Below are 72,089 nucleotides of genomic sequence, written 5' to 3'. Positions count from 1 at the left end.
AATGAATACTTTGTGCAGGTTGTAAACCTGTGATGTTTATCTATTACAGATTAGCTGGAGAATGAAAAGGTACATTTTTTTATGATTAACGTGCATCTATAGTTTTTGGATATGAAGTGATGAGAGTGGATTAGAGCTCCCGTCAGTCAGTTTTTATCGTTGTTTGTGTTCCTGCTAGGTAGATTTGCTTCCTTTATTCACTTGGTGAAGATTGTCATTGGGAAAATCCATAAAGTTATGAGTCGCCAGGAGGGTATTAGAAAGGAAATCATCCTACGGGGACACCTATTCACAGACACAAGACACAAGAATTATTTCCTCAGGGTTTTATTCAGTCCTTCTCCATTCAAATGAAAAATATATATTGGCTTTATACTTTGTAGAGTCCCACTTTCTTGTGCTTTGCATTAATGTACATGTGGTAACATGTTAAGTACCAAGTTTAAGTGTGTTGTGTTAAGGCAGCCTATTCATTATAAATGAGCTGCCAATGCACTATAACGGAAAAAGTAGGTGCAACTTTCTTCTGATGCAACACATGGAAGGGGACCGATAACTGTAACTAACTAATCACAAATAAATAAATAAAAAAGACTACAGCATCAGTAGGTTGTGGTAAACCTAACTGATATGTAAAATCCACATAAAATGGACCTTTCACAAAAATGTAAAAAGACATCCCAAGTCAAATCATTTTTTTTGAGCTTTTACAGAAAAAAAAACCTGTAACTCAACTTCAAACACTTTCAGGAAAAGATGATATCACCATGCCTCACCACCTACTCTCGGGATAGCTGGGGGCTTAAACTTCTGCAAGAATGCACTCCAAATCAATGCAGTGGCACATTAGTCTGGTATTACCAGCCCTTACCTTTTCCCATTTGACAGCCTTGATGTGTTAATCAAACTTTACAAATTATAATAAATATACATGACAAGCAGATAGAGAGCCAACCTAGGACATTTAAAAGGAACAGATATCACCTTACTCAATATGACAAACATACGTGTATAATCAGAGTAAAGTATACTATTTATAGCATTAAGCTTAATGAAGATTGTGGTGCAAAAGTGATGTGTATTTGGAAAACCTGAACTAGTCAAACTGCTCAACGCCTGTGCCTTCCTGAAACCGGTCATAAGTCTGACTGTGACATTCAATTATGTGTTAGCTTTTCTTGCTGGTCTGGGGGAGTTGCTTTTTCATTCTATGAGGGAGTTGCTGGACTAGTTCTGGTTTCCAGAAAACAGGCTACAATTGTTGTTTATGCTACTCTCCTTCTCAAATGACAGAGGTCACTAGGACAAACATAGAGGTTAATCTTCTCAAAGGGAAAAAGCTTACCCTTTCCAAAACTATCAAAAACTATACACCTTAATACATCACTTGGAGTGCTCGCTATCTTCTGTTATATGGTATACAAACAAGAATGCTATCTACAGCATATATCAGAGCTCTATGCTGGAGATAATGAACAAAATAAAAATTGCACTCACAATGAACCATACAGTAAGGTGCTTGTACCAAGGTAGACAGTCCTAAATGATCGTTTGCTTTGGCCATCAGTAGTAACCAAAAATGATTACCATTTTCAATTACACAAGCTTCTAAAAAAGAAAAAAAACAACTAAGCAATTATTTGATATCCCATAAAGACTGCAAATGGTTTATTCAGTACCTAAGTTAGTGAAAGGGAATATTCCTGAATCATCCTCTTGATGATGGGATTGTAGAAGAAAGATGCCAGTTGAATTGAGTTGGACAATGGTTGTTTGCAGTGGTGTTCGAGTATCTCTTGTTCTTCCCATCAGGATTTTCGCTGATGGACTGAGCAGACTGAGGACAGGGAACCCTGGTAGAAGCTCCTTACCGAATGTAGGATTTTGAGTGCAACCTATATCTTCATTTTCTTTAAAAAGGAAATAGTACACCATTTTGTTGAGATCCATTTCCTGTGTCTCTTACATGGTATATCTGGGATCAGAGATGGCTTTATACCTACAAATGACAAATTAGGTATACAGTATATATACAGTATACAGTAGGTGCTGAACTAATTTATAACTAAAATTTTTAATACCGCCTGTGATCTAATTGGGAAGGTTTACCTTGGCTTTTTTTGGAGACCATTGTCAAAAAGAAAAGAGGTGTTAGGAAGTCCATTCATTTTATGTTACATTACCCAGTATATAAGGTATTCAAATCTTTAAAGTACAATCAACAAAGTACCTTATAACAATTCCCAAAAGACAAGTTCAGGATTAATTGATATGAAATAATAGTTGCAACCTTTAAAATCTTGCTCTAAATATTGCAAATTCTTCAAATGTCATCAGTAGTATCAAACTTGAAATAATAAAGGCTTGTTCAGACATCAACCAAGCAACAAATACCTGCTCAGACAAGCACAAGTACATGGATCATCTCCAGCCCTAACTTAACATTCAAAACAAGAATAATAATCCTTTTCAGATTACTATGCACAATGGACAAACTCAAATTATGGTTTTGCTAATTGTTCTTGGCATGTCATACACAAACCAATAGAAGCAAAAGCATATAGCAACAATCTGTGTTATATGCACATCCTATTGTCAATGTAGATTACATAAACCTATTAGCTTCAGAACCAGATAAGATATGTCTGACCCCTTATACAACCATTTCCCAACTAGCCCTAGTACTAGAATGAGAAGACCAGATGTCATAGCCATACAATACCCAGAAACATGACCATGATAGGCTTATGTCTATGTGTATTGTAATATTTTGTAATATATTATGTCTAGATGATATTGCACATCAATCTCAGTATTTGTAGAATCTTATGATTCAACAGTATCAAAATTAATACCGTGCCACTGAATAGGTGGAAAATGTATCTGTTTAATTTTAAAAAGTGAACTCAGACTGATTATCCTGAACAGGTTAGTTGAAGATAGGTTTTAGGTTTCTGGGTGTTTGATACCACAATGATATTCTTTACTGCTCACTCAAGCCAGTATTTTAGCTTGAAATGTATTATTTGACATGACATTTGTAGCACGGTCTATAGAGGAACAGGTGGAGAAGAACAATCTCATTGAGGGCATAGTGAGAGTTTATTGTGGGAGAAAACAAAATCTAAGCATAGAGAACAGAGATGATGAGGCAACACTAGTGGAAGGGCATTACCCTGATCCAAGCAATAAAGAGGTGAGGACTGACTTGTGAGGAGATTCACAAAGCAAAATATAAGCTGATTGTGGACTGGGGCCTTTGGGAAGTTGGATACAAGATTGGACATTGAGAGGACAAAGAAAGCTGACCGGTGGACATCATGAGCCTGATTTATTAAAGTAATACACTTTCATCAGTAAAGCTGGGTGATCCAGCAACCTGGAATGGATCTGGTCCAGGATTCAAAATATTTGACTGCAAATTACTTTGAAGAAATCCATTCCAGGTTTGCTTGATCACCCAGCATTACTGATGAAAGGGTATCCTCTCTTAATTTTATTTGTTTATGCGTTTCAATAAATTATTTTGTACCAGAACGTGTATCCTCTTCTGCCTTGGAGAGCTTTAATAAATCAGGTCCCATGGGTGAAGCCAGAGTATTATTTTATTGTGAAACAAGAAGGAAAGAAAGAGAAGGAGCTATTCATGAAAGGCGGAAATGGTTGAAGTAGAGGTAGATGATTGTGGACAAAAGAAAGAAAAGACAAAAAAAAAGATTAATGTAGATTACTACACATATGGCCCATTGAAGGTAAAAAAAAAGAAGATGATTGTTACTGGGGGAAGGAAAGTACAAAAAGAAGCTGGGTAAAAGAATGGGGGGGGGGGGGGGGACTATAGAGTGTCAGCTCCTCTGTACAGAGACTGATGGGGGGGGCAAAAGGTGAGCTGGATGGTATCAAAAATTTGTTGTATTTTGGGGAGGAAAGTAATGGAGCTGGATGTGGCCCAGATATGATCATTACTAGAGGAGGGCATTGCAGAAACTGGTCATGGACAAAAAATAAAGGAGGAACAGTGGGAGCTCATTGTGGCTGAGTGGTGACTAGAAAAAACACTGGCAGGTCACCATAAACAATTGTGGGAAAGTGTAGAGAGGGCTATATCCATGATCATAAAAATACTTTCAAGTATTATTATAGAGAATGCAGAAGCTCTTTTAGTAATGACATTTTTTTTTAACTTTTGATATACCATTACCATGTTAAAGTTTATATGAGATATTAGTAATTGAGCTTACATCCCAAGACATGTAAAGAAAATCCTTGTTAGCAGCAATAAAAACTGTATCCTCTTTATATTCTTTTGTAAAATGTTAACGATATTAACCAAATCAGTTATAAAGTTTCAAGGTGTAGACGTAAAACTGTAGAGGCATTACCCCTCTAAAGCCTGTAGGTGGCACTCAAGTCTTTTTACTGCTGCAAGAATATTTCTACTGATAGCTGCCTGTGCATGGGGCTCTTCAGAAAAATATTCTTTATGCAAAAAAAATGTACTCAAAAGTGATCAATAAACTATTCTAAAACCTTCATTTGATCTAAAATCAAAATATGTGTAAAGAGTAGCATATACAAATTGTGAGTTGAAAATGTCCAAATAAATTTTGAAAAAACCTCAGTTAATTTATGACTTTATCCAACAAATAATAATCTATTAAAATACATTTATGGGTACTGTAATTTTTTACTACCACTTTTGTGATTTATATTGCTCCGAAACACTGAATAGTCAGTAGGATGACACCCCCACTCACTACTGCAGATCTAAAGCTTTATATGTAACCCTTCCAGTGAAAAGGCTATATATGCATTCTATCATGACCCTGGTGGCATCATGAATAGACTGTCTATCTCCTATAAACTGCTGAACACCTTCATCTCAAGTATTAAAATTCTGAAAACAGATTATATGATAATGTATTGAATATATATGTAGGGTTGATTTTATATTGAAGAAGTGTTAAAATATCATGAAGTGGTGAGCAAAGAATAAAAGATCTTCAGATTAGATGTTCATTTCCTGATTCAAAGACTTTAAAAATATTTCTCACTTTTCTTAATGCAGTGCATAGATCCTAAATAAGTCAATAGTTCTAAAAGTTGGGTTCTTTTAATAACAAGACAGGGCGTAGAAGCCATGACTTCCTTTACTTTTCTGGATAGAAAATACAGTAACTGATGGATTAAATCAATTTCCTGACTAACTTTCAAACTTTCAAACTAGTAAATGTTCATGAGTTCTGTGCCCAATCTTAGCTTTACTCAGATTTGACATTTTTAGACAAACTAAGCTCTACTGACAAGCTGTTTTATGGGCCAAAAACAGATGGGGTATCGTATATACATATTGAAAATGTGGGAGTAATATTGTTAAATAATAAAATCAACACTAAATAGGGTACACTGAACATGCTGTACAAATTGATAATGAACATACATAACAGTTCCTAAAGTTCTTTTCTTTAGATATCACATATTTTGGTATCCCACCAATGGCCCTGTACCCTCCCATTTAAAGAAAGTTGTTTACTTGGACACCAAATGATATACTGAGGTAGCAGATTAAAAATTAGATTTTACAATAAAATGCAGTTGCAGTTGAAAGCTATAAAAAGAATACATTGTTTTTTTATGTTCTTACTTTTGTAGTATAAACGTATGTTAACATATGCTCAACTACCTTTGTGATATAGTATTTCACCCATAGTGGTTTGGGAACTGTTTGTCATATATAAAAAGAACCCTCTCCCTATTCTAAGGTTTTTCAGGCAAGCCCTTTCTGAATGCCATTTTGGTAATGAGCAATGGTCCCTCTGGGAAACCAGTGCTTCAGGGAGTATTGACCTCCGGGGGCCATGCAGTTTTCACTGGTTCATCTTGCTGGACTTCTAATCACTCTTGTATTGACATGGAGGTCTCCATGATTCTTATTTTCGGTCAAATTCTATTTTTATGGCTAGAGACCCATAAAAGTGCGGTTTGAGCAGCCATTGGCAATGTTTTATTATAACCATTATTATGTTTCAAATTATTTTTAACACAGATTTTATTTTACAGAAAAGAACTTCCACAGGAGTTTAAAGAATCAGCAAGTTATTCCTCCCTCTTCAGAGATGCAGGTTAATATAATAAGTGAAGCCACAGGCAATTCAGATGGCGTGGAAAATAAGACAAGTATTAAATCCGCTGACACTGCCAGTTTATCAAGCAAAACACAAGAAGTTGTTTATAACGAGAGTTTGCGTTGGGAGGGAGTTCTCGATGACCCAGCAGCAGAAGAAGAAAGAATTCGCCAATATAAAATCCACAGGAGAAAGCGTTATATGTTAGCTGCTGCAAAATCCTCCCATAATTCAGTGGTTTTAGTTGAGGAGCCTAGTGGGGCACCCCAAACAGGCCACAGTAAAGCCCTCTCTGAAAACATTGATGCTGCTGAATCTCCAGAAAGGACTGATGGGGAGAATGCACATAAAACAAAGCTGGCCTCCCACATGCCAAACATGATCAAAAACGTGCTCAAAAATGGCTTATAAACAGATTTAAACTCTGCAAAAATTTTGTAAAATAGTTAAGCTTTGGAAATGTATTATTTATAACCATGCATTGGACTCAGCATTGGACTAATATAGTGCACCTGATCATTTTTTATGGAAAAGAAAAATTGGTGTGTGTTGTTGCAAACAATATAAGTCAATTTGCAGAACGAAGCACAAAAGTCACTGATTTTCTATACCCAGAACTATTCCTCCATAACATGAGTATCCTTCTATTAAAGTTGTAGTTTTCGCTTTTTGGTCATCTAGCTGAATGCATTTTGCATAAAAACATACTTACTACTCGTACATTTGATTTCACAATTTTCACAAGGAGCTAGTCAACCACTCCCAATACTACCATAGAATATTAAGACATAACGTTTGAAATGACTAATGTCTGCTATTTGTACATATATGTGGCACATGTATCATCACAATCTGCAGTTTCATTTATACTTTCAGAGTAGGAAAACCAGTGAAGGAAATATAGAATGAAATCTAGAGCATCCGGATCAAAATTGGAGTCCACTACATCACTACAGTAGTAGACTCACATAATGTTTGCAAGGAGTGTCTGATATATAGAAGAGAACCTTGGAAGGAGTTTGAAGCTCTAGGGTAAAGGAGTAAAGATACATCAAAATAGATCAAACAGAAGTATAATTTGTACACAAGTGATTTTGAGCAGGAAACATTCAGTAAAGATCAAAGACAGAAGGCCAAGGCCAGCAGTAAACAACTAAACACTGGAGATTAGGTCAAGGTTGTAACCAGGTTAGCAGACGGCATTTCATATGACAGGGTATCCAGATCCAAATATACAATTTGGATGGAAGATAATTACAAGAAAGGCCAGTAAAACAGGATCAGAAGGCTAAGACCAAACACAGGATCCAGGATTGCAGGTTTCACAGAAACAGAAAAAAAGCAGAGTAGTTTTTATAAATATTATTTATATGGTTTTTGCTGTCATATTTACTGCACGTCTGGGACTAATTGTTGTTTTTACAGAATAATGTTAGAGAGATGCACTCACAAGATCAAAGCCTTACCAAAAAAACCCTAAAGAGCACAATTAAGCAATCTATCGACAAAAGGGAAGTTTGAACAAACAAATGAATATTATTCATAATGATATAGCTGCAACATCTTTCAAAACTCTCATCTGCAACAATTCTAACAGACAGAGCTTTTACATTTCAATTTAGTCAGAGCTTCTCACTAAATTTTGTACCGTATACTGTATTGACTCATGTTGTTCTTTGTTTTAATGGTTTTGAAATTTCTCTTTTATTAACTGATATATTTGTGTTCCTCAACCTTTTTGATATTGCTTGAAATGATGTTCATATCTTCAAGGAACCCTTGTTATAATTACTATATCCACAGCTCACAGTATATTAGTGTGATGGTCAATGTCAAGAATGTCACCCTTATCCTTACCCAAAAACATAATTGGTGTCAGTTATATTGACGTGAGAGTCACAAATTGTTCATTGCTCACGGAACCTTCCTCTAAAGGAACCCTGGTTAGAATACAGTGCTCTCTAAAGTTGTCTGCTTAGGTATATATAAATAGGTAATTAAATTGGTAATTTCCGAAATGCAACCATCACTATTTAGAAATGGTTTGTAGTATTTATTATTGTGTTCGGTATCTATGCAGATTGTGTTTGTTTTAATTTACCGTATATCATTTTTCATCAATGCATTATACCTAGCTGGATTTTTTACACCATACACCACATATTAGAAGTGCACCAGAATAATCCTTTGATATTAAATTCTCTGTTGCATTTGTAACCTTTGTTGAGGGATTAATGTGATTGTAGTTTACCTTGTTGATTATTGAATGGATTTAATTCCCTTGTCTGAGTCCCCTCAGTCTGAAGTTTCCTGCTAGTTAGTTTATATGTGAGGCTAAGTGGTTGTCAAAACAACTAATCCAAATTCATCCTTTACTCATCTGGCTACTGCAGAGTTAATTTAGATTACTGCTCAATTAAGAGGAATTAGAACTCTTTATAGTATGATGGCAAAAGTTGTACTATGTACCAGCAATCCCTTTGCATAGGATGAAGTCCTTACATGCCCTGAAGGATTTATAAAACAGTTCTGTTATTTTAAGAAAAGCACCCTCTTCTATCTACTTTATTACTTCGGCCAGTGTATGTTTGCTTATCCTTAAAAGGGGGAATCAAATAATGGCACCAGAAGGGATAAAAGTGTGCTTGGATCTGGCCAGATCATTTCAGGAAAGCAAATAAATTGTTTATAGAATTTAAGAGCTGAAATAACCTTTAAATATTATATTAGTAAAATACCAAATCTCAATATGTAAGACCTTTACAAAATAACTCAGAGTTTGTCGTGGCAGCAATATACTACATTGTGTTTGGATACACTTTATTAGGAGGAATAGGAGACCTCCGCTATAAGGAAGGATTAACTAAACTGATTTTATTTTTTTCCACAACAAAAGATATGGAAAGTTGTACAAATGTATAAATGATCCACATATTGAACTTTTCTGTTTTGAGATCATTGTCTCTATTAAATGGGCCCACTAACACTACTATTGAGTTCAGGTACCATGTTGCAAAAATCTGTGGTTTGCAACAATCCTGTGTTTGAGCTCTGCTGACAGTTCATTCAATCTCATGGCTGTTTGGCTTGTTTTTGCTCCAATATGCATTGTCAGCTATGAGGCATCCTATAGACAGAAGTGAGCCTTTCCAAATCATCCAAATCATGTCCAACCAACTGAATTTTCAACATACAATCAAGTTCCATAAACATCTCAGCGATCAAGAGAAATAGAAGGCACCTGAGCTAAATTTCAAGAGTGGTTGCAAAAGGTCTGAAGACTTATGTAAATGTGATATTTTAGTTATTAAAATAATTTTAGTTATTTAAAATAATTTTAGTTTCTAGTTATTTAAATAAATGTACTAAATTGTCTAAAATTCTGTCATTTTCATTTTGTCATTATGGGGTACTGCGTGTTGATTAATGAGAACAAACAAATAGATGATTGTAGCATCAAGCTACTGTTTTTTTTTAAAAATGAAGGGGGTCAGAATACTTTCTGGGGCCAATGTATATTTCATGTTTATAATGAACAAGAAATAAAACCGTGGATTTATATTCCAAGTAGAATCCAATTGCCTTAGGGGATCTGGATTGAGTTTTTCCTTGTTGCAACACATTTATCCATACTTTGTATATCCAAGGTTTGGTTTTCTAAGTGTTAGTGGTTTTCTAACTAAAGTCTTACACTTTAATTTCTTTATATAAAAAAACCACAGCTCATGTATTAGTCTGTGTACTGCTACCATGCTGTAAAGAAATACCCTTCCCCTGTATTAAAGCAACAAAAGCAGAGTACATGCTTAGCGAATGGGAGTACTCTGGGTCTAACTCAGCAGGGAATATTCAGTACCTCTGCAGATACATCATAGCTTTAACACTAAGAGCAAGGCTCCTTCTCCATACCAGACTGATGTGGAACTTTACCACTCAGGATGTGGCTGCTTTCTAAAGAATTAAAAAGACTTTAAACAATTTTGTTTTGATGCTTTGACACCAGGAAAAAAAAAAGATATTTCTAGTGTAGTGTTTTTTACAACACTGTGGTCCCATTACTGTTTAATTAGTGCTTTAATGTGAAGCTGTATATAATCCCCAAAACAATATTGTAATATTTTGCAGCTGAAAACTTCTTAGATGTGAAGGGTACATTTATAAGCTTGGATTGGACAGTAACACACTTCAACACACTTCCAGTCCTAGGAAGACAATAATGCTTTCTCACTTTCTGTATCAAAACCAAAAAATGGGATGGGACATATAAAACCCTGCTCCTCTCCTATTTACGATAACATAGAGGGTCGTGGTTCTGTAGTTGTAACAGATAACGTGAACAACGTAACTGATAACAGTCAGTAAAGAAAGTTATGAGCTGGATAAAATGCTGGCAAGATCAACAGGTATTGTTACTTATCAGACAGATAACTGTTCCAATGGTATATTTACCAAAGCAAAAGGTACTAAATAAGAGAAGTTTATTGTTAGGGCTTACATAGACAAACTATACAAGAAGTGTACTGATTGTTGTATTTTATTAATCAGGTATGCACTTTGCAAGTGGAATTGCAGTCTATGAAAACAAACTTGTGTCTCTGTTTCCTACATTGGGGTAATGATATGATTACACATTAGTTTATATGTTTTAATAGAATTGGTAGCTTTATACAACGTTTTTTTTAGATAGAAGGATAAATATCCATTTAACCTATCTTAGTAGTAATGGGTCCTTTGGATCTTCGGTAAAAATTAGGAAAAAAAATCATAAAAAAAAAAATCTTCTTTATACAATTTGTCACCTTTTTAGCAGTAGTAGCATCTACATGTTTCATGTGATCTCTATGGAAAAAGCAATATACATATTTAAAATACATATATGGCAGCTGTTTTATCAGTCTGAGGATCTACATTTTTGTCAAGTCAGTTCTGATATTTATACATCCTTGACAGACAGCAAAGTTAGCTTGGTGACCTCACTCTTCTCTATGCCAATTAGGCATTAAAGCTTGGTCATCTCCTTCCCTCCAACCTATGACTGGACAATAAAGGAGAAGCAGCAAACTGATAAGGCCATTTTTTCCTCCTTTCAGAACATTTCTTTTCGTTATAAGTATTTCGTTATAAGATTTCTAGTACTCCCCTTCCTAGTCTGAGAGCTGCTATACAAGGAATTACAATATACTATCAAGGAACATTTATGTGGTCACATACATTTAAAAAAAAATCAAATTTTGTGTTTGTTCAAATGAATGCAAAAATGTGGTAAATGATTTTTTTTGGCTGTAGTTCAGCTTTAAAACAGGTCAGTTCTTCCAACTTCTGTGCCTTATGTTGTGTGGATCACATGTCAGTCGTATGTATATCTGTAATGACTGCAAAGACTGCTGCAAAAACAGTCAGGCGGCTTCTACAGTATCACACTGTTCATTTGTCCTCTGGGCCCTCTTGAATAAATACTGTATCAGACATGAGTGTACTCGCCGGGAAATAAATGAAAAAAGACTCAAAGAGGAAAAGTCAAAATCTGTTTAAAACATAATTCTGGATTTCTCATTACCCTGCCTACTATGGAGTCACAAATGGCATTATGCTTTGTTGCACATTTTTACACATGTACACAGGAAATAAAATGTGGGCCTGCACATCCACATATAAATGAAGGAATGTCAATTTGTCCTGTTAAGAACTGTGCTGGAGCCCAGAATCACTCAATAACTTCCATTCGTACTGGGGCTAATTGGAATGCTTGTGGGAATCTAACATGCAGGGAATGTCTGTTAGTATTAGCTCATATGGCAGTGTTATATCAATTGCAGGAGACATCATGGGAATTCTACATTCTACATTGGGTTATGGCAATCAAAACACATTATTAGATACAGAACATTGCAAATATTTTTAATACATGCTTAAAGTGTAACTCCAGTCCAAACCAGTTTTTTTTTTCTGTCTGTGTCCCCACCAGAGAGATATTCCTTGTCAAAATGATTACTGTCTGAAAAAAGAAGTAAGGTAAATAGTTAAATATTAAGTTCTAACCTTACTTTACTGTAGATTTTGACTAAAGGTCCACATTATTGCATGCTTGAGAGGGAAGCATTTGTAAATCATTCTTATCATTGTTAGATTATTAATATTAACATTATAATTATTATACAGTATTTATATAGCACTGACATATAATGCAGCGCATTTCAAAGTTCGTAGTTTTGTCACTATGTCGTTTCATAACAACTTTGTTTTACCAACAAAGAATAAAGACTTTGATTAACCTTTGCACCAGTAAGGTGTGTCTGGGAACTTTCATATGTTGTCCTTTGGGATTATCTTTCTGGATCTATTGCCTAGCAGGATATTTTTCCTATATGTAAAGCCAGCACATTTTTCTTAGTTTTGGATAGAGCAGGGAGCCCCTGTTAGGCTTTTACTGCTTTACCCTTACAATCCTTCCCGTTGGTTATGTTTTACCAGAGATGAACTCTCCACAAGTAATACAGAAAAAAGGCAAGAAACTTTGTTAGATTTTTTTATGCCAACAAATCAGTTGTTACAGGACAGAAAAAAAAAGAAATTTTCATCAATAGAGACCAAATGGCAGTAAAAACTTGACATGGGTTTTAATTATTTTCCCAGTTCTCATGTATGTTAGGTTATGTTTCTATGCTTGTATGCATATTCCCATCATACACCTGATCAAAATCAACTTAGTACATCACACAAACATCAATAGGATATGTCACCAGTACATCAAAATTGCCCAAATTGATTTCCAAATATTACATAGGATAGCAATAATTCAAGAATTTAGCCAGATTATGATGTCAGGGTTTCTGTTACTATTGGAGGATATTAAAAGGGTCCTGCCTAGTCCTGCAACGTTGCTGTTTTATGAAAACAATTTGACCAACAACTATTGGACATGCTGATATCATATTCTAATTTTCTTTCTCATTTATTCAAAAGTGAAAAAAAGAGATGTTATTGGTTGACACACATTTTAACATCCACATGCGGATTCTGGATTATGTATGTCATAGGTTTCGAGGCAAAATTATATCCAGATACTGCGTTTTGGGAATGTGTATTTCAATGCATTTTCTTTTTAGAACCTATAAACCACCAATATGCCAAAGGTCAGCAGTTAAAGGTTTATGCAATTCTCATTATGCATCAGTTATTATTTCCTTATTACCTACTTGTCTTTTGTGCACAGTGACTTCCCTTTGTACTCGATGCCACTTTTTCTATTAACCCTTAATGAATCCACAGTGACACAAATTTTATTTTTATTTAGAGTACAAGAGTTAATCATCAAATCATTTTTAGGCTGTCTATCTTTTATAGCCTCTTCAAAGAAACAAAGCCTCCTGGTAACCAGTTTTACGCAATACCCAAGTTTTATTTTTATCTTAGATGAAAATGTCTAAAAGTTGTAGTAGGTTTACTGAACTGCATAGCATTAAATAGAAATACCATATATATGTTAAAGATATAGATGTGTTGTTTATTCAGGAAAAGTTATGAAAGTGTTGAAAAACATTATCCGGCTCAAGGTCCTCCAACTGTACAAACTCCAAATCTGTTACTGTCTATGGTAAAATAACAAAATGATTGCTTTATAAGGAAGACAAAGATTATGAAAGCTTCTTGTATAGACTCCAATATACAATACAAAGAAGAATTTTAGTGCTTTATAAAATACCCGTAGGTTTTGGTAAGACTGGTGTATAGTCTATCATCTGTAGTCACATTACTGTCCATTGCACATGATTTTATGACCCATCTTCTACAGGTTATAAAAGTGTTATTAACAATCAGTTCTCTGTTGCCTACACTGAATTTTATATCCAGCAGCTTTCCAGTTCTGCATTTTCTGACCGAAAGCTTGGCTTTGTGAAGTGCCAGTTTAATATTGTATTGCTCAAAGTGCTCCATCATGGAAGTCTTATTACATATGGAGGTGGACACATAAGCAGTCAGTATTCATCGACAAAGCACTCATTTCCCACATGTTCAGCTGATTCAAGCTCTACACTGGACAGAAAGCGCCTCATACATTTCTTGCAGTTGTATTCCAAAGTGGTAGTGTAGACTGTTTTTGTGTGCTTTGGATAAACTATGGTGGTGCTCATGAATCTCCGTGGCTTGTTCTTGGGTTGAAAGTGAACTTCAGCTCTGTAGTTGCGCCATGTACAGTTGGGAACGCAAATGACTGTTTGACTGCATGAGGAGACACCCAGGCCCACAGGCATATAGATGTTGTCAATGAAGTGCTTATCAGAGTCATATTTCACTGAAGAAGTATACCTGGAATAACAAAATGTAACAGTAATTAGGGGATATAGAAATAGTGTATTATAGACAGCTAACCACCCCCTGTGCCCTGTGTACTTTCTATTTGTCAGAAAAAAACTGCCTGTTGTTGTCCAAAGCAACCAATGGTATTGTTTAATAAAACTAAACAGTGTGTGTTCAGTGCTTGTTCATACTAGTATCGATGAAAATGTTCAAGAAAGATCATTTGCAGCGTCATTAATCTAACGTGTGTACATAGCCTCACTCAGATTGATTTAGAGCAGTGCAGATAGCTGTTGCTTCAGTTATCCAGATAAACATGACCATGAGTTCATAACATGAATTTCAGATGACAATGACCTTATTCATTTTTTTTTTGTTCTTTTTTACTGGTTTACATACTGCAAATGTGCCTAATAATTACATAAAAGTTCTAACACTATGTATAGTGTCTTCTATACAGTAAATGTGCCTAACGCTAATATTTGCACACTAAAAACTAAGCAACCCTTGTGTGTAGTTTAGTCACAGAAATAAAAGGAAGCTTTCAAGGCAAATTTTCATGCTAAACATGCAAAAGCCTGCCCCATAAAACATTCCCTGAAAGATGTTATCTACAGACTTTGTACTGTGTTTGGAACATTTATCTGCTCTGGTATTGGGATATTTGTCTGTGCATTGCTTAACAGTTTTTAATCTGATTTACAGTAAATATAGCTGAACTCCAGACAAGTGGCTTTATACCAAGATGAAATGTATCTTAGCTTACAAGTAAAAACATTTGAAATTTTGTTCATCCGTGCTAGAATAGTACTAGATAGTATGATGATTTCCACTACATAATACATGGTCAAAGACACACACAAGTATACATGCTGAGCTATTACTGGGCAATAATGTGGGTCTTTCTAGTAGTATGGAAGTTTGTCTCATCAAGATTGTACACCTCATCAAACACTTCTTTCTGATGTGATTTTTCAATAAGTTACTTTATATTCCTTTAATATATCGGCAAGGGATATGTTATTACTTTCTACCTAAATTAATAAAATAAAGGAAATATACAATGTGGCACCAGAGGGTATACTGCCACAAAAGATTAATGTCAGCTAACAACACTAGCTTGTATATTTTGTGAAGTGCCTACAAGTTTGCTTTGGGCTTGTGTCAATTGACCAATGCTGTTTGCATTCAGGTCTATTTTGAATGAATTTAGTATTATTTTAGAACACCTGTAAGATCATTGAAAACTCACTGACTGCTACATGTAATCTGCTGTTAACTCCTTCTGATCTACGTTAGACTTCCTGCTCAGCGGCATCAACCCATTTTAAGCTGCTTCTTCATTCACATACACTAATATACAGAGAGAGGCAAAATCCTGACAACACAAACTTGTGGTGTATGAGAGAGGAACTGGGGATGATTTCAGTTACTCAGCAGAAACAGGAATGAAAGCGGATAGATGCAGCAAAGAAAGGTATTGCTATTCCTTTTTTATTAAAAAAAAATTAACCAATAAGAAAACTAATATCCAGAGAGATGAGATCACACTTGGACCACTTCCTAGGCAGTGATACAAGTTCCTTTGTTTGGAGGTATAGATCTCCAGTACTAGTACTTTCCAAAGAGGTGGAGGTTTCTCCATGTTCATCATAGGTATTAAATCAACAAGATCCTTCCCTTGGGCTCATATTTATATTTTAATTTCCAAATGTGTAATAACGAGTCAATACAACATTCAGATTCTTCCACATTAGTCCCTGTCCCCAAAAAGAAGTTACAATCTAATGATCACATCTCTCTCTGAAGTGCATTGCGTGGTAAAGCTTGGCACCACATGTACTGTGTGTTTTGTTGCAAAAGAAAAAAAAACGGAGTGCACGCAATCTTTTTTTATGCACTGGCGCGTGGTAGGAAGCTAATTAAAAATGGCAGTGCACAGCAAAAACCACATCTACTGTATATGAAGCCACTGTTTCACCCACATAGATGTGAACCAGGCCTACTAGGCTCTGAAGAAAGAACCCAGGAGTTAAAGGCAAATATTAACCACTTAGACAAAGTAGGTGACAACAACTTATCAACCTCCTCTTTCATTCACTTCTCTTCATATGTGGTATACTTCTTCATAAAATTACTGCATGATTAGGTATTTAACTAAATCATCAACTAGACTCATACTAGAAGATAAGGGATAGTTCTCTTGTACTAGCCTCGAGTCAAGAACTTTGGTTATACATGTTCTGGTCATATAATCTTATATAAATGTTAACATGTCCATGTAATTTTAACATGTGAATGTGCCAAAACACACTGATCAGGCATAGTATACTTTGTATAAGGAAGCACTCACATTATAGCATAGACCAGAACTGGCTGATAGTCAGGGCGGCTCAATAGCATTAAGATTAAAAAAAATAATAATAAAAAAGGTGAAAATAGTTTTTTTTTTTTTTTTAAATTAAATTGTTAATGGTTCACAGAGCTTTAGCAAATTAAATTTTGTTCTGTTGGGTTTTAAATCAAATGTAAGACACAAATGTATTTTTCTCATGGTATTTAGTTCTGCAGGTATATAAATGAAAAAGATTTTCCTCCAGTACCTTAGGCGCACCTATTTTAATGTAATGTAGTCACAGTCACGGGTTGTCACTTGTAAAAGAGGAAGTTCATAGAAATAATAATGAAATGAGAATGTATTTGCATCAGAGCAAGGTATTTGCCATGTGATCAGTACAATAGATATTTGTCAGTATCAGGTTAAAAACAAAAGATGTACTTTGCAGCTAACTATTAACTAAATCAGCTGTTACTGGAAACTGTGCCGTCTGAAATGAAAACATCTGGGTATTTTAGCTGTTTGTACTGCAAACACCACAACAAAACACTAAATTCTCAAAGTTGTCAAGTTGCTCTTGCCGAGCATGTCAGCTTAACAATGTGTATCCTGCAGTTGATTGCAAGTCCTTGGGGATCATGCAAAAAACAGTTTATTTACCTGTAGTAATTAAGAGGACTTTACATGATTGTAAAAGCTTACACGGAAATACATTTATGACATTCTTGTAAATGTAACAGTGCCATATATATTACCTTATCTCTTTGGGTGGCAGGGGATCAAATTCCACACCTTCTCCAAATGACAAAGGACACAGCCTTGGGGTGTAACTGCTGGACAAACTTAAGGAGGGTGATGTACTCTGAAAGAAAACACATTATAGTTTGTTATTTTATATTATATCATAATAAACTTCCCAAACAATAAGAAATTAAAGAATACATGAAAATGATACATGTCTTTTTTATTTTTATATTTACAAATATTAGAGAAGGAAAGATAACACATACATTTTAAATTATGTTTTTAGAAAGATTACTATTATTATTATTATTATTACTATTATTATTATTATTATTAATAATAAGCAGAATTGCTTGTAATGAAAGAGAAGCTTTTGTAGGTTAACACTGAAAATCACACTGGGAAAGATAAAAATGCGGGACTCACAGTGATCTCAAAGAAGGATCTGTGAGAATTTACAGAAGTTAGCCCTCCTTTATGCACTAGCTGCTGTTTGATTACTTGTCCTAAACAGTTGTTAACAGAATGCCATATTCTTAGCTGATGGCATGGGATTGGATTTAGAGATTGCAAACTATTGCTGCAGTTTAAACAACGTTTTGGTATGGGTAGTTTAGGATTAAGAGTTAGAACGCTTGTTGATTTTCTTTGTCCCCTTTTACTCTTTCTATTTGTCCCTGCTGACCATTGTCTTTTGGGCTGAAAATCTGGGAAGTTCACAATGTTAAGTTGTTACTAGAACAGGAATAGAAAAATAAATCTTCCAAAGTTGTTTTAATGACAACTGTAAAGGAGTTCACACTTTGCTAAGATTTGCTCTCTCTTGGTAGTGTGCCCCCTAATTGAACACATATGGCAATAATAAAAAATAGACTGAAAAAACCATTGCCTACTCTATCCAAAATAAAAAACTTGCTTTGAGTTTAGGCATAGGGTAGATAGGATGAGTGTGTACATTGGCCATGGCAAAATGTCAGCTCTCAGCAGCTGGGTTGATGTTTCATCTGCTTTACCACTCCTGTCCTGCTGAATGTGATCATCACCCAGCATCATTTGCTTTGAATTTGTGTGGTTGTCTGAAGAGATTGTTAGTGATCATTTTGGATATCAGTAGGAATTAATAAGTACTAAACACACAGGCTGCTCAGATAATCTGTTCTGTTTCATGGTGAGGGGCAAGGACAAGCAGTAGTTGCCCCGCTGTATCCTCCCCAGTAGTAAAACAGCTTGGCATATTTAATTTATGACAAATAACCACTTAGTTTACCTTGTTGTTATAACTTGTGTTATTCATGCTCTTCTGAGCTGAATCAAACATGCCAGCTCTTTTAATCTTTTCCGAGTAACATTCCTGTCTAGCAGAAGACGTAGTTATTACTTTTCTTGCAGAGAAAGATATGCCTTTGTTCACCCCTCTGATCCGGGTTAACCTTGTAAATGGCTTGAGTTCCTAATTTCAGTATACCCCTGCCATTTCCACTGTCCATTCAGGGCTTCCTAACTAGATGTTGAGTTATTATTATTAGATAGTTGGTGCACAATTCACAGTATTCCAGGTGTATACTATAGTATAAAATGAAAATATATGCAAAGAATTTTCGTATTTACTACACACAGGCAGTTGAAAGTATGCAAAAATCTCATATTAAATGATTCTTTTTCAGTCAAACAGTAAACAACTCACAGGTAAGAAGCAATTCAGCAAATTTATGAACATCCTAAAGTTACAATGTATTTCTTTCTCTCTCTCTCTGTAGCCATTTTCCATACATTTTTTCAATAAAAGTGAAAAACAAACTCTGCGGCCTTCAGTGAAACATAATATCAGTAGTGTTTAAAAAAATCATAATAGGCTACAATCAGAGAAAATCCCATAATTTCACTTTTAGGAACAAATTAACCTTTGATCAGGAGTTAATACTCTTAATACATTTACACGTTTTGTTGAGAACACAGCATGATTAGTTTTTTGCCGGGACAGAGGTTAAAAGGCAGCACTGGTCAAGTAACAGACTGCTGGAATTAGAAAATGTATTTATTTTTTTTTAAAAATAAGTGTAAGTTTTTGACAACTTAGTGAAAGTGTAAGTTTTTGACAAGGTTAGTGATTGGAAGAGAAAGGGCAAAGTGCTTTCAGGGCGTTGAAAACTAAGCACCTGCCTGTGTGCTGATAAGATTATAAACCCATATCATGGCCAAGTATGTTGGTGTAAGTAAAGGCACCTTTTATAATAAATCAATGTTTGCATTTCACACCTTATAATAACACAAAACTGTATTGTGCTAAAAATATTTCCCATATGTATAATACCATCTGTTCAGAAGCCTGGCTGAAAAATCTCATTGGAACAATTCCCACCATAAAATACCATGCATAGAAAGTCTAAAAGGCTATTTAAACAGGGAACTGCCATTAAACATTCATACAGTTCTAGAGCACTAAGGGACACTTAAAACCCCAGGATCTGCCAAGAAATGTCCTTCCAGTGTAAGGCTATCACTGCACAGGGTAAATGCTCATTTATATTAGAGGGGATGTAAAAAGTAAGACTACTGTATTTCCAAATCCCTCATCTCTGTGACTGATGTTCTGCAGTCTCTTTCATAAACTTTTCATGCCATTTCATAAACTTGCAAGCACTTATATCTTCTTCTACTGTTCAGGACCAATAGTAGCCATATTTTTTCTTCATACTCTCCCCAAGAGTAAACAGGTATTTACCCCTTGCAATGCAGGGATTGCTGTTGGTCTACACTTGAGTTCAGTGTTAAAAATTTAAATCCAGCCAAAACTTTTTTTCATGTGGTGGCGAAAGATTAGAACAGTTTTTGAAGTCTTTTCTCCATTAGGGAGACAACAAGGTAACACAATGACATCTCCCCAGGAAGGGCAGCAGTACGGTGCCTTTAGATCACGGTGGATCTAACTCTTACCTAACCCGTAGAAACAAAAAGCATATGTTTTGGCTGGAGCTTGGCTAAAACATTAAAGAGATGTGTTTTCAAAAGGGTGCACCAAGCAAAAGTATACCATGCAACCTATGCAAAAAAAGATATATGGACCACAGATTTACACATTGCATTGGCTTGTAAAGGACCAGGCACTATGTTCACAGCATAGTGGTAGCTTTTACGATTCTATGCAAAAATAGGTGTCTGCACAGGAACTAAGGTACTCAACTACTATTACACACTAAACACTTCCTGGTAATGCACAGTAGGCAATGAAAATGGATGGGTCAAGCTCTGAATATCTGTTTTCAAGAAAAGGGGGCCAGGATACATTTTAGGTTAACACTAGTTACCCTTTAAAGGTTTATACTACCAAAGTATTAGTTTCATAGAATGCTTTGGGTTGAGGTCTAACTGTAATTGGAGCACTGGCAAACATATTTCAAATATACCCAAGTTTTAAACTACCTTAGGGGTTCCCAGGTTAACTCAAAAAGACATTCCAAAGACATGTCTTCATTTGGTCCTACAAGATTTCTGATTTCTCAATCAATCTGCCCTACATTTACTATTCTAATCAGTCCATCAGTTCAAAGCAGATGGAAAAATAAAAGTAGAGCCATACCCCATTTTCTGAGAAACAGTCTTCACCTATGGAATCACCAAGCACGTTCTTCATTCTCAGGTTAAGTTTGATTCCTAATGTAATAACACTCTCATACTCAGGTAAAGCGCTGAGTGTTTTATATCAGAAGAGAGGAGAGATAAGATAAAGAGCAGATCTCTCCCTAAAGTATAAACCTATGGGTGGCCCTGTAATCAGTGAAAAGGAAACCATGCCACACCTCTAACTATATAACAAGCAAAATGCCATACCTGTAAGCCAGAAATAATGCATGGCCTTTATCCTATAAACAATGAATAGGTTTGTACCAATAAACCATAAATAGAAGAATCACTGCACTGCAAGAAATCGTGCTCACTAACAGGTGTAGACAGCTATTCATATCCAGCTCTGGCTATAAATCTTGCTGCTGAAAGACAATTATATATATATATATATATATATATATATATATATATATATATCCAATATTGCACTTGACTAACCAATCTGACTAATATTTCAATGAGTCCCAAGACACTGCACACTCTAGTACAAGACACTGTCATACTAAAAGATTTTTCAGATAGAAAGTAATATAAGTTCCATTTGGATATCCTTGATTGTTTGTACAAATAACATTATTAATTTTTCAATTCATATTTAGCTACATGTCCATTCTATTTACAACCCTTTAGAACTCTAAAATTAATTGTTGCAAACAATAAGCTGCTGAATACCTTCAGATCCAAACTTTTTTGGATCAGAAGTGAAAATCTGCCTGTGTGTGCTAGTCATATGCTATGCAACATTTTTGATCAAATAGACTATCAATTCATAAAAAAACTGGAATTTTTTCATAAAAAACTATCAATTCATAAAAAAACAGGAAAACCAGCTATAATAATATTTTTAATGTAACTAGGGCAGAATGTTGATCAAAAATTAATTAGGCAAGCATTTTTTAAATTGGTTAACCCTTGTATAACAACCAAAACAACTTTTTGTGTCATGGTATAATTTAAATCAGTTATCAAACAAGTGGATGAAATTTAAAACTGGGAGAAAAACATATAGGGTTCTATTTATAAAATAGTCAATCTGACATCTGCTAAAACATTCCCTGGTAATAATCAATTAATGCCATTGACACACATAGACCTGGAAGATACTCACACACGAAAAAGAAGCACTTATAAATTAACCTATGGCATTTAATCAGAAATTATTTGTCCCTGATATTATTATAGTGAAATGTGATTAAGTTCTGCCCTTTCTACTATTAACTCAACATGCTATAAGGTTTAACAACTCTTTGTATTGTAACAGTAGTCTGGTTTATTCCTAATGTGCACCTAATCCATCTCCCCACCTGAAATACCCCCCAAAGAAATAATAGTCACACCACAAGACAAGCTTCTATTCAATGAACGGTGTTGATATTTCCCCTTCTCTCTTCCAATATTTCCTACAAGTGTGACAGTCACACCATCAGTCAACATACACTCTTTGCAGTCACTTAATTCTTGGCATTCATTCTGGATTTTCTCCAATGTAATCTCATTTTTGTCTTTTGACCTGTGACATGGCACCTCTCTTGGTAAAGTAATATCCTCAGACAGACTTCACTGTTACATCCTTGTATGCAGACAGTATCTTAATTCCTGGGGTTGTCACCAGCTGCCTATACATTATGTTCCACTCCTTGAAACATTTCTGCTTGGCTCATCTACATTGATGTTATAATTATTCAAAACACTACATTGTCCTTTAGCTACACACTACATCTCCTACCTAGTTGTATTTCTTTAATCAAATTCTGTAAAAGTTTGGACGATTGGGAACACATATTATAAAGAAAAGCTTTTCCTTATTCTTGTCTTAGTTGTTCACAACATTTCTTCCCCTCTCGTAAAAAATAGAGCTGGGTATATTTATTACCTGAGCGGAGCAGAAAAGGCTCTGTGCCTGGAGGAGAACCTGGCATATTGACTGCCATGCTTTATAATTGTGTCCCTTTATATTATTACTTTTAAATTAGTTTTTTAATATATTTTTTAGATTTTAGATTTCAAACATACCTGAATGTTTTTTTAGTTTTCAAAATCTGTTACACATTTTTAATGTGAGTTTTAAGTGTGGTATTGTGTGATATTTATCTTTACTGCAATGTGTTTTATGGGCTTTGTAGTTGATTTTAGTAGGTTTTTCCTATGGTAGAGACATCCTGCATTTTGTATACAGATAGGGGCATCATATTACATCATTTCCAGGTTCTACTTTTATTTTGACATAGTGCACATCAACCCTATCCCCATCCTCCCCAGTGACATCACCTCTCCAACACACAAATTGAGTTTGACGTACATGGTTGATTAGGGCTAATCCAAAGTCTTAAATGGATAGATGCAAGGCAGCTGATATGAGGTATTTATGTGGTACTGTAGGCCTGTGCGAAAGTCAGCTCTGTAATCAATATTTGCTTCCAATCTTCTTAAGACTCCTTGGAGGGCGCAAACCATGAGCAGCCTACAGCCCAAATGCCTAAAGCATGCAGGCCTACTCTCTTCTCTTCTGGACCATGAAACAATTATCTTTAAGTCTTGCATTTCTGAAGGTACAGAGTTTTGGGCTGACTGGAGGTCTAAACATGCAGGCTGAGCAGTGGTAGCCGATGAATGGTGGACAAGAAGTGCAGAGGTGAGCAGTGGACAAAAGGTGCAGATGTGAACAATGGACCCAAGGGACCTGGCATGAACTGTGGAGTCCCTGACTAGGTTTAAAATGTTAGTTCTTTGTCAATGTTTAGTTTGCAGATGGCAATTTGTAATGAAAGAGTTTCAGGTTTTGTAAATAGTTATGCTGAGGGTAAATGGGCCAGTGAGATGTTTGTTGTGGGACAGTAACTCATACATGTTTTGTGATTGCATGGACTGCTTAAGTTAGCTATGTCCCTTTAGGCCCCCCCAACTTCCAGCAGCATATGAGTATACCCAATATTCGATATAACCACATCCATCACCCATCATTGTTCGTCTTCAAGTATCCATTCTAACAATGATATTCTGATCACCTATATGAGTGTGTTCAATGTTTGCCTTCGGCAGCAAGCAGAAATTCAACTATCTCTGGCTCTGTGTGTACTCCGAGCCTGGGGCACAAGAAGAAACATGGGAAACTATTAGAAAGATAAAATGATAAGCACCCTAAGGTCCCTAAACTTTAGCACTCTTGATAATTTTCATGCCAAGTCAGGATTTTCCTTTTAAAAACTGTGTGCTGGATTTTCTTTGTACATTTGATGAACCTGCAGTGACTTAAACTTTAAACAAAGGGTTATTTGTGGAGTCAGGAAGAAGCAAAATTGGCATTTGCTCTAGATTTACCATTACAGGAGCCAGCATTGATTTGAACTGCGCCCTAAATGAGAAGGCTGTGATACTGTTTATATCTCACCACTCTGCTGACCTCTTGTATTTATTTAAACTAGCTTTAGATTATTATGGCCTTCATACAGTTTATTAAAAAAAGTTGATTTTTTTAGATTTATAGTTTTACTTTAAAGAATTCAGAGGGAGGAGAGACTCAAAACGACTGATCTAGGGTGGGTCAGAGGCAAGTAACTAAACATTTTTTTAAGCTATTATTAGCTTCATTGATCAACCAGTTCATTTGTCCTAACCTTGTAGAAGATCTCTACTGTGGGTCCAGTCATCACAAAAGCCCATGTGAAGACACTACTGATGCCAATACCGTAAAAAATATAAGCATATTTTCCAAAGTCACTGTCTAAATTTTACCTGATTACAAAATACTGATGTTAAAATATTAAAAAAGAACTTTATACACAAGCCATCCCTAACCTTTCTAGCTGCTTATACTGTGAAATAAGCAATTATAAAAGATTTTCAATGATTAAAACAGAGATTCTGAATTGGTTTCTAGCGCTCACAAACCCCTGCATGGAGGGCTAGTCGAAATTCTTCTACAATGGAAAGTATTTGATAAAGACCTATGATGTGCAAGCAGACAGAGGTACTGCTCACTTAGAATATGTAACTACTGTAGAATTGAAAATTAAACCCTGATATAAATACAGCATTCGCCCAGCCTACTTGCTCAGGGCTTCAGTTTTTTATCCAAACATTGCAGTGCTGCACCAGTCCATCACATTGTCCTCTATTGTTAATTAGTTATTTCCAAACCCCTTTCTGTAATACAAGAGAGCTATTTACAACATGTTTGATGCTGGTTCTTTGTCTCTTTGTTGACATACAGCCAGATGTTTCAAAGTGTCACTTCTTCTAGTTTGTATAGCAATATGGTAAGCCGAGAGTGATGAAGTTACACAACACATTGTTTAGGCAGTACTAACCCAATGAATATTTGTTCCAGTGGATTAAAAAGGGCTCTGACACAATTAAATGCCATTCTTCATCACAGTTGTAATGTTTCCTAGGCAGCATTATTGGTTGTCTGATATTACTCCTTAAAGCAGACCTACACTGTGAGCATATAAACTGCCATTTGTGACTTGGTTCTATAAAATATTGTCTGCCTGGTTGGTGTTCTGATCTTCTGTATTTATTACCTTGTGAGTATGCAGCTTAGGCTATTTGATGGCCATTGAATTGACGAGTAATAAACTATGCTATTATTTTCTAATTTAAGAAAGATATATTACTATGATATCTCAGAATATCAAAATGATGATTACTACTTAGAATATTCAGTCAAGAACACCTACCCTATCTTTGGTCTACTAGATATATCTACTAGATGGAATACTAGATAATACTGGGTTCTGCTGGGGTGGAATAGTTCTTTTAGTAGGTTTGTTTGAACATGTATTTTTGTAAAATGTGCAGTGAATTAAAAAAGGGAACAATTCCTTAACTACACACATCAAACAGTGCCTAATTTAAGAAGGGATCTAATATCAGGTTTAGTGGGTCCATAATTTAAGAAAGCATATTACTCATGATTTGGTATTACTAACACAATAAGAAATCTTTAAATTGATCATTTTGAATCCTTGTTAGAAAAGTTAATAATCCTTCTTTCATTTATTGTAGATCAAATAGTTTCAAATCCAGTGATTATGAATTTCACAGTGTGGCTGCAATTGTACAGTCTACTGGAAGGATGCCAACAAATACTAGGTAGCAGAAATGACTTCATAAAAGCCAGGGCAAGGTCAGCATCTTAACTATAATACAGTAATCACTGGAAAAATACCATTTACAAATGACAATGGCTTTAGGTTCCTTACAGGTCTTCCAGAATTCCAGTCTACTTTCAAGTCTAACAGCTGCTCATTTTAACAGGCAAGCCATTATGTAGCCAAATAGTGTAAGGGGAAGTATAGCAGTTCTGAAATGGAAGAATAATGAGCTCAAGCAATGTAGAGGAATGCCACCCCTGAGAGCTAAAGACCTGACTTAAGATGTGATCAGGGCCATTCTACATACACATTTCTACTCACCATACTTGCAGGGGAAAAAATTGCATAAAACATATTTGCAGAAAATGTTATTCCAAAACTAGGAACTTGACATATGTCAAATACATACAGATGCTTAGATTAGATGTTACAAATTTGCATGGCCGTAAATGTTGCATCTTGAATAGTAAGTAAATATTTATTTCTCAATTACTAAGCATCTGAGTTCTGTATTTGCTTTTTTCTCCTATTTTAACCTAAACCTCGTGTTTTTAATGTCCCCCCAAATAATCCTTGTGTATAGGAGTTGTTGAAACTGGTTTTGTAAGTTCCTTTTAGTATAGACTAATATTTTTTTTTACAGCCTATATATATATATATAATTATACAGCCTATACATATATACAGCCTATATATATACATATTTACAGCCTATATATATATATAATTATAGTGCATTTGAGTATATCTCCCAGAATTGAAATGGGCCAAGTTAGCACACAGCTACAGAAACAAACCTAATGACCTAATGATATCATTATATCAGTCCCAGGACTGAACTTCCATATACCAGTACCACTTTTGTTATACAAGCCATGTTGTCCCAGATACTGAAGGGTAGTGTTTGCTTAGGAAGGAAATATTGTATTACAGTCTTGAAAGACATGTGAAGAGGCATGGAGAGATGAGGGCTCAATTCAGCTAGTGAATGAACAGTGCAGACTTCTAGTAATTCTGGTACTTTCACACAGCTCAGATATCATTCTGCCTGAATTTACTGTACTGAAGGTTTTTTCCTCCTATATACCTGTCTATACTTGTCTGTTTGTACAGCATGGATTTTAACCTAACAAAATAACACAGGAATAGGAATAAAACAATACAAAAGAGAGAACTGCAGAGACAGATGTTATAAGTCTGTAACATTTCAAAACACACTGACATAACAGCACCCTATTCAGCAGATGGAAACCTGCAGCTGCAAAGCTGACATCCTACATACACAGCACAATTGCCCTAGAAATAACAAGGAACTCTGTGATTCTTCCTGTCTAGTACTGGGAGGGGGTGTCTAAGGACATTTAGGGTCAACTAATAATATGTCAAATCTATCACATATTTTCAAATCTGCAACACTATTGTTAACCAATCTGCAAGAATGGCATATTATTACTACTAGTTTGTGGCCAAAATACTAATCTGTCACATATTGTATGAAGTTCATGTTGGAGATAAGACTCCAGTGTCAGTATGTTGCACCAAATCAGTTTAATAATGTGCAAGCATTGCTTATTACTACTTTTAATATTTGGAGTAAATACTGATCTGCCAACAACTTCTTTAAATGATGAGATAATGTGTCAGTAGAATGCACCTGGAGACCCATAACATTATTGTGTAATCAGTACCTATTACTACTAATAACTGGTGTATCACCGGTCAGTCATACAGCCCATCCAATTATTTCACTAAGATGATGTTCAGAGTGTCAATAGGCTTCACAAAGAGACCAATGAAACCAGTATACAAGCAAACTCTATTACTACTAATAATAACTGGAGTAAACACTGATCTGTCACATAAAGTGCATCTTTAACTTCTTTAAATAATGCAATTTGAGTCTTGGTTTGCTGCACCACTAGACCCATCAAATGTGCAATCACTGTGTATTACTATTAATAACTCCAAATCAATAAACTCTGATATATTACACAGTACACCAACTTTTTTAAATGATGTGCATAGTGTCAGTAAATGAGGTACCACCAGACCTCTAAAATCAATGTGCAATCACTATTACTACTAATAACAGGAGTAAACATTGATCTGTCATCTGTACAGTGTATAAAGTTCACTATGCTGCACCAATAGAGCCATCAAATCAATGTACAAGCATTGCCTATTACTACTACTAAAACACTGATCTGTCAGAGAGTCCATCGATTTTTTTTATATGATATATACAAATTAGATAGTCAGCATACTGCACCAATAGAGCCATCAAATCAATGTACAAGCATTGCCTATTACTACTAATAAAACACTGATCTGTCAAAGAGTGCATCGATTTTTTAAATGATATATACAAATTAGAATGTCAGCATACTGCAACAATAGAGCTATCATATCAATGTACAAGCATTGACTATTACTAGTTTTAATAACTAAACACTGATCTGTCAAACACAGTGCATTAACTTTTTCAAAGATGTAGATAAAGCTCATATTGTCAGACCCATCAATAAAATATTACATATCAATGCAAGCATTTATTCATCAGATCAATGACCTTTAGGACACAGGGTTGTACTCACCACCTGCACTGTATGCCCAGGGATCTCCTGATCAGAAGACTTATCCACTGCTCCTGCTGGGCTCATCAGCCAGTTACTGGGACAAGGACTAGGGGGAAGACCTGAATCTGGACTGTCCAGAACCCTATCCCCCTTCTTCTTCATGTCCAGGAGCTCTGGGACATCCTGCAAGGCTAGCCTGCCAACCATTGCTGCCTGTGATGAATGAGTGTGACAGTGTGAGTAGAAGCAGCCTGCCTGAGCTGTATAAGATTAGTAGTATGAGGCTGCTGTGTGCTGTAGTAGTAGTGTCATGTAGATCCACCCACCGGCCTCCCCCAAGCTTTGCTTACAGCTGTATTCCAGGCTTTATTATTAAGCTGGAGTTAATTGGTAATATGCAGGCATGACAGTTCTCACGCCTCAGGACACTGACATAATATATCCCCTTCCTAAAATGGGATTAGTTTCTGCCTGCTTGTCTATACACTGATTTTATAGCATTCTCACATTTTATGACATTATTTTTGCTCTGTGCCATTTAAAATGAGAAGACTGATTTATGAAAAGCAGATCAGCATCACATCCACTACATCAGATCCCAAAATAAATATTTTACTAGGCTGAACAAATGATATCTAGCCACTGGTGACAATGAGCCATGTTGTCCATTTGTTCTACTTTTGGTAGTGAGTATGTTATTAATATGTTTACAATATCATTGACATGTCTGTGTCTTGGGCTCCTAGGTTTCACCCTAGCTATAACAGTACGCTTCTATTTCCACTCCTGGAATGTTCTTACCATTTACAACAATTTTACAAGTCGGCAGGCAATTCCATTCTTGCTGTTTTTATCAACATGTACCCTGAATAGTCAGATACCAGTTATGAATAACGAAAACTATGAGAATGTATATAAATCCGATCAATATACTTTATTAATATTCTCTTGGCAATAAATCATTGAAAGTGTTTTTTATTTTAGTACAGCTAGTGAGTATTGACATCGTAGTATAGAAAATATGTTATTCAATAATAATAAAAAACAAACAAAGAAGGAAAACAAGATAACAAATGCAGTAATCACATTTATGGTGATAAGTTGAAATATATTATATATTTACAGTAACTACTACAGTAGTACTATAACAGTAACCTATTTCAGGAAGTAGCTTGAATCACAAATTAATTCAAGTTGAAGTGTCATTTTCCGGTAGCTCAACCAATGTTTAACCAGGCATTTGTTAAGGTTAAACAGTAAAGGAATTCAACTTTTTTGTTCACTAATGCTGTTGAATTGTGCCTTGCAGAGGAGATCATACAGGAAATAAGATAAAACCTGGAGAAAACACAGATTGCAATAAACCCCCTCTCCACCACTGAAAAACTGCTTCCATTGCTATAACTCCATTATTGTTGTGAATTATTTTGTGATGTATTTTCAAGGGTCTAATCGTTTTCTAATCTGTTTTATAGCAATTTAGTATCTGAATCCCTAATTTTCCCTACAACTAAAACTGACACTGATAAAATGGATCCCAAATGGGCCTGAAATGCGTACTTTGGATGTGACTATTGTATGTGACTTTGTTGTATTAGGATGCTTTGCATGTGTCATACATGATGTCAATGTTATATGTAGTTGGTTTAGAAAATAAGCAAAAAAAAAAAGTATTCTGATTGTTGATAATGCTTGAAAAGTCCCTATTATTCACTATTGTTATTTGTTCTATCCAGAAAATAATGTGAAATCTTCCTAACAAGTACACACAGTAAAAATGTGAGAGACATTCCAATCTTTCACCTAAAAATATTTTGCCTGATATTTAGATTTCTAAAGCACTGCTGCTGTTTTTCATGAATTCACTCTTTTTTGCCTGGTTTGGTAAAAACATTTTGGTCAGCCAATGATGTTTAGCAAATTGCCAAACAACAAAGCATGGATGGCGCTATTGATTCCTATGGAGGACAGCGCAGCGGGGAACCTCCTGCTTGTCCTTTACTCTCCTTTCTTTATAGAATTAAACAGTGCTGTGTGCACAATGCTTGTTTGTTCTACCATCATTCAAAAGTCATGAGAGATGGTTTCTCGTAGCAGGAATGTCACGTCTATACACGGCCTAATTGTCCCCCAAAGCCACTGTCAGTCTAATATCCTCCTATGTATTTATATGTCCTGACTTCCAAGCATCATTTAACTGATCTGGTAATTTCTCCTAGCCATGCAAACTAGATACGGATTTATGTAAAGTGTGTCCAGTTAAAACTTGACTCAAGTCTGTTATGGGACACCCTTTGAGGGTTTAAGGTAATTGTGCCTATTGGTAAAATTTCATGGTTGCTGGCTAATGGGCGTTTATATTGGGTCTGATTTAATAAAGCTCTCCAAGACTGGAAAAGATAGACTATCATAGGTGAACCTGCGTGATCCAAAAACACTGGAATGGATCTCTGATTCAGGATTAAACTCATATGCCAACAAATATCAAATAAGTTTGATAAAATACATTCCAGGTTTGCTGGAACACTCAGGTTCCCCTGTGATAGTCTATCTTCTCTAGTCTTGGAGAGCTTTATTAAATCAGAAACATTTGCTAGCAAATAACAAAATACTTTGAAGAAATCCATTCCACGTTTGCTGGATCACCCAGCTTCACTGATAAAAGTGTATCTTCTCCAGTCTTGGAGAGGATTATTAAATCAGGCCCATTGTGTCTATTTTTCCAGTGTGTACTGCTTTCTGGAGTCTCTTCCCTTCTACATGCATGTAGCAATGGCTGCATGGCATTTTTAGGGGAGGTTTCCTGATGATGACAACCATGGGCCTTGACTGCATAATGTGTGTTGGCATAGCGGCTTCAAATTTCCATTGGCCATGTAAAAGAGTAACAGAAGAAAAACAATTAGGCAACTGGGACAGAGGCTGTTACTCCACTTAAGGAAGTGCCTGGATGATAATCCTCATAGCTGGATCCCAGTAGGAGCTGTATTATAAATGAAATATACTTTACTGATATATCAATTACAGTTATGAACTTGATACAACAATCACTATTAAATTTGCCATTCCACAATCAGCATCCACTAGTTTTACATTCTTTTAGATGTTCTGTTATGAAAACTGCCCTAATATAAATTGTTTTTGTAGGAACCAAAGTCATTTTTTAGGTGACCTGAACATGCTGTGGCCAAAAGTCATTCTTTAGTCAGCACTTTTCAAAAATGTGTTTGTAAATGAGCACAAATGAATACATATATACCTGATGAATTGAGATCTGACAAAAATCTTATGTCCTATTTCCAAAAAGAAGTGTTTCTTTATGTTTAAACATAATGAAATCATTTCCATTCTTCTTAAAATATTCATCAACGACTCCTGCTCCTTACCTGAGGTGCCACTCAGCTTTTTTTTTGGTCTGCCCATCAACATCCAATCTATATATTGTTCATTAAAGGAAATGCTGAATGGTTACAAGGGAATATAAAACATTAGGTGTTCAGTTAAAGCATAGGCTGATTTTTTTTTTAATTGTTCAGGGACAAGAGAGGATTTCTATCACCAGAGAATAGAGTTTTGGTGTCCTAAATCACCCTCCCTACTGGGATCACTTTGTTTACACAGGACATTTTCTTGGGACCTATAAGATCCTATTACACATATTGAAAAGTAAAAGGGATTGATCTAATCACGATACCCACTGTCCAGATCTGTGGTTCTATTAACAATGGGTTAGGGGGGCAAATGTATTTAGGATTTTATACTGAATGATAACCATCTTATATTTCAGAGTATTAATAAAATGTGTGTTTTTAATCTATAATTATGATATATTTGTGAATAATATATAATAAATATTCTCATTTATTTTTAATGTAGGTATTCATGTTTGAAATGCACACAATTTTACATTGTGCAAAGCACACTCTGACCCTTGCACTCTTTACATTACATACTCCTGACCCCTGCCCTCAAGTACACGCAAGTTCACACATTTTAAGGTGCGTACACACTTCCAATTTTTATCGTTCCAATCGAACGACGAACGATCGATTGGGCAAAAAATCGTTCGTAAAAAAGTAACCAACGACGCCGACGAACGAGGAAAGTCGCTGGAAACGAATGACCGGACCGGCGGATCGGATTGGACGACGATCGTTGACCATCGTTCGTGTGTACGGTCGTTCGTTGATCGTCCATGGGCTGAGCATGCGTAATGAACGAACGTCCGTTCACTTTCCTGTCGTGCACATAGTTCCTCTATCGCTCAAACGATCGTATCTATTGTGCGTACAATATCTACGAACGATCGTGTCGTTATCTCTATGTGCAGGATCGGTGCTATGCGATCGTTCGTAGATATCGTGCAGGATCGTTCGTCGTTCGTTTTCCAACGATAATAATTGGAAGTGTGTACGTAGCTTTACTCTTGACCGTTGCCCCCTGTGTATTTTTCTGTGTTGTAAGTTATACAACATTTTTCATGTCTAAGCAGTTGATTGTTTGCAGTTAGTCCTCAAATTATGTTCATCTTAAAGGGAATTAACACACATTGGGCTGATTTATTAAAGCTCTCCAAGAGAGAGGGAGAGGGTACACTTTCATCAGTGAAGATGGGTGATCCAGCAAACCTGGAATAAATTTGTTAGCAAATGTTTTTACTCCTGGATCAGATCCATCCCAGGTTTGCTGGATCACCTAGGTTCACTGATTAAAGTGTAACCTCTCATTGGGTCTGATTTATGAAAGCTCTCCAGGAAACCTGGAATGGATTCTTTAAAAATTATTTGCTATTAGTTGGCAAATGTTTTCAAACCTGGATAGTTCAGGTTTGCTGGATCACCCAAGTTCTCTGTTGAAAGTGTATAATTCCTAGTCTTAGAAAGCATTCTATCTGCATTTAAAGTACAAAGGCTGAATTGATGTTAACCTAGTAGACTACTGTGGTACAAATAATATACAAGGTTTTCTTAGCTTTGAGTTGGGAAGGGGTAAAATCTTTTTCAGTTACATTTTGGTGCCTGTGTCTGATATACATGCCACAAACAATACCTCTTTTGTGTGATCCAAGGTGCCTTTAGTCACAATGCTGGCACCATCTCTGAACCATTGGGGTGTCTGTGGCCATCTCTCAGCATTGCACACATCTCAAGACTGAATCGACTGAAATATAAATCGTTAAAATCAGCTCCCACATACAAGCTTTGCCTGGAGTTCAGATCCTTTTTTATCCACCCATAATGCTTCTTGACATTTACAGCTTGCTATGCTTTACATATTTTCTATCTATACAAATAAACAGGTGTTAAGCCTTAACTCAAAAAAAGAAAACATTAGAGCCGCACAACAAAGGCTAATTCACCTATGCAGCGGCCACAGACCAGCGAGTTATTTCAGACTGACTGGGCCTCTGTTCCTTTTGTTATAACAGTGCTATAAGCCAAAACAAACATTCAACTGTAACACACACAAAATGCTTCTTGATTTGTCCGGCACAAGTGAACTGAAAATCCTGAGGAAGGAAAAAAAATCTTCTTCAACCAAAATGAAAAGCAGACTGTAGCCCTGGGCGTCTGCGGTTCACAGTTATGTTCTGACAGTAACTGCTGATACGTCCTAAAGGAATTTACATTCTTTGAAGAAACCCTGACAGGCCGGTATAGGCTGTACTTTCTGAGGAATGAAAAATGAATTCACTTATACATGGGGATCATTTCAATGTACTGCTTTTTTAAAAAAAATTTGACTTGAAATAATGTCAGTGATGCTGGGTAAGGCAGGTGGCACAATATGTTATTCTTTAGAGTAAGTAATAGTTTCCTCATGGACCATTATAATCAGAAGTTGGAGCATAGCAGTACAACATACATTCAGGGCTTATGTTTCAGCCACAATTTATGTTACCATACGTACTTAGTTATTATATGATCAAAAGACATGTAAGGACATTGAACCAGGATCACACAGCAAATGCAAACTTCTGAATGTGGAAGCTTTTCCTACAGGCACATGTGCTTTACCACTACAGTAAGAACGGAAGGAAAAAATGATTTTCCATTTGCTGCTGGAAAACCTGTTTTCTATACTTGTCAAGCTGTTAAAGACTTTGCACATGTCATCAGAATCTATATTTCTTGAAGTTACATTCCAGCCCTCATGTGGCCATTATTTCTAGATTTAAAAAGATAATGGAGAGAGATAGTGACTATAAATCAGTAGGGAGCAAGGTGTGATATACTCCTGGGATTCAGTGGTACTGTATTTTATAAACTCTACTTAGATGTATATACACTTCCCTCCCACTGAGAAGAATGGATAATCAAACAGAAACACATTGTGTGGATACAAGAAGGTAATGACTATTGCTCTAATGTAGATCTGAAATGTTTTTTAGGGGACAGCCAAATCTTTTTGTTACAATTGTAAATTTTAATTATTGCTTAGCCCAAGTTCACCATTTTACTCAATGGGAAGCATGCAAGTTAATCTTTCTAGCAGATGTTGTTAACAAACACGGTATTATTAATCACTTTATTCATTTGAGTGTTGCTTTCCTGTTTGTTATACTGAATCATAAATCAATATAAAAAAATTAAAAAATTAAAAAAACAACAAAACAAAATGTTCAAATATATTATATTTCAAGTATCTCTTCACATCTCTCTATGAGATTTACAGAAGTGACTTCTAGTAAAGGTGACTTCAGCTTGTCCTTTAAGGAAAGCTAGTCATTTTATAAATCAGATATATATATCCTTAAGTGTGCATACTAGGTACGACCACATACCTATCAGTGAATGACCTAATTCATTGGTTCAAGTGCCTGAAGTTAACTAATTCCAGGTTTTAGTAATGCCAAGAACACAAACTGTAAAACCCAATGCAGGATGCATTCCAATACATCGTTAGGACCCCACATTACACTGGGGGTAGCTGTCAACTCAGACTTTTCAGATTAATTTGCATACTAAAAGTGACCAGATTTCTGTGCACCAAAGATTTCAATTTATGGATCTCAGTTGAACCAGCTAGCCCATAGCTGTATGTAGTTATCATTTCAAGCTAGGTATTTGTACCTAATATCCAACCTGTACCTAATATTTCATTTAGTAGCATAAATGGTTTGATATCATAAATATAATTGCCTCAGGTGGCATTCTTTTTATATAGCACCAATCTTGTACTATGTTACCAACAGTACTAAAAAGATCTGAACAAAGAAAATTCAAAGCTGTTCTTAGTCAGCCATGGTTTCAGACAATATTCACATACCTGAAATAATGATAAATAACAAATTTAGATCTTCAAACTATAATTGTTACCTTAGTTATAAATCCAGTTAACAATCTAGCACTAACCTTTCTGATTTGTAACACTTACATCTGTGCACATGTTTGCATTTATCAGATGGCACAGACTGTGATTACGTGCCATAAGAAATCATTTTGTTTCCGTCTCCTAAAATCCTGTAGTTGAAAGCAACAAGCATTTTGTACCTGTCATATAAAACATTGGCTATGAATACATTTTCAGACAGTACATCATCACTTAAAGCCACTGCCAAGTTATCAGTGTCAGTTCAGTAAAGAAAGAAAGAAGATACTATCGTATTCTCTTGCAAAATATACTAAGGACTGAAAAGAAGCACAGCAAAGTCACGCACAGGAAGCTTACATGACAGAAGCAAGTCTCAGCATATTCCAAGTCAACAATATATTCCCATACTTATTGCTGCACGCATTGATCTTCAAGAGACAAAATAAAGTCGCCAATGAAAAATGAATTATGAATAATCCTAGCAATTGCAAAGTATTGCTCACATGACATATGACAGATGTATGTGCTGTCATAAAGTAACCCTGGCCATGTAAACCTCATGCCCAGTAGGGATGAGCGAGAAGCTCTCTGATAGTCTCGCAAAAATTTCCTCGAACTTCCGGTGGAGTCGCGAAAATTTGGCGAATCGATTTCGCGAATTACATTAAAGTCAATGGGCCAACTTTAAACATTATTAGCAAAGCCCTTATACATGTTAGAACCACCAAATTTGCTTGGTAAGTGTAAGAGAACAGTGGCAACAAGGAAAAAATACAAAGGTTTAAAAAGACCTTGTGGTTTTCCAGAAAATGGCAGGCAAAGTGACAGCGGGCAAATAGGATTTTTGCATGATGGACAGCATCCAGAATGCAGTGTAAACATTAGGACATTGAGAAAGGGTGAACTCAACCCACTAGCAACAGTCTCTGCCATCAAAACAGCAGGAAAACGCATTGCTATTTAATGTATGCACCCCTATTGAATTTGGGTAAGAACAGTATAAAAAATCTTTATTTTTTTGAGAGAAATACAGAAAATTTTATGGCTTTTATTGATAGCAATTGGGATCAGAATAAAATATCTGCAGTTTTTTGAGAGAAATACAGACATTTTGTTTGGCTTTTTTGATAGATAGCAAGTGCTATCAGAATGAAATATCTGGTTATTTTTTGGAGAGTAGGACAGAAATGTTTCTGCCTTTTTTGCTAGATAGCAAGAGGTAGCATCAAAAACTGCACAATCTGTACAGAAGATATACAGAAGGCTCCTAACCTGTCCCTGTCACAATGCACTTCTCTCCCTGGTTCTTTCTCTGACACAGAACACAAGATGCAGTGACTAACCCCTCCCTTCTTCCCTGTATATATGCCTGTGCTCAGATCTCTCCTGTTTGGGCTGTTGGGCATTGCTGTGCATCCTGGGAGCAAATGATTCGCTCCCAGTTGCGCCATTCCCCCAAAAATAGTCACTGTTACCGCCACCTGCATTTTCACTCATTTGTTCGGCAAGAACACGACCTCATGGTGAATTACAAGGCCATTCTCGCTTAAATGTTTGGTAAGTGAGAACGGCCCAATCCGCTGCAAGATCGAGCTTACAAATCTCGCTCGCTCATCCCTAATGCCTAGGGTCCAAAATAGTGTTGGACAACAGACAGATACTAATACTTACAAAAACAAGTGACAGTTTGTATCAGGACGGGTAGGTGTCTCCTCATCTGCACTTCTTGATGTCATCCTGTCTATGATCAGTGTGTAAAACCAAGCAACATTGTGTTTTAGAATGGCCAGAGGTATCATCATATTCCCCTCTTGATGACTATGGATGAGCAGACATCTCATAACCTGCCCTTCTTGATGACACATCTTCTTGTCTATGGCCAGTGTGTTAAATCAAATGACTGTGTGTGTTAGGATAGTTAAAGTTTCATCTCTCACCTTGTTCTTGGCTGAACATCTACTTGTCTATATCCAGAATTGTCTGCTCAATAGAGCATACATGGTGGCATAGTAGTAGCATACCAGGCAGTGTTATGGATACATTACATTGACCATGGTCCATGAAAAAATCTTAATCTTCTTTGTAGATTGGTGACCCTCTTATTCTAAAAAATCTACAAACTTTATTAACTGTATCTTAAAACATTTTTGAAGGAAAGGGTTACTGCAGTATATTGCAGGATCATTGGCAGATGAACACACCATAGTATTGGTCATTTTCGAGCAAACCTCTGAAAGGGTAGACTGTGTTATAGTAAATAGTTTTCTGAAATGTGAGTAACAGTGGTCATAGTCTTTCCAATGAAGTATAATAGCTGTTCTGGCTATTAGTAAAACAGCTCAACTAGGGTTTGGTCTGCCACGGAGGAGACACATTTCTCTGTTAGACTTCTGGGACCGTGCAAAGGAGACTGTGGTGGCTTTAGCAGCAAAGACATCCTTAAAAAAAATATTCCTTTACCAGATTTATTGGAGAATTCTACAAAAATGAAAAAAAAAGTACTTGAAACGATATATTTAACATTTCCAATTATTTAAGGCCTATATATGGGTAAGCAGTCACTAGTCTACCAGTTACTTTAGTAGTTAATACTTTCCCAGTAAAAGTGAAACTATTCTAGGTTAATCATTATTGGGAGTCTTAAAACAGTAGAAGTAAACATTCTATTAATAATTAATTTTTATTTGAATTTAGGAGAAACTCAGTGACTATAAATAAGCTTAAAGGACATCTGTACTGAGAGTAATACTTTACTTGGTTTAGAGATTGCTAGATTCCTAGTTGTGTCTAGCTTCTGCAAGCAACTACAATTTATATTAACATTTTTTGATTGAACCAAACTGAATTACCAATATCCCAGTGAAATATGAACAGCAGCCCTAATTCTCAAAAGGCAGAATAGGAACTTTGCTTATGTGCCATACTATCAGGAATGAAGCTGTGACTGAAGCCTTATCCCCTGGCATTTTCCAGTCTCTGGTATCCCTAGAATAGAATAAGCTCACTCTAGTCTCTGCTTCTCCAAAGTCCAGAACACATGACCACAATGCAATGCAAGCAATTGGGCGAATGACAGACTGCAAAGTCTGTCTTGTTCTATGTATACCCTTTGGGGGAGAGTTGGGACCAGGGCAGCTTGGCCTGGAGATGAATAAAACACAATTAGAAAAAAGGCTATCCACACTTACCGTCCCCACAGCAGGGGTTACATATGTGTATGCTTAGGGCACACAGAGCACTGGAGAGAAAAGCAAGTAGTCCTATGCACACTGAGCTTGATTTATTAAAAATCTTTAAGACTTGAGAAGATAGACTATCATGGATGAACCTGGGTGATCTTGCAAATCTGCAATGAATTTCTTCAACTCATTTTTGATTAGGTATCAAGTGTTTTCAATCCTGGATGAGATTCATAGCGGATTGGCTGAATAACTCAAATTATCCCATGATAGTGTATCGTTCCCAGTCTTGGAGAACTTTAATAAATCAAGCCCAGTGTGAAGAGCTTGTATGTGGTATGAAGCCCTGGGTCCAGGCCTCTCTTTCTGGAGGTTTATTGCACCAAACGTTTACAGTAAAATTAATAGTGTTCTGCTGGCATAATGGTTATGATTATTTGCATGATATGCTTTACTTTTATTGTTGGCTAAAGAAGGGCCATCTTTTACCTGGTTTAGGCTGGTTTACACCTATGCTTTTAAGAGACACGAGATGTATAATCTGTGCAACGTTTTTAAATCACACTCCATCGCATTTTGATAGTGACCAGATGTGAACCATGTTTGTGCTGTGTGTGTTGCGTCAGTAAAAAAAATTCATGTCCAATTTTCCATGTGTTCTGGTGCAATGACAGTGACGCTTTAACGCAGCACGTCTTCATATACTAATCTGTGTTCAATAATGCACTGGACATATGAGAAGGGAGCCTTTAGCAGTTTTGATTTTCTGCAGACTGTGCTGAGAATATATAGATTTAAAACACTTTTACACATGCAAAAGTGCAAACTGAGCAACTGTTTAAATGCAATAAAAATAACACTTAGTAAGCTAAATTTTAAACCCAGTGGCTTCTTATGAATCATTTGGAGCTGTTTATTGTGTTTCCTGTAAATTACTCACTAGCAGTAGCTCTTGACTAGTAAATTATGAATCTGTCTCTAATACTCATAAAGGAAAATTGGTAAGACCTTACTGATGAATCAGGTCCGTGTTACATTGTTCATTTACTACCAAGCTCATTAGTTCCATTTTTGGGAGTCAAAGTCATCCTTAGAAATTAGTCTAGCAGATGATCATTGATGTGATTTACAACCAGGACAAACGCTGCTTTATCGCTCTTGCATGTGGTGGAAAGTCATGGTACAAGCTTGGCCTTTATTTGCTGTGCAAGAAACCTGCATACTCTGTAACCTTGTCTTGGTATCATTATCCATCACAATATGAACTTTAGCAGCAAACAATAGCTTCATTGATATCATTTTCAGTGAAACCCTTAAATTTAAATTTAGAAACCAATAGTTGTCATTTGAGAAGCGTGGAAAATTTTCTCCAAATGGCTGAACCGTAGCCATTTCCCCCTTAGGGGACACTGTTCCCTCTGGATTTTGGTAATTGCTAGTAAGTTACAATCAAAAGTTCACTCACAGCCGTTAAACACATGTATTCATTTTATTTCAATGTCTGTGTGTACATTCCTACCCACCACTGAAGGTCTTCTGGGTTGTGAAAGTTTTCTATAGATTCTGCACAGCCACTAAGTCTGCTAAGGTAAGCAACATAGCAGTCTTGGGTGGATGCTACTAAATTAACTCACCTACTATTTTTGATAGGAAAAAAAAGCAATGTTGATCTTCCTTTGCCCCCAAGTCACCACCATTACAAAGGCAAGTAGTGGATTCTTGCTTCTCCTGCAGAATTCCTGTAATGGGTAAAGAAAATGAGACATCACCACAGCAGTGGTTTATGAGCAAAGATTGAATCATAAGGAGCAACTTTAGAGGTTTGGAGTTAGGCTAGATACACAGGTTAGATTTTTGTCCTGGAAAGGATATTTCATTATCCTTTCCAATGACAAAAGCCTGAAATATGCATGAACGAGTGCTGTACATACAGCGCCATTCTGCTCTATGGAGCGGGGAGGGGGGAACGAGTGACCGGCACACTGCTGCGCTCTCACCCCTTCACTTGCTATACGGTCGTTCGTGGATCCATAAGGACAGATTCATGAATGATTTCGGACAAGCGCTGTACACAGTCAGCTTCTGGTCAATACCAGCCCTGAACCGATAAAAGGATGAGAATCATCTGATGTGTGTACATGTATAGTCTTTAGATGCATACATATGATGTTTCAGATTTTTTTTATTATTATGTATACATCATTTGTTTACAAATAAATGTTCATTACATCAAAGCCTGCTTGGGGTTCGGTTTGTCTGAACGAACCCTACAATAGAGCCATCTGGTAATCATTAAGTTCCTTCTGCCTAAAGCAATCAGTGCTTCCAGTCACACCATCTCCTCGATGTTCAGAAAACAAAATTATTTTAAAGGCCTTAATATACTTACCTGAATCCGCTGTCACATGATTACCTTCAGTGGACCAGTAATGGCAAGTTACATTTCATGCAGCTGACTGCTCTTGTCACCCCCAATCCCCCGATTGGGGGTTTTTCATCCTGCAAACCAGGAGAATTATGGGCCTGTCTGTCCCATGACAACAGTCTCAGGTAGGAACTTGGTTTTTAACTGTAAGGATAATAGGTACACACTTGGGTGCCCATGCAACTATCTTTCACTTTCTTTGTCCCTCACTCCCACAGCCTCTTCCTCCTGTGTAGCCTATCACTACAGCTCCATTATAGGCGTTATGTCATCATCTGTAATGAGAGGTAGATAGTCCTGAAAAGGTAGACACCAAGGGACCAACCAAAACCTGGATTGTTCAAGAGAAGAGGCACATGCTTGGGCACCAGAGGAATGAGGTAAAGGTAAGTAAAAGTCCTTTGTACAGGTATTTTTGGTGTGAAAAAAACCCATATATGAAATTTTCTAGTTCCCTAGTCATTATCCTGACCCTCTGGCATTTAATGTTTATCTGAGCCACTGATTCAAGTCAAATATGCATATCAGGAGATTTTGGCTTTAGGTGCCCCACTTTTGCATACCTCCAACCACTCTGAAGCTGGAGTGTTCCAGTATCATCCCAAGGTCATGCCAGTCCAGGCAGTGTCCCAGCTTCAAACACCCTTTCTTTCTGTTTGTGTGTATTACATACATAAAAAGATTTTACCTTCCAACATGCTGATTGGCCATTGCTTTCTATATGCTCTTCTATATTGTTTGTACTCCTGACCCCAGTGCTTTGTGTGCTTTGTTGCATAATACATGCTCCTGACCAAAGTATTTATTATCTCAGCAGTTGCTGCTTCCGCTAAGTGGTATCCACTACTAATGAAGTTTTCCTTGTTGTTTTTATAATTGAGTAGTATATGCTGTGTATATACCCTTTATCATATTTTATTCATGCCCCTTTATCAACACTATTTGACTACACCCACTTTTCCATGGCATACACTGCTAATTTGTTCTCAATACCTTTGTCCCTCTTTCATATTTTCAAATAGTGGGAGATATTCACTTGATGTGGGTCAGTTAAGAGAAGTCACCTTTTTTAGTGCACTGCTGCATGGTTAGGCTATTTACCTGGTGACCAATCCCCTTTAACAATAGAGCCTAGTTTATTCTGCTCCATTGCAGTTAAACTTCTACTTTATTTTGTTACCATCACAAAAAGACTGCAAATATTTGTGTCCAGCATATGGCAAAGGTGTGAATGGGAATATTGTGCTTTTCATGGAACCCACATAAACTCAGGAAGGTGGAAAAAAGACATGTTCAAGGAGCTACTCCCATTACATGAAAAGAAAAAAATCAAAACAGCAGACATAGGAATAAAAGTCAAACAGTGATTTGGTTTAGTCATGAGGCCGAAGGAGCTAAGAAAATAAGGAATCAGACACTCCCTGAAAGCGAGTTATAAGGAAAAGAAGTTACAAGCGGTTCACTTTTCTGCTGTATTTTCCATATTTTATGCTTGTTAATCAAATAGCTGGACCTGCAGGTTAAAAACACAGCCTGGTGGCTGGGTGTGCAGCCCAGCTATAGACAGATAAAAGCAGACATATTTTGAATACATTAAGAAAATTGACCTGTCAAGATGTTTTTAGAACGTCAACTTGATTTGTATCAACAAACCATAAAAAGAGAAAAACAATTAGAGGCATTAGAGAGCTTGGCTCTCCCACCTGCCAAAAAGGTCAGTGTTTTCAGAATCGCTAAGGCTTACTGCAAGCATATGTTCATTTTTCTGAAAAAGTTAACTCAGTAATGCTTTATTGGATCACCCTATATTTTTTTGAGGTTTTCAAACATGTATATTGATGACAAACCCATGAACAAACTCTTGGATATATATATTTATATAAATAAAAACTAACCCAAGAGGAAAATAGATTTGTTTTTCTACATTGAAAGAAAGGCTATATGGGATAGGTTGCCATACAGTTTTAGATGCCATTATTTTTTTAATGAACTGACTGTTTAGCCATGTGGATTTGAACTATTTGTGCTGTGTTTGAATTACACAGGTTTGTTCAGAACAGTTGTTTGAACCTCTTTATTTTCTTTGTAAAAACTTGCTTTGTTAAAAAGCAATTTGTTGCAATTTATTATACAATATTATAAAAAAATAGTATCACAAAACGATAAGTACCTGAAAAATGCAAAAAATTACAATTCAGTTATCACACAATTTGTAATATTACACAATAACTTTTACAGTCCTTGACGCGTTGTGTTGTAAGTGTTGATATTTGACACCATTAAAACCCATGCAAATTTTCCCTGTAGGGAAAAGAAAACCCTTTGACAAATATGATGTTTTCCAAACAATCCTATATACATATATATATATGTTAATATATTACATATAACATAATATAATTACATTTATTAATATAATTACATATATTACATAATATATTACTATAACAATCTATGAATAAAAATGACCTTTCTATTCCCTAAGCATTTAAAGAAGTGGTCCCTAAAATGTGGGTCATTTCATCCTTCCTTCATCCAATATTTGTACTATTATTTGTGCCACTGGCTTCAGCAATATATATAGTTACCCACCCCGATGCCGACAAGGGAGGCATATTTCCTCCAACTGACACCAACAATGGGGTATAATTCCTCCCACTGGCACCAATGCTGAGGTAACAGTAACCTCCTACAGACAACAAAAATGGGGTAATAATCTTACCACTAATACTATCAACGGGGAACTTACCACAGGTGCTAAGTCATTTTTTAATAATCTGTACTGATCACCAAACCTTGTAATTTTTTTTTACTGCCCAACTAACTCGGGGCATTGTTTACTATTACTAACTCCATTTTTCATTTTCATTTTTGCACCAACAGCTTGGGCCCCCTCTGGTCTGAAGGACAGTGAACTGTCCTTTCGCAAAAAGAGTTTAGGGATTTAAATCTTTATATTCTAATTTATTATTACAGAGATGTGAACTGTGACATTTGTAAAAAGTTCATCAAAACATATTGCTAGCTGGACAGGTCATGCGTACACAACTGGAATTTGGCCTAGGTCTATATAGCGTAAATTACTTCTTGGCTGTTAGCAGAATCTTCTGTACACATAATAAAAGAAGGGGCTGGATACTGTCTCTCTGTTTGTGGCATTTAAAACAATCCCTAATAGAGATCTCTAGTCCCATATAAATTAAGAAATCTAAAACATTTCCACAGACTATAAAGAGAAAGATACCATCTGAGAAGTATAAATAGTGTAAGCAAGCTGGACTCTACCCTGCCCTTCCCAAGTAAATCATCCTCGTTACTTGTTTTTATGGTTCCAGTGTACCAAAACGTAATCTACAATTATGAGTACCTCAGACATTCATCATAGGGACACAACTATAACATAGCCTGTTCTGGCTATACATTGGTGAATATGTCTAGTAGATTTGTTGTTAGATTGAATATAAACATCAACTCTAATGCATCTAAAGGAAAATGTGGCATTCCCAGTTGTTTGATAGATATCAAACATTGATTAGGAATTCATTTTCTTAGCCTGCAACTCTGGAGAGAGTTTCAGAAAGGCAGGAGGGTAAAATTTGTGTTATTATTATCATATGGTAATGACTTTGGTCCCCTGTAATTAAAACCCTGCATTTTCAGAACATTTTAGGCAGGAAAATACTTGTAGATGTTGCCATACATAGAGTATCATTGTTGTGAGATGACCTGGAGGTGTTATCTTCTTCTGATGACTGACACATGACACATGTAAACACTAACTTGAGTGGCAACTAAGGCTCCCTCCCCAAATACAGTACAGCAAGTGAGCATAGCCACCCTGGGACAGAAAGTGTGGTATTCACAGGATTATATGTGAAATATAGAAAACAAAAAAGCCTAAAAAAGAAAAATTAACAAAGCCACCTTATCTAAAGTCTAGTAAGCTGCAATGCATTTTGTTTTTTATTTTGTTTAGATAAAGCCTAACTAATTTCCAAATAAAAAATGTTTGCTGTAATCATGTGTAACATGCTACTATTACATAACACATTTTAGGAAAACCCAAACATGGGTATATTACAATGTATACATTTAGGAAACCATAACTATAGTAATACCTTTCCACTGCTTACTGCTGTTCACACTATACTGCATATTTTAGTTTATTTACTGTGCATATAGTATATATGGTTGGCTCTTCGCACTTATTTAGGCCTTTTGGTGTGGGTCATTGTTCCTTTACCGTGTGCTTTGTATATCTTTTATTGACCGCTCAGAGGTCTGTATGATGCTGTTACCACAAATAGTCTGTAGTCTAGTGTACAAATCAAACTGAGAGCAGTTTAAGCAGGTAAATGTTTCCATTTAGTGTCAATCTAACAGGAACATTTAAACCAGTAGGTTATAAATACCTTATGTTTGCTCTACTGTGTTACGCAATGGTGTCTATATAATAAAAATCATTGTTGACCATAATTACCTAGTGAAGGTATTTATACTGAATAGAAATTGCCAATGCTCTCCTGGGGGTAATTAGGTCAAAGGAAGTGACTTAACTCAAAAGGCAGAAATGCGCTTATATTGTCTGGCTCCACTAGAAAATAGGGATGATAAGTGCTGTCACCTATGCTTCCCATAGTTGGTGTAATAAAAGCCATACATACTTTTACATTTACACATTTTGATGGGCATTAAACTCAAACCATTATTATCATATGGTAATGACTTTGGTCCCCTGTAATTAAAACCCTGCATTTTCAGAACATTTTAGGCAGGAAAATACTTGTAGATGTTGCCATACATAGAGTATCATTGTTGTGAGATGACCTGGAGGTGTTATCTTCTTCTGATGACTGACACATGACACATGTAAACACTAACTTGAGTGGCAACTAAGGCTCCCTCCCCAAATACAGTACAGCAAGTGAGCATAGCCACCCTGGGACAGAAAGTGTGGTATTCACAGGATTATATGTGAAATATAGAAAACAAAAAAGCCTAAAAAAGAAAAGTTAACAAAGCCACCTTATCTAAAGTCTAGTAAGCTGCAATGCATTTTGTTTTTTATTTTGTTTAGATAAAGCCTAACTAATTTCCAAATAAAAAATGTTTGCTGTAATCATGTGTAACATGCTACTATTACATAACACATTTTAGGAAAACCCAAACATGGGTATATTACAATGTATACATTTAGGAAACCATAACTATAGTCATACCTTTCCACTGCTTACTGCTGTTCACACTATACTGCATATTTTAGTTTATTTACTGTGCATATAATATATATAGTTGGCTCTTCGCAATTATTTAGGCCTTTTGGTGTGGGTCATTGTTCCTTTACCGTGTGCTTTGTATATCTTTTATTGACCGCTCAGAGGTCTGTATGATGCTGTTACCACAAATAGTCTGTAGTCTAGTGTACAAATCAAACTGAGAGCAGTTTAAGCAGGTAAATGTTTCCATTTAGTGTCAATCTAACAGGAACATTTAAACCAGTAGGTTATAAATACCTTATGTTTGCTCTACTGTGTTACGCAATGGTGTCTATATAATAAAAATCATTGTTGACCATAATTACCTAGTGAAGGTATTTATACTGAATAGAAATTGCCAATGCTCTCCTGGGGGTAATTAGGTCAAAGGAAGTGACTTAACTCAAAAGGCAGAAATGCGCTTATATTGTCTGGCTCCACTAGAAAATAGGGATGATAAGTGCTGTCACCTATGCTTCCCATAGTTGGTGTAATAAAAGCCATACATACTTTTACATTTACACATTTTGATGGGCATTAAACTCAAACCATCATAAAACTTGGGGCAAAAGATTTCCTATTGTAAAAGCTGCAGAAAATACATTATATACAGATATTGTAATTATATTGATTTGCAGATTTTATATCTTTTTTAGTTTTGGTAGGAAAGAAGAATTAGGCTATCTTTAAAGTTTTACTTTTACACAAAGCTCCATTAGAGAGTCTTTCCTCTTTATACTACCTTTTACCAGACAGAAAGAGAGGGAAATGCTGCAACTAAGAGTCAACATTTTTCTTACTTTTGTCTGTGTTGCTGTGTGAGATTTTCCCTCATTTCTTGTCCTGGGAGACAACCATTTTACCAGACAAAAAGAAAAAGAAACTTGGCATTGGGATATCCAACTGCTAAAACTTAACAGGAGTTTTAATCCTTCCTCGCATCTAAACCTAATTAGTTTAGATTCAAATTTGTGTGTAAAAAATGTGTTAAAAAAGAGGCTTTAATGTTAAAGTAATTTATTGGATGTGTGTGATTTGTGTAACTAACTTTTATTTGTTTACAAGTTATCCCACAATGACAGAATGATGCAGCTGTGCGATTCCTCCTGTCAGTGTGGGATCCTCGGGCACTAGAGGTTAAATGAGGACAAGTCTCCCCATTCATCACCTCTACTGCTCTGTGATTGGCTGAGGAAAGGTAAACCCTGATGACAGCTCAAGCGTCATCAGAATTTTCCTTACCCCAAGCAATCACAGAGCACTAGAGGTGAATGAATGGGGAAACTTGACCCGATTTAGCTTCTAGTGCTCGGGGAACCCATGGGCCTTAATGGTGTGTGAATTTGACGTTCGATCACCCGAACAATATAACCCTATTCGTTCGAATAGCTGTCGAGTGGAATAGTGAGATATTCGACCAACACTAATGTTGACCATTTTAAAGCTGGTGGGAGAAAGCTGTTTTTTTCATAAAAACAAAACTAACCCTGTTGATGCTGTAGTCCTCATAAGCTAAAACTTTAAGACTGAGAAAATCACTGATTAGAGAGATGAAAGTGTTGGTTGACTTAACTATCTGTGACAAAGCCACACCAAGTGGGATTCACATACACATTACATCATTAAATGGTTTCTGTTGGTATAAAACATGAGAGTTATCATTGTAGATTGTTGTTTATGTTGTGTTCACCCTCTTACTATTTGTTTATTCAATACTCCAACAATGACAATTTACTATCTTTACAGGATCCCTTTAAACTGAACCTGTACTCAGGCTATGGGCATTCAAATATGTATGTATCTTTAACAAGGGAAATTTATTCTTATATATAAATAAGCCATTAGTGACTTCTGTTGCTGCAGACACTGTGGAGAAATTAATCCTCAAAATCTACAGCAGTAGCAATAAAGTTGTTCTGTCAGCTTGTCAGCTAACTCTTCTTCCCCATGCCAGCAGTCACTCAACAACCTGCCAATTCTAAATTTAAACACAATAGGTGAATACTTGAATGTCCATAGCCTGGACTTTTTTACTTTATGAAGTAACTTTAGAGCAAATACACTCCAATACTTTCAAAAATACAAGTGAAAACCTATACATAGGAGAACATTATGAAGGATGTATGGGTACTATATAGCATACTTAGCTCTCCTATAAAAAATTCAATATATTTGAAAAGACAAATAACTGAACTTACTGAATATTTCTAAATTAATCTATCCACTAGCAAATTAAATTAAAATTAAAATTTAAAGCATTCAATTTTAGATCTTCAGAAGCTAGGGCACATGGTGATTCATTATAGTGCCGTTGCATTCTTGAGTACAAAGGAATGCGTACACATGAGTTTACCCCATTCCATACAACAAAGAGGGCCAGGCTCAATGAAGAGTATTAAATAGAGGAATTAAATCACTTTTTTTAATTAAACAAAAGTAAACCCATGATAAGATAATAGAGATAATATGCCTAATACACAGGATTTAGGACCAAAGCTGCATGTAAAAAAGGTATTTTTCCCCTCCTATTGTGTGTTACTTCCCCTTCCCCCTAGATTGTAAGCTCTTCGGGTCCTCTCCTCCTGTGTCACTGTCTGTATTCGTCTGTCATTTGAAACCCCTATTTATTATACAGCGCTGCGTAATATGCTATATAAATCCTGTTTATTATTAAAAATATTAATAATAATTTTCCAAAGAAATATTGGACCCATCATTATATATTATATTAAACAATATAGTAAATATAAATAGAAAGCATTTTTTGAGCAGCAGTCTAGTCAATAAGCCTATTGCAATACTCTGAAGCTCTGTATAGTAGGAGCCATCCTAGAACAAACATTTCATACTAAAAAATTAATTAAGACACTTTCTATATTTATCATTTCTGTTTTTTTCAGTCCTTGTTGCCTATACACAGTGGCACCCAACACACCAACAGCATGGATATGTTCTTTCTCAGATTAGCACTAAAGGCTTTCAGCTACCAAAGCACTGCTGACCAATAAAATAAAAATACCTCTTAATAACCCACATGAAAGTGGTATTTCAGTTATGAAAGTTATTCCTCGGCTTTAGCAGAGGAGACTCTGCCTCCTGCCTTCTCTGAAGTTATGCTTTCCCTCACAGATGTGTGTTCTCAACCCTCCTGTTGCATTCTTATTATTCTTTTTATTACAAAAATATAAAACATGTAAAGTAAGATTGTTTTTAATGCCCACAGGAGGAATACCTGCATATAAATGTAAGCTTGATAATGAATTCTTAACTAACTGAATGCTATAAACTTAGAACAAACCTTTATATTGCAAACTAATGAGAGAATAGTATTATTTGTGAAATAAATTCAATATTATCCTGATTTCTATCCAATAAAGCTCTTAATAGACACAGACTCATTTCCTGTTTTCCTGTAATAAAATCTCCCCAAAAAATGAAAATGCACACCGAGCATTAAAATACACCTAAAGATTTAATGTAAAGGTATGCTCCCCAATTTATTGATATGGAAAATTTTTCTTTTCAGGATTTTGCTTTAAAGTAACTGTAACAAACAGGCATTTTCAATATTCCAGTGCAAAGAGCAATTTTTATCTGCAATAACTCAAACAGGTAGATTTTAATTTACTGGAATATAGTCAGGGATAGATGACTTCTGATTGTTTACTATAGGTACCTGCACAATGTTCCTTTTCCTAATAAATAAGACTGGTATAATAAATATGAAGAAATGTGGGTATGGTAAAATATTCTATTGATTGCACTGCTAGACACTATTTTTATGTAATATACCATTTAAAACATAATTGTAAAACCAACAATGTAAATAATTAATGATGGTAATACATAAAAAGGGCAAGCCATCATATACTGCTAATGTATATTACATCTAGTAATGAAAAAAGCCAGGTATAAAAAGATGCTATATATTTGAGTATTACTTAAAATATTAGGATGTTGTACTATTCAGCTGTAGTAGGTATGGATGAATGGGGCATGAATGTTTGGGAACACTAATTAGTAACACTTGTCATAAAAGTCTTCTATCATGCTGTACATTTTTAGTGCAGACCACCTTATCAGTAAAAAAGCACTTTGACAAATTACATAAAATCTGTGGAGTGCAATTTACAGCTGCTGTAGCTGCTTGATAATTGCCGTGAGAACAGGCACTTCATTGATCTTAAAATTAACAGGTTGAAAACCTGTTTGCTGTTCATTGTGATATGATTATGTCCGAACAGACACTACATCTGTGCCTTATCTTAAAGTTCCAGGACTGCAAAGCAGAAACAAAACACAGTTGATTGTCTAGCTTTCTTCTGAACTTAATAATAAACTAAGAGACCTTTATTTAAGTTTAAACAATCTGGCAAACAAGATTGGTTTGGAACAATGCATCCAACTTGTCTATGGGTCTACTATTTGTACAATGTAAAACTTTTAACACCTAATGAAACTTGCTGGCACAAAGCAGATTCGGGTGTCGAGGTTGTGACATTGTTTTCATGTAACATCTGGATGTAGAAAGTAAAGCAATACCACATTAACAAAAGTTTGCTCATGCTAGAGCCTGCTATGTTTGTAATGTGTTTCAGTGGTTAGACACAGCAGGAATAGAAATGTCTCCTTAAATAGACTGGACTCACAACTATGTACTTGCATACAAGCCTTGGGCAAAACCAAACATAAAAATTAGGAGGAACAATTCTACATGACCGCATACTCCCTCGCAGTGTTTTCAACATGCTTGAGGTAATGACTGATCTAGATATGTTCTGTCTAGACAGAGACAAATTCATACTGTTCAGTCATTTCTAGTAGGCATTTTCTGATTCACATTCTACTCCATTTTTATTGGTATTGATCAATGAAGGAATTTGACAGTGGGGGTGCTGATGAGAAACTGGGCGAAATGGCTTCCATCGAAGTTGGTTCCAAATCACCTGGGCACTGGTGAGAAACTTTTAGCAACAAAAGGCTTCTTTCTTTATTTCCCTGGAAAGCCTGACCCTCTACCTAATATGAGCTACCTATTTAAGGCAAGGTGAAGTGATGGACTCCTTCTTATTGAACTGTGTTCAACTGATACTATTCCAGCACAAATATTGCTAGGAACACAGTGCACACTAAATTTTGCACCAGACATAGCCTTTTTTGCCAAAAACAGGTAAACAGGCACCTAAACCAATTATGTAAGGCAGAAAACATCTTTAAAAACTGTTCTTGGCATGTCAACTTGGGTTTTAAGGGTCTCTGAAAATCTTTAGTGAGTCCCATCTACACAATCATGTGGATCAAATTATAGGAATATTCTTTAAATACCTATTAACCTTCTGTAGATGTAGATGTGATTTTCATTGCATTTATAGGGCCCTTGTGCAAGAAAACCCTAATGGCTCCCAACAGATATCAAAGGAAGGAGCCTAAACCCTGTGTGCTCTCAGATCCTGTAATATATTGTACAGATAGAATTTCCCCTTTAAGCTGATTTTCCTCCATAATAGAAAGACAAACTTGGCCTTTACTCTGAAAGGAAGATTGCAGTCTCCTGAAGTGTCTGAAATGACTGCCATCTGTGTCCCTAAAGTTCCCTGAATTCATCTAATGATTCAGTAAACAAAATCCAATATAGGAAAAAAGGCATGACTGCAACTCCAAACCTGCAAAAAACAAGCATTCCCCCCATGCACCTGGGTACACATTGATCAGATCTACTGCTTCCTACAACAATATTACCTTTTGGGTGTTGTACCCTGACGTTTACTTCTTGCTGAAATAATGTTACTAACTTACATTGTCATGTAAATAGTTTACCGATTAGCAAATGGAACTAGTAAAAGTATGGTGCCACACCCATTATCACCAAAAATACAAAACATGCAAGGAAATGTTGTTATGGATTTTTAAGGCACCTTTAGTCAATGGACAATCTACAAACATATTCATAAAACATAATTTATTTAACTATGAAAACATACATGTACCCACATCATAAGACATGTATGGTGTACAATACAGTCTAATGTGCAGTTTCATCTTTGAACGCGTTTCGCAAGATGTGCAAAAGGAAAATTTTATTCACAAGGCCACACCCTGGTATGATTAAAACCCCAAGTAGAACTATTGACATTGTATGACCTACCTCATTCATAGGTCTACATATTTCATAGAGGACATGGCCTTTTCTTCAGAAGTTCCTCATAATTTCCATCTACTGGCTTAACTGGGTAAACCTAGCCTTATGTGTACTGCATATCTGAAAGCACTCTTTCTCACTCAGTAAAGTCTTTGCTATAAAACATTTGCAGCTTCCTAAACAATTAATTTATTTCAGTACTCTACAGGCTTTTTGCAGTCACTCTATAAAATGTCAGTTTTTCCCTTTTACATACCTTTTTGACTATTCAATGTAATACTATCAGGCCTCTTCTTAACATCACCTCTTTATTACAATTGGTAAAACTACTTTCTGGACTACCATTCATATTCCTGATTGCCATGCTACTTTGTTTTCTCTGCCTTGGCTTTATTCCCAACAAAGATCCACATAACTAAGCCTTGTCATCTACCCCAGTGTTTTTCAACTTTTTTTGAGCCACGGCACATTTTTTTACATTGAAAAAATCCTGCGGCACACCACAAATCAAAAATGTTACAAAATGACACTCTGTAGCTAATTCTTTTGTCTCTAAGAATAAACAAGAAAACTGTTACCTACTGCCACCCACTGCCATGGAAGAGTATTACATTACTCTGCCAGTCACTACAGCACAGACACTCAACAATGGTAATTAGATAATTTCCCACGGTACACCTAAAGATCTCTCATGGCACACTAGTGTGCCGCCGCACAGTGGTTGAAAATCACTGATCTACCCCATCCTGAAAGTAGTGGCTTTATGTGTCCCCATATTCCTTTATTGAAATTTGTCTTTAAACCCACCTTTCTTCCAAGGCTCTTTGAGCCCAGAGCCTCACATTATGGTTCTTTAATAGTATTCTTAGGTTGGGAGGGACCATAAAGTCAGTCCGAACTGTTCATTTTCTCTACAAATATTAAATTTCACTGAAGTTGTACATTTGTTGAACTCCAAATTGCCTACCTTTTTCCCCTGTTCTTTTACCTTTCTTTTTTCATTCACTTGCCTTCCAATTTATTTGGAAGATTGCTATTTATCCACAGCTGTGGTTGAAACTAGTTTCAATATAACAACTTTTATGCATTGCTACTCTCTTTGAAACTCATTGTTAGCCATTGTATGAGATGCTATGTGCTTGTATCTTGCTTTGGAAAAGGTAATGATAATATTGAAACTGAAGGGATTTGACAGCTTAACTAGGTGACTTCTGACAAGTCACTGTGGTATCCACAGGTCAGGCATCCATGACAACTCTTGCTTATGTTGGAGTGCCAAGCCAATATTTTCAGCACCAGAAGGAGGTGTTGGAAGTTCCTGTTGAAACAGCTCAAGCATTTCACTCTGTTCACTTCTTGTCAGACCCTAACAAGGAGCAAAAAATGTCATGAGACAGATGTAAAAACCAGAACAGCATTTAACATGTATTAAACTGTTTTACATGTTTCCGTATGTCAGAGATTGCAAATACTTATTTTAAAGCCATCTGTAATTTAATTCAATCTGTAAGTATAATTCAATAGTTTTCAGGATGTTCAATAATGAACCTGCATATAGACCCACTGTGATTGAGATGTTTAAGTGTATGTAAACCTCAAATTTTTTATTTCCTCCCTTTTGTGTTATTTTCTCCCTTTTGTCTGTTAAATACATGACTGATAACATTTTGGTATATTTGTTAGTTTAAAAAAACAGTACCACATGAATATAATATAATCAAGGGCTGTCTTGTGCACACTTGTTGTGGTATTACAGAGTGCCCTCCCCCCAGTACTTATCTCGTACACTTAACCCATAAACTGTGGAAAAGTGAATGGGAGGGATTCAGCAGTTTACTAACTGACAAATGGGCAGGACTGACACTGGAGCTCTATTTATAAAGCAGTGAATCTGATGCATTCCCTAGTGTGAATCAATTACTCCCTAACACATGGAAACTCATGGACCTGGAAGATTACCACGAGGGAATGTTTGATGGAATGTCTGATTCCCTATTTTATAAATAGAGCCCTAAGTCCTGCAATTTAAGCCTATATAAGACTGAAGGTAGGGGTGACGTCCTGCTTTAAATATAGAATGTACAGGGTGCTTTATAAAAGCAAGCTGTACTTCGTGTACTCATTTAGAAAGCTATCAACGTATGCACTCTGGATGGCCTTGTACATGTTTAAAGTAATTCTACATTTGACTTTGAAGCCCAGTGCTGACCAGCAGAAAATGTAGACTGTAGAAAGCAATCTTGCAATTCTGAGAAACTAGCAGAAAAGCAAGCAGATGTTCTAAAAAGCAGGTTTCCCAAAACAGTGCTCTGGGCTCATCAGGCAAACATCTGAAAGCAGATTTCCAGTAATTACTTGCAGTCTATGGAAGGCATTTTTTCTGTGTTCATTTCCATCATAGCACCGCTTAGGAACATGAAAGCTATTAGCCCATTATCCCTAATAGCGGCAGCAGTAGCATTAAAATGGAAGGTTGTACATACCATTGGCAATGATATAGTACACTGAGAATAAATTATCTAAATTTGGAAATTAGGAATTCATATAAATGTCTATACTAACCATTGGACAGTGTTTTACACAATAATGCAGTGAAAATGTAGGGACCATTTTCACTGCATTAGCCATCAGTGCGTATTGCAAAACCACTGGCATCCTATAAAACATCCTATTAATTTCAAAATCTGGGATGCTGCATTAGAGAAAAAATGATTCATATCTCACTTGATAGCTGTGTAATTGTTTTCTTCCATACTTGGTAACATTTACATTGCCCAATGAAAATTACCAATAGTCTTCCTTACACCCTGCAGAATAGCGTGGAGGTCTCCTCCACTACCATGCTGCAGTTATTAGATGCCAAAATGATCTCAAAGTATATTGAAGACCTTTAGTGATTGGAATGTGTAGCCTACCATTTGTATTATTTGGGAATACTGGTTGTCTTGATTCAAAAGCTTCAAAGTTTTTTGACAAAATGTACTGGAACATGTATACAGTTGAGGATTTTTTGCTTCTCTTCCTACATGATTGTTCATGCACCAATACATAATAGGTTTAGAATTGGCAGTCTACCAATCTCACAGATAATGTTCTAAATAAGGATGCTGATTTTCCAGGGTATTTGCTATGGGTACAAAGCACCCACACTGCACTAAATGGTTTGAGCAGGTAGTATGAGTAAGTTAGGCTCAGACTTAGCTCAGAGAGTTACAGAAATGGTCAGTTTGCCTTCTGTGTCAGTATACTTAGGATCAAGGCTAGAAGAATGAAACAACTGTGATCCCTATGTAATAGCAATTTGATAACAGGTAAAGATGGGCCAAGAGTTAGGGAACTAAAAATATACAGTTCTAGCAAAATTACTAATAGCAAGAAGTGCCCAGCCAGATAGCAGTGGGGAATAGGATGCTATTCTGGAACCAGGGAACTTTTGCAGAAACACTATGTGATCTTGGATGAGTACCACCCCTGACAGCTCTGACAACCTAGGCAATTAGCTATGTTGGCTAAGCAGAAAGACGGCCATGGATTTAATCATTAGTGTCCATGCAAGTGCCGTATCCTTTACTCTTCTCCATTCTCTTACCCCTGCCATGGAGATTCTGTCACATAGCAATGTGTATATAATAGAAATGTGCACAAAATCTGTAATATAAAAACAGATTCCTCTGCTGCAGTACAGAAAAGAAGCATATGCCCCAGTTCTCTGCAACTGTAGGGGCATCCAGCCCTGAGTTTGTAGGGCAGTTCTGTTAAACCCCCCAAAAATCCACAAGCAAACAGCACATCTGTAGAGAAATGTGCAGACTACACCGATTCTTAACAACTAGTACAAAAAAGAAATTAAATTTAAAATCAATCTAAATAAAACAAATGGCAATTTAGATGCTAGTTTACTATAAAACCACATTTTATAAAATGGTTAAAAAATCAAGTTCTCTGCCAACAGATTGATATCAGTTTTGCAATAAAATGTTTTAATGAAGATAACATTCCATCCAAATGTTATATTTATATTTTAGTTTTTTGTTAAAAACTGGTGATATCACTCATGGGCTTCTTTGTATATTTCTAGGTAATGCCACTAAGTTTCTGAATTCCCTACTCTGTGCATATGCCATAGCCACTACAGAAGGGTCTCATTCTACTCATTAAAGTTTATATTCTCAATGCTGAATATTCATACCAGAGAAACAAGATGTGAGAATAAAAGGGTGTAAAAAATCATTGATAATTAAAGCATATGTAAGTTTTGGATAGACTGACTGTGAGAATAAGATTCGGAACTACTAGGATAAATAGTACAAAACATTTTAGCTTATGTATTCCTTCAACACATTACCATCATTTCCAGATGTACTTCACACACTATCTTATTTACAAAGGATAAGCTATAATTATGGTTACGTTAACCGAGGGGACGGGGAAAATTCCACATGAATCTGATATGGGGTTTATTATTGCAACAAGACCAAGAAAACAGCTTATTTAATGACACTATAATGAGGTTTTTTTGCGCAGAGACACATAATTCTAGGGGATAGTTGACAGGGGATAGTTCTTTTGACAGTTTACTATTCAACATAACATCATGTCAATTTAGACACACTTTCTAATAACTAATTTATAATAGGAAAGAGATAGTACTATCTATTCTCTGCAGTATTATTCAGTAGCACAGCCTAATCATAAAATGAAGACAATGGTATTAAGCCTGCCATGTCCAAAGTACTTTGATAGCTGCCAAAGCCAGTAAAGTACTAACTACGTTATATATACATGTATAAGGGGAATTCTTAACCATAGTGGTTTTCACTGCATGGCAAAGTGTGGCTTTTAAAATAGTATTGTAGGAATGTTTTCTTTGTCTATAATGAATTGAAGCATTTACCCAGGAAGTCATTGTTTTTTAAAGCTACACAAATATAGTAAGAAGATCACACTTTCATAACATGCCAATAGTAGTTTAGATCACAGCTGCTAACTGGAAGTTATTTTACTAACAGTGACAGAAAAATATTTTAAGAAGACAAGCAGAAGAGTAAATCTAAAATAAACCTATTTTCCAGTCATCTCTAAAAGGATGATTTCTCCAAAGGAGATTTAAATTCTTCAGAAATATTTTACTGGAAATCCGAGAACAGTGTAGAAACTTTTCACTTGCTAGACATACAATTACAGTGTATCTAAGGCCAGACCTTTTTTCTTTCTTTTTTGATGGATGTGAAGGATTTTATTGCTTTGCCTCTCCACTGAGTAGACTAATGCTCTCCATTTGTCCTGGGGTCTTGTATCACTGAGTAAGAAATGATGAGAAATTAAACTTTTACAGAACAAAAGTGAAGGCAAATCTTTTGGTTAATTATCTAGTGACAACTGTCTGATATGCTCTTACTTTCTGTTAAGCCTTTGGTAATGGAATGAAAGTAAATCCCCCCAGCCAGATACAGACCACAAAAAAAAAAAAAACTGACCCGGAGTTTACTCCTTTCTAATCTATCCAAAAAAAAAATAAAAACGTTTCACCTATACATTACACCTATACATTACACCAGTCTACCACTTAACTACAAGGCAACTATTAAAAAGTGTTAAAATCAGTTGCATGTGTTCTTTAAATTAGAGCAAAATGTTTACATTTACAGATACACATTAGAGACAGCTGTATAAAGCAGGACTCCACGATTACAAGAACTACAAGGTTAAGTGCTTGTTTTTGCCTAGGAGAGAGGCATGCTTCTGTCTTGAAATTGGTGCACTAAAACCTCTTCTCTATGGTGCTCTTTGCAGCCTGTCAGTTGTAGGACCAACAGTCCTACATTGTAGGGGTGCTGAGGTCTTACCTACAACCTGGACCTTTCCAAGAGAAAAGAAGATTGTGGGTGGTAGGGGAACAAGGCATAAGGTAAGTAACAGTACTTTTAATGGTACCTTGGGCAAAAATGAGCAATTTACGCTTGTTTTTTTTTTTCTTTAAATTTGGTTTTGAAGATAAGTTTGATGTCACAACTTTTGGCAGGCCAGGAGAATTTATAAAAACAATTATGGTATTCTGTATGAATTCTTTAACCTCCCTGGTGGTATTCCTGAGTGTGGCTCAGTGTTTATTTTCAGTACCAAAAGCGGTAACCCCGAGCCACACCTGGTCCCAAAAGCCTGTGGCGTCCTTCATTGATGCCCACCTGGCATTTGTGTCCCCTGGCCCCTCGTCCCTGGCGTGATCAATGGTACGTGTCAGCGGTGTGTCAATGGTATGTGGCAGCGGTGCTCTGGGCGGCGTGACCTAGTGCGAAATTTAAATAGAATGTACCGCTTTCACATTCAAAAATTCTGTCATAATCAGACCGCCAAGGAAGGTAATAGTAATAAGATTTTGTAACATCAATGCAACCTGAAGCCGCTATATTTAAACCACATATTGATAGTTTTCTATAAATACAGTCTCCAATTTATTTACCATATAACATCCAATGTGTATATTCAAAGTATTATATTTATATGGAGCATGATGCGCATCATACGCCTGCATCCTGTGCCCAATAGTATAAAACAATTATTGTCATAAAGAAAATATTTTTCTAAAGTGTTGTCTCTTTAGTTCTTTAAATTTTATGTTTTTTTCTAGAAAATGTAATTTTTTTTCTTTTTTTGTAATTTTTTTTTTTTTGTCTCTAATTTTGTTTTCTCCTATTCTTTATATACAACTCCAACCAATATTATTTAAAAGATAAGTGTTCTGAAAGTGTCGCCCATGTGTGCCCAGTGCTTCCCTACATACATAAGACTTCTTCAGCCAATAGAATGGTGCATTTTTACAGTGCAAATGCAAACAAGTATATGATTTCACATATTTATACTATATGTATAAAGCCATAAATAAAGATGAATACACTGACATAACATGATGTAATGATGTTTTTAGTAACAAGTGCAAGCCAAGTGTCAGGGATCCAGGAAACTATTACAGAACAGTGTAACTCTACCCTGTTCTATCCTTACCTTCATTTCCAATATCTTCAGGAATGTTTTCACATTGCAGTCAGCATCTAGTTTGATATGATCACACACAAATACAACAAAGGGTTCATGTGGCGCCATCATGATCTATAGAACCAGGAAAGGAACAGGTGTATGGTTACATGTGTTCACATACTGTACATCTGCGTGTATTCCAACAATCAAATACAGGACAGGATGAGATTACCCAAGGCATTAACACTGATTATCACATTTATGAAATACTCCGTTGTGGCTCTACAGTTGAACATCATTCTCAGCACTCCACGTTATCAAACCAGCATAGTCAAAGCCGTCTGGTAACGAACACTGACTTTCAGTTGCATGCGTAATATTTCATCTAACAGTTACACATGGAGAAATGGCCATCCCTGGAATCTATATAAAAGAACAATCAGTTTTGTGTATGATTCCCACCTTAATACCCCAAAAACTGCAACGTTACCTACTTTACCATGACCAGTACCACTGGACAAAATCCATTTCCACAATGTTTCAACAGTAGATACATGGGAGGCATATCCAATCTGGAGATAGAAATCAGCTTTCTAGTACTCTATCATTACCTTAAGTGACCGTTGAGTTACCGTTCAATTACCGTTGAATGCCATTATGCTCTAGCACTGCCTTTATTGAACAGATCTTACAATGTAGAGCTATGTAAAATGTAAAACCAATAAAGAATGATAAGGTGATACCCTTTAGGTATGGAAGTGTATGGTAAAGATTGCAGTAGGTTATTTTTGGACTATGTACCTGTGATTGAAGAGCTCTTATCCTAGTCAAGTTGTAAAAAAATCTATATTTACATCACATATATTCATATTTTCATTCAAGCACAATATTACAAGCTAACCTTTTAGATCCTTATCGGGCCTTAAAATGTAAAGGGTTAATTTTTAAAGTTGCCCCCAACATGTTGGAAAATATGCACAATTGATCTTTGGATACGGAGAAAAAGGAAAGCAACGTGTAAGTGCACCATGTATAAGTTCAATTCAAAGAATGGCAAGTCAAAGACAAATAATGTAGCATGTCTTTGCAATGCTGAATCTAAAAAGAAAGATCAATCTTTCAGTGCTCTTTTGTTCCAGGAAAGAGATGATTTGTGCAATGGCTGTATACAATTAAAGATACAGTGACTGCCATTTTCCATCCTGCCACATGCAAACACATGTCAGATTTCACATTCTGCTCTTTCATAAGTGTACACATGGGCACCTTAAAAGTTAGTTTTACATTCATTACCAGTAAAATGAAAAGCATCTTCAGTGGGTAAACAATATTTTTATATATACTGCATTCAGTAACCCACTTTTGCTACCTTTGAAGTAAAGCCAAATAGACATTTTAAATAACCTGGGTATAATACAGACAATTTAAGAATACTGAAATATAGCAAAATATTTAAAAAATCTGAGTAGGGGACAAATATATCTTTAGTGAGTAGTATATCACTTTAAATGTGGCTGTCTGGATGATCAGAATGCTTATAACCAACTTCACTTCTGGGCTTAGGGCCCAACCTAAACTTGGAATGTACAATGGAGCGGCTGCCAGCAGACTGAAAACTTCCAAAAACCCCAAAGCGCATTCCTCCTCCCCAGGGATATCTTGTGGTCTCTGGAAAGGCACAAAAACACTACACAGCATTTTCTGTGCCCTCACTGTAAGCTTAATGTGAACTGCAGTAACATACCAAACACCTCATAAGTAAAAACAGAATTCTACCGGTTGGAAATAAATACTGACCAACACATTTTAAGCACCACATCAGCTATTATAAACATTTTATCAGGTATGTAAATGGATGAAAAGGTGATTTCTTGGGTTGTTGTGACAGAATTGCTTCAAGATGTGACTCCCCTTTTTTCTTCCAAAGTTCACAAAAATGCATTAGCATATCCTACCCTTCGTTGACCTACTTTCACTAAAGAAGCAACATTTGTAATCTAGTTGCTACATGAAACCACTTTGACAACCATTATGATTCTTTGTTTTTTCCATTGATGTGCATGTAACCTGAATTTTATTAGTATTTCAGTCAAATAATTAGGGACCTGGTTTTCTGAGAACATTTGCGAAAGAGGTTTGCATGTTGCTTGCTGCATAAGTGACAAGCCTGCAGGCTGAATTTCTGGTATCAAGGTATTAAAAAAGATTGCATGCATTTTATGTAAATGTATTTCTTGTTATATTTGTACTATAACAATTAGCACAAGAACCAACCTTTAAAGTGGCATTTTGGTGTAGTGTGTGATCTCACAGTCATAATCTAAAATATTTACTCAGATCTGTGCTTTATTTAAAAATTTGAAGCACCCCTCCTGGATCTACATCCCTAGCTGCATTCTTCACCTTTCCAAAAAGAAACAGTTAATCTAGAAGTAGTATTTCTAAGCATGTCGAAGAGCAGACTGTCCCAAATGAAAAACAACTCGGCAGGCATGAAACAAGCATACAAACCCAATGAAATAAGTTATTGATTCTACTGAAAAGGTTTAAAGATTTTTAACAAGTATGAAGATTAGCTTACTTGCTATATATGTATTCAGGCTAATTGTCCCAAAGACAGGCAGGCAATGAACATTCTTAGATAGAAGTTAGTTGTCCCTGTATTTCTGATATGAAGGTCGAACCCAGCAGGAATGGCAGCCTACATGGTGTACTTAGGAAAACTTACTTTCCATTCCGGTGTAAAGGCATTTTGAGTACTCGTGAATTATGGATGATAACCGATGAAGGGTCCATTAACTGTGCAAGAGTCTCACTAAACATATCAAGGATGCAGCCTAACCATTTGCATTTTCCTGTATGTTCATTTTAAAATACATAAGAAATGGTAAGCTAAAAGTGCCAAACTCATAAAATGGAGAAAACTAAGTCAAGCATTTTCCAGCAATTAATGTAACAGCACAAAATACCAAAATTATACCAAAGTTTCCCTTAGAAGCATTTTCAATGCACTAAGTTTGCATACAAGTTGTACAACGTATGTTGCCTTCTCCTAAATGTGTTGAAAATAAAACATTTTGTGAATGCCCCTTTAATAACACAAATATGCATTCTTTCTGTCTGTGTCACTAGTAATGGTCATGCTTACAAGTAACAGCGTATGTCACAGTAGGAGGTATGGCCAATTTTGAAATAGGCATTCAATTTGGATACAAGGTATGTGTTGAGTCAGAAAGAAGTAATGATTCATTATACTACTATGTCTCTTCTGTAAAAGACCCCCCATTATCACGAATCACATATAGCTCTGGCTTTAATTTACCATAGTAAATGACATTCTTTTTCTATTACTCTCAGAATCTAAGAATATATTACAGATAACACAGATGGCTAAGTACTATATCAGTTTTGCTGGCTACTAAAGAGCAAAATATTGCTAAAACAATCCAATACAAATCATTTGGTGCTATTCAATGGTGTACTACACACAAGTGATTAGATACAATGGTGTTGTGACAAGGGCCACAGGACATTAAACACAATAAAAGATCCTGGAAGATATGTAAATAATGATCCAGAGACATGACAGTGAGTCCTATTTACCCACCTACACTTACCTTCCTATGTGACTATTTGACATTCTGGTTAGTTTATTTTAATTCAGATTGGTATTTTCTATCTTCCAAGCACACACTATTGGGTTTCCTGTGGGAGCCCCTGTATATTTGATGATGCTGTTTGTGCTCTGTGGCTGGACAGTTCTAATAAAGATGTTCAGCAGAATGTGAGATAAAAGATACGGGAATTGCTGGTACAATGATTTGGAAGCAGAAATCTGCTTTGAATTAACAAAGGCTTTACAAATGTTTTGCAGGGCAAAATTTTCAAAAATACATTTTTAGTATTTTATCCCATGAAAAAACACTGCAAGTACAGAAAAATATCTGCTGAAATATCCACTAAGCTTCTGTTTGGGCTGCCAAAAACAGGAACTATGTTCCTTTTGCTGCACTAAAATCTCAAGCAGTATTAGCCCTCCATACAGGACTCCAGAACTTTGCATATACCTATCCTTATCTATCCCCGTTCTTAAGCATGCATTGGTTTATTTTCCAGCAAAACATTGCTGTTGGGAGATGTGGTTCTGGGGGCATGGCTATGTCAATAGGAACTGGCCTAGCAAATCCTGCTAATCTCTCCACCCAGCAGCTGCTCTGCATGCATTTTACATTACTGTCAATACCATCATAAGGAAAAATAAAGGATATATTTAGCTAAAGAAACAAAGACAAGGGAAGGTTGGGGTTAAATTTGGGTCATGTCTATGCATATAGAATGCCGTACCTTGAGAAAAAGCAATGTCCTTCAATTCTCATCCCTACTGGATATGGAGTATGAGCTAAAATAAGTTAAAGAAAACTTTTATTTTTATAATATTTTTACAAAAAATGCTTTCTTGATGCTTTGACCTTTTATGTTAAAGGGGGTCTTCTAGTGAGTGACAGAAATCTAAACTGATCTTTTTGGGCTATTTTTCCAATTCATTTAGTGAACCACCTTAATCTAAGCATAGGTGAGATTGAGCTGGCATAAATTGGTTAACTCAACTCTAACTGTTATGTCAAAAATTTGACATGCTGTAAATAAATATTTTCAACCAGTAATATTACTATTTCAAATATAAACTATACAATTATTATGAATACAAATATAAATAGTGCATTCTGTATTGTCATAGTATTCTAAAGGATTGCATAAAAGGAGAATATTTTCTTTGGAAAATAATAGATGAAAGGGATAATACATTTTATATATTTGTACAACTATATACAAATGTCTAAATTGTAAACTATATAATTTTAACCTGGCTATATATATATATATATATATATATATATATATATATATATAATAAAAGAGTTATGATTCTGGGCCATTTAGTGTTCCCTCTAGGGGTAGCTCTGCAGACTTCTTATTCAATAATGTAGAAATGTCATACCCTAAATTCCTATAAAACAAACACTGCAATATTAATGTACTTGCTATGAAGTAAAAGCAGGAGTATTTTATTAACATATGTTATTTAAGGTAAATATTTGAATAGGATAACTCAAATGAAACAGAAGCTGGAAACTGAATCATTCACTGGAACATAATATATAGAAAAGCTTGGTAATTTTCATTAAATGTCTTTTAAAAATGAGTTCTTTTTATATGTCCAAACACTTGTGTTGGTAAATGGGGAAATAATGATGAATCACTTCCATATGTTCTGTTCTTCCTAATTGCAAAAAATCTCTTAATTTTGATTTTCTACCACTGCAATATAGTTGTCAAAGTAGATTACTGAGAATAGTTTATTTAAACTGGTCTGAACCATCAGACAGTCATAAAACTGTCCTGGTTGGTGTTTATTTTTCTAAACTTAGCAATGGCAGGATGAGCTACTTAATTTTCTATGGTAATTTTAACATACAAACCATAAAACAAAAAAGGTTTTTGAACATATCTGATCTGAAGTCGGCACCAAAATGTAACCTTTTCCAATTCACCTCCCCAAAGCAGATCACTAAGCCATCTTCCACAAATCAGTGCACCCTTTTATCTCAGCATGGTAGAATAAATGTTCCGATTTATGTTTATGTTCCGATTTATGTTTTTCACAAGACAGTTTCTTTTCTTTCATGTCTAGTTTACATAAACTTAAGCTCATACATGCAAATAGATACTATTGATATTGCCAGTTTTAAAATTTAAATCATATGTATACCCTAACCAAAACATAATATATAAGCTTGAACAAGTTAACGTAATTTTAAAAGTCATTGTTAGTCGGTTTAAAGGTTTTTCTATCTGCACCTTGAGGAGACAGGGCCACTAGGGGGCGATAAGGGTTGCACAGAAATTGTGTGAGCCCTGGGAAGGGCCAAGGTGCAGAGTCCAAGAGGTAACTATGTCTTCCACAGATCCTCTAGTGATGGCTGTTGGTTTCTGTCAGGTTGCAGTCCTTGGGTACACCAGGGTGGGCAGAGGAATACACAGTACCAAATTACTAGGCAAAAAATAGTCAAAGAAGACCGGGGTCGAGGCAGGCAGCAAGCAAGAGAGGTCAGGTCACAAGCCAGGGGTCAATTGCCAGGGATCCAGGAAATAGACACCAGTGACACAGGGGCCACTGCTGACACAGGGAACACAGGAGACACTGGAAGCAAAAGGAGCAACAGATGACACAGGAATGTCCACAGACTGAGAGGAACACTGGAACAGCACAAGGGAATTGGCTGGGAACAACATACTGGACAACAAGGGGTTAGCACAGGAGCTGGACAGGGGAAACACTGAATTAACCAACAGATGTATAGGAACTAGCTCAGGAAGCTAGGGGCTCGGCACTAGTGGAGACACGTTTCACGAACGCTGAGTGCTGTGTCTGAGCTAGCTAAATAGCCAGGGATAGTTAAGAGATATTTTCTGATTGGCCGGTGGGATGAGCGAAACTGATAAAACTGACATAAGCTTTAGCGAAGAAGAGGAAAGTGTGAACCAAGGTTATTTAGAATATTTATTGGTGATCAGAAAGGTCACCATTCAGGCATTTATTGGTATAGGGTGCCAAGCTGTTCTTTCTTTAATTGTTCTTCTGCACAATTCGTCACTATTACAAGGGCTTTTGATGAGCATAGTGGTAGGTCAAGGTTTTGTCACCATCGGGAAACCCACCTTGAGAAACGGCATGCATTCATCACTCAGGTGTATGTAGACAGGCATATGTATATGAGTATGTGTGTGTATGAGGCTGCAGAAGGTTTTGTTTGAAGTAATACAATTGTTCAAAGTAATCACAATAAAGCGGAGCTTTGATTAGAATAAAAAACACTACTTACCTTTACTTCCGCAGAACCCTTTATCTTTCCACAGCTGGCCACAATTCGGTCCCATGGGGAACCCCTGATCTTTTCACAGCTGGCCACAATTCAGTCCCATCCTTCTTTCTTCCCAGTGTGGAGGAGGTGCTGACCTTCACTATCTTCTTCCGTCTTCTTCCTTTTTCTACCTACGTCACCCGATCTAGCACTGCACAGGTGTGGGATCAGGTCATGTATCCTGCTGAAAATGTAAAAAAGTGTGCCAATCTCACTGTGCATGTGTAAGACCAGACTCTTTTTTTCACAATGCCTAGAAAAGCCAGATACATATGTCACGTATCCCAGGAGGTTCTGCACTCCCATTCAGTCTTTACCGCCGTGACAGTAAAAAAAAAAAAAGACATTAGGGGAAAAAATACAAGCACATTTTTATTTTTTAGAAAAGACTTATATATCATTTTTATTAAAGTAATATTTGTGGTGATAGGTCTACTTTAATCCTCCTAGCAGTAATCCCGAGCGTGTCTCGGGGTGGATTTACCATGCAAAAAGCAGTAATCCCGAGTCACATTTGGGGTCGTTAAAAACATTAAAAAAAAAAATACTTACCTTGTTCCAGTGTTGTCCCCCGGCATCCTGCTGGTCCCTGCAGCTCCCGGGGACACGTCTTCTTTCTTCGATCTTCAGCCGGCCACTGCAGAGACGTTCTCTGGGGTGCGGGCTGGAGGAGTGGCAGGAAATGTAAATAATTTTATATTGGATTCAATACAAAATAGCTGTATTGAGTCCACTACAAAGAAATCTTTATATAATATATATATAATTATAATATATATATATATATATATATATATATATATATATATATATTACACATGCTACTGTACAGTTATATTACATTTCACTATTTTACATTTTTTTAACAGATTTTTGTGTTTTTTTTTATTTAAAGTTTATTATTAAATTTAATAAATATTGGACACATTTTGGTTAGTTTTGCCTAAGAATTATAGGCCTACAATGTAAAATACATTTCCATGCAAAAAAAGTAATTCTTTTTACGTGAAAATACGGACAGAATTAGAACGCTAGGGGGGTTAAAAGGTTCTTTTTGCTTAGAAGGAACTAAACTCATTGGTAGGTGGTAAGCTTCTGCTATAATCAGCACGTATACACAATTATGGCATATACACACCGGTGTGCAGCTGCCCAGACATTTGAGGGTATCTTTATAAACAATTTCCTTAGTGAATAATTCAAAGAAATGCTTCAGTTATTGTTCGGTGCAAATTTGAAAAGTGTTATGTAGATATTACCAAATATACAAATACATTGATTTTTTTGTGGATGTCATTCTCAATTTATCTATTATGTGGTCATGTGTTCACATTCATACACAATCAAAATAAAAATTCCAAAAACATGTAGTTAGGTTAATTGGCTTCCCCCAATTGGTCTTAAAGGGTGCGAATGATATATGATTGTGGTAGAAACATTAGATTAGGAGTCCCTTTGGGGACAGGTATTTACATGACTTTGGACTTTGTAAATTCTGGATAATATGCGGACACTATATAAATAATAATAGTATAGATAAGAAAATAATACAGGTAATTCACTGTGAAAATAAACACAGCACCACCTAGTTGACAAATTCAGAATGACACATGCACTATTAAACCAATGTATTTTTAAGTTTGCCCAATGACATTTAACAAACACTGACTTGTAAGAGTGTTACTTTAGTCATTAGTCATTTTGCGTTAGTTATTATTTATTAATTAGTTTTAATTTGTAAATCATTTTCAGGGATCCATTTTTACATTGACATTAAAGATCCAATTTTTGTTGATCAGTCTAAAAACAACCCCCCCCCTCCTTAAGAAAAATAAATATAAATATATATATATATATATATATCTTTATACCGTATTTTTCGGACCATAGGACGCTCCGGACTATAATACGCACCAGGTTTTCCGCACAAGGGAAAACAAGAAAAAAAAAATTGATTTGATTTCCCCTGAGATCCAGCGTGCGGCACTTGTGCCCGCCCAAACAAACCACAAACTATTAATTAGATTAAATCGTCCAAGATGGACTTCCACAAAATTAGAAGGATTAGGAAGCCACAGTGACTAGTCTTGTGTTTTTAGTAAAAATACTAAGCGTCGAATGAACAGCAACGATCGGACAATGAAAGAGAAATGACTTAAAAGAATTGTGTATGCCTGTACTATGTGAAGATACCTGTGAAATCTGAAGATTGCCCACCCATGATCTGTAATTACTGGGAATTACAGACAACAGTGCATGTCTGTGAAGCAGTTTAAGTTACTGGTGCATACAGAAATGAAAAAGAAACAAAATGCCAGTTTTATTTATAAAAGTTGACTGCCCTTAGTATTCACTTGTAATTAATCCACTTCTTGGAACAACATCCATGTGTCCTTTACTATAGATGTCCCAACACCATAAAGGATCTCAAGAGGTGCCTTTACAAGGTCTAAAAGGAAAAAAAAAAACAAGCATGAAATGCATTTTATGTTTGTATGTTTTCTTTTTAAACCTTGTGAAAACATGTCTTGAGATCCTTTATGGTGTTGGGACATCTATAGTGAAGGACACATGGATGTTGTTCCAAGTTACTCATAGTTTCGGCACCTTGGACTGACAATTAGTCTAGTAGGTTAATTAGTAAGTTCCTTAATATTAAACTAGACAATTAATTAGTAAGTTCCTTAATATTTTCCTCAACATTTGAATTGTTCACATTCATCCTTGTGATCCAGACACTTCATAATGATAGTGAATAGTAAATGTTATGGACCTCATGTCTGTTAGGACATATAAATGTGTTTCTTTTTTCTGTACTTATTACGAAGTAAGTAAAAATTGATTTATTCATGTTTTGACATAACTGTATACTTCCTCATGCTGGCTTAACTGTACTAAAGAAGTTCACTGTGTAACTTCCATGCATCCAAGGGGTAAAAATTTTTACTTTAGTCTCTTAAATTAAACTCAGCTTGTTTATAGAAAAAGAAAATTAGATGATCCCAAGTACAAATTCATATTTATGTAACACATACTCCAGTAGTTGGAGTACAGTGATTGGTTGGTTTTTTAAGGCCTGTAAATAGGGTTGCTCATACCTGATGGGTAACACAGTTTTACCTTCTTAACTAAGCTTAATACCTTGTAAAAATGCAATGAAATCAATAACTTGCAAATTTTTTTGTAACTTTTTGGTAAATACTGAAAATGGCTCTTTAAATTGTAATTATTTCTTTCACAGAAAAAGACATCACATATTTAAGAGCTGTAGGTTCCATGAAAATAACACTTAACTGAAGATACACTTCAAAAGGATTTACAGCTTTCATCAGCCCCTACACCCTTTATCAAAATGATATATTGCTTGTAAGTCAACCTCAGTCAAGGTCATATGGTTTTCTGACTTGGGGCATGCTTGTACTTTATTACATTATTTTTCAGTTTCTGATAAATGCTATAAAGCATTTGTGTTTGCTTGGCTCAGTTACACAAGCATAAAGTACAAAATGAAGTATAAATAGAACTGCCGGTCAGGAAGCATGGATTAAAATACATGGCGTGTTCCAAACCTCCTGAATGACATGTATTTGGCTGCTTCTAGAAGAAAGCAACAGATGAACAGACTGAGTTTAGGGAGGCAGGATGATTGATGGCAAATAGAGATGGTAATGTGGTTTTGCTTACATAGCCTGATTTGCAATATACTGAATACTTCTTAATGCACTCTAAAGTAAACAGTTAAGACAATAAAGTTCATTATTATATAATTTACCTTTATTTATTTATATCCATATTTTATGTTAAACTTTCAGAAGCTCACTTTTATCTCTTGCAGATTATAAACCTGAAACATGAGTATATGTATATGAAGAAGGCTTTTCCCTCTAAGGGTTTTAAATTTATGTTACATTACAGGGCTGGATGGATAGGAAAAAAAAGTGGTTTTGACTTGACTCAAGTCAAGAGAATACTTGTTCTCATGTGTATTCATGGTCAAACCTAGCAATGTGCTTACATTTACATTGGACAAATGCATACTTTTTTTCTAACTATGTAACGATAACATACTTTGTAATAAAACTACAGCTAATTTAGTGCTCGCAGGAGGTTTTGACCATATTGTACATAATGAACAGCTTACCTGCAGATTATAGGGCTTATCGTTCAAACTGATCCCCAGTGTCATGTATAGCCTCTGCTTAGTCAGCAGTGCTTCCATCTTTTCCCTGTGTTCTTCCATTGTTGACTTCAGAGTTCTCAGCCTTGACTTGTCAAGCTGGGATGATGTAATTCCCATGCTTGCACATAGAAGTTGGAGTCTTTGGTGGTTGCATACCGAGACTATACACTGAGATGTACATGTACACCCTAATGTACTTATGACAACTCTTTAAGATGGGAATTGTGTTTACTTAAGTGAGATTCTGTTTATTTAAGTAAGAAATAGTAAACACTTCTTACTCTACCTAAAACCCAAAAAGAGTTTGTTTTAAATGACCTTTACCTTTGTTGCTAACAATAAGTCTTGCACGGTTGCAGGACGAGACTTTATTCAAAAACAAGAGTTCAAATCCCTCCTAAGCTTATTTACAGTTTATTCAGAGCCTTGTTCCAAAATAAGCTTAGACAACCCACCCGATCATACAAGGGTAAATCCTTACCACTTATTCTAGATACTATACATGGAAACAAAGTCAGAAAAAATGGTAAAACATCGAAAGACTTATTTGCTTTACTTTAAGACTTTTTTAATGTTCTTTAAAATCACCACTAGGCTTATGTGTTTTGGCATTAACATATGCACTGCTCATCTTTAAATGTAATTATAATTTAGGTTCATGACAATTCCACACTATGCACATCAAACCTAATAATGTATGACACAATAAAAGTGGTGGAGGCACAGATACTCGACTCTCATGTCATAGCAAATCAAAACCGAAATGGAGCCTTCTGTGGTCTGGTGGTTGCAGAACTTTCTGTATGCCTTTAGGACATACATAGAAAGCAAAAAAAAGTAACTATTTATTTTCCGTATATAAAAAAGCACGAGGGTTTTAATTGCTGTCTGTGTCCCC

At 35.9% G+C, this 72,089-nt stretch overlaps 1 protein-coding gene across 1 annotated transcript; it reads right to left on the bottom strand.

Moving 5' to 3' along the window:
• Positions 1-12,638: 12,638 nt before the first annotated feature.
• RFLNB (refilin B) lies at positions 12,639-29,079 on the bottom strand. The gene is made up of 3 exons (XM_072416368.1): positions 28,820-29,079; positions 17,517-17,623; positions 12,639-14,432 (listed from the first exon to the last, which is right to left on the bottom strand). The coding sequence occupies exons 1-3, from the start codon at positions 29,006-29,008 to the stop codon at positions 14,102-14,104; spliced, it is 627 nt and encodes a 208-aa protein (XP_072272469.1). The 5' UTR covers positions 29,009-29,079; the 3' UTR covers positions 12,639-14,101.
• Between the last annotated feature and the right edge of the window lie 43,010 nt (positions 29,080-72,089).

Source organism: Pyxicephalus adspersus, chromosome 1 (assembly GCF_032062135.1).
Source record: "Pyxicephalus adspersus chromosome 1, UCB_Pads_2.0, whole genome shotgun sequence".
In the NCBI taxonomy this organism is placed as follows: Eukaryota; Metazoa; Chordata; class Amphibia; order Anura; family Pyxicephalidae; genus Pyxicephalus; species Pyxicephalus adspersus.
This window is presented reverse-complemented; position numbering and strand designations above follow the sequence as displayed.

Coding starts and splice junctions, on each gene's coding strand:
- RFLNB (XM_072416368.1), bottom strand. CDS start 29,008: ATGGTTGGCAGGCTAGCCTTGCAGGATGTCCCAGAGCTCCTGGACATG. Junction 17,624..28,819: donor CTGGGCATACAGTGCAGGTG/GTGAGTACAACC, acceptor GTTTTCTTTCAG/AGTACATCACCCTCCTTAAG. Junction 14,433..17,516: donor CTGCCACCCAAAGAGATAAG/GTAATATATATG, acceptor TTGTTATTCCAG/GTATACTTCTTCAGTGAAAT.